At 52.0% G+C, this 68,406-nt stretch overlaps 2 protein-coding genes across 6 annotated transcripts; one reads left to right on the top strand and one right to left on the bottom strand.

Annotated features, from left to right (window-relative positions):
• Positions 1 to 16,336: 16,336 nt before the first annotated feature.
• On the bottom strand, positions 16,337 to 51,103 carry Cspg4 (chondroitin sulfate proteoglycan 4). The gene is made up of 10 exons (NM_139001.2): positions 50,930 to 51,103; positions 32,487 to 32,650; positions 27,421 to 30,972; positions 25,667 to 26,149; positions 25,041 to 25,217; positions 23,694 to 23,892; positions 23,456 to 23,590; positions 23,186 to 23,352; positions 19,432 to 19,615; positions 16,337 to 19,151 (listed from the first exon to the last, which is right to left on the bottom strand). Exons 1-10 carry the CDS (start codon positions 51,015 to 51,017, stop codon positions 17,317 to 17,319), a joined length of 6,984 nt encoding a protein of 2,327 aa, NP_620570.2. The 5' UTR covers positions 51,018 to 51,103; the 3' UTR covers positions 16,337 to 17,316.
• Positions 51,104 to 55,696: 4,593 nt separating this feature from the next.
• Odf3l1 (outer dense fiber of sperm tails 3-like 1) lies at positions 55,697 to 67,551 on the top strand. Of its 5 annotated transcripts, XM_006511248.3 has the most exons (6): positions 55,697 to 55,789; positions 63,602 to 63,707; positions 64,423 to 64,551; positions 65,357 to 65,467; positions 66,140 to 66,253; positions 66,916 to 67,551. In XM_006511248.3, exons 2-6 carry the CDS (start codon positions 63,623 to 63,625, stop codon positions 67,395 to 67,397), a joined length of 921 nt encoding a protein of 306 aa, XP_006511311.1. In that variant the 5' UTR covers positions 55,697 to 55,789; positions 63,602 to 63,622; the 3' UTR covers positions 67,398 to 67,551. The 5 variants fall into 5 exon arrangements, with proteins under 5 accessions (XP_006511311.1, NP_001361610.1, XP_006511314.1 ...); NM_001374681.1 differs by lacking the exon at positions 55,697 to 55,789 and having other exon boundaries at positions 62,393 to 63,707; positions 66,916 to 67,548; XM_006511251.3 differs by lacking the exons at positions 55,697 to 55,789; positions 63,602 to 63,707 and adding an exon at positions 64,177 to 64,284.
• The last annotated feature ends 855 nt before the right edge of the window (positions 67,552 to 68,406 follow it).

Here is a 68,406-nt window from a genome sequence, read left to right as displayed (position 1 = left end):
GGCTCAAGGTGGGGTTTTGGAGGGTCAGGCTCACCAGGAAGGTCAGGTCTGAGTCGCAGGAGCTCATGGCAAGGGGTGAGGAATGGCACTTGTTTAGTCCATGGTGTCCTCACAGGAACTTTTGGAATGGAGCCCCTTGGCTCTAGGTCAAAATTAGGTCAGATTTGGGACTTTCTGAGGAATTTTCCCCTCCCTGCCTGCCTTCATTTTCCTACTGTTAAAGGAACCGAGGTCTCATTTGTAACCCCATCTCTGCTTTGACCTCCATGTAGTTTTCTGTAAAGACGGCTCTGAGGTGGGTGTGGGTAGGGCTCCTTCCTGAGGCCTCTGGAATGTTCCTCCTAACCCGTGGTGCCTGGAAAGCTCCCTGCTAATACTTCCTGCCCTAAGGAAAACCCTTGCCCTCCTGTTTCCCTCTGCTGAGAAGGAACCACCTCCCATTCCTGTCATCATGACAGTGGGGTCTCAAAAGGGCTTGGACCTAGGAGGAGAATCTGAAAGAATCTGAAGGCTAGACACCAGGCATAGTGGCTCGCACCTTTAATCCCAGCACTTTGGAGGTAGAGGTAGACGAATCTCTGTGAGGCCAGCCTGATCTACATAGAGAGACACGTAAGAAAGAGAAAGAAAAGGCTAGAGATAGACCAGACCTGCTTCAGGTAACACCAAGGCCTCTGGCTGGTAGCAGGTGAATGGAGATGGCACAATCCCCTCCTTGTCTCTGGTTTCTATCTGTGCATTGGAGGAATTTGTGATCATTCTGAGTTGGGCAGAGTGTCCCCCAGCAGGAGACTGAGGGAGCATGGGGGAAGAGGATGCTATGGTGACAGGGCTTGTTGGCCTTAGTCACATGCCAGGCAGATGTTCCAGACTGAGCTGGGCCCAGCTGCCTCTAGTTTCCTCTCACTTTGCTCTGAGAGGGCTGGAAAACAAGGCCTCCCTTTCTGTCCTGAGCAGCTACCAGAACCTGGGATGGGGGTTGGGAATCCACGGGTCCCCCCCAATCTTGGCCCAGCCCTGGAAAAGGAGTCTGTTTTGTGCTTATGTCAAGATGGGGGGTGGGGTGGGGAGGATGAAGGCAGACCTGAGAGCCTGCATTCTGCCCCCTTTAGGATACAGGAGAGCTGTGCATCTCTGTGCCATGGCTGTGTCACTGCAGCCTCAGACACAGTCCTTGGTTGTAGATGTGCTGCCACAAACAGACACAAATGCACACACCCATATGCTTTGCCCAAAGGCTACATGTGACCACTCACACACATGTGCTCTCGAGCCCACATAGTCACACCTTGGTGACACTGCCAGACTCTCTTATGTATTCACAGCTATGACCACTCATGCACTGCCATCTGTCTGCAGGTAAGTCTTAGCCACTTTGCTACGCAGTGACAACACAGTCCTCAGCACACAATAACATCCCTACATAGCCAGAGTCACGTATGCAGCAAGAGTGTTCCCTAAGTATATGCTGCTTGGGCTGTGTGGTGTTACTTCATAGGCCCCTTGAGCAATTCATTAGAGAGTCAAGAGAACCTTGAGGGACAATCAGCCTAGACAGAGGTCCAGTGTCCCTGAGCAGATGCAGAGCAAGTTACAAGAGCATATCACAGGCATGTGCTCAGAGCATCTGAGTGTCTAGTCAAGATGAACCCACTGCACCGAGGTCAACTTACTATACAGACAGTGACCCTGAGTCCCAGTGAAGGTGGTACCAGCTACCACCTCACCCAGCAGGGTGGGGGATGCTCTGGGGCCAGAGCCCAGCTCTGGATAGTCTGGCGTGGCCCTGTTTACCTTGAGCCAGTCCCCAGGACCAGGCTGTTCTGAAGGCCCCTGGCTGAACCTACCAACCACAGTTCCAGGCTCTGGAGCATCTCCCGTCTGCAGCTGAGTTTCAAAGTCTAAGGGAGAAGGAGCCAGGACTCGGTGGGCAGAGCCGGCTCCTGGGCGGGTGGAACATTCCTGTACCCAGTTCTCCAAGAGCATGTGTGGACTGGGCCCGCCCTGCCTGCCCCGCTGACTCAGACCTCTAGAAGCCAAACCTATACAGCTCTCCCACCCACCCCAACCTGGTTTCCAACTCTGCCCTCGGGCTTCTCTCTCTACCACAGAGGCAGGAGACTATTAGTCCTAGTGAGAGGACTATAAACAAATGTTAGAACTTACCAACCGTAGTTAAAGCTTGGAGGCCGATTGCAAAACCCAGCCCTGGGGATCTACATAGCTCAACATAAACGTTTTTCTCGTTTTTGTTTTATTGGTTAAACCTCAGAGCATTTCAGTCTGTTTAAAAAGCAGTGTCTGACACATAGCTGTGGCCTTTTTGTTCTACGGGCCAGTCCTGGTCAGCCTCTCAATTTCATTCTGGAGTCAGACTTGGCCAGAGGGAAGATGGGTTTGCCCAGGCAGGGCTTCTCTTGAACCCAGCCCTGGCTTAGAGCAGTGCTGATGAACTCACTGATGTCTAAAGATCGCAGGGAGCAGGTCTCTGCTTCTGAAGTGTGGTGGAACAGGAGGCTGGTGAGAGGTGAGGGGGTTGACGGTTGGGGGAGGTCGAGAAGTCCCTCTTTATACTCTGCACCCCCAGGGGTGTCTAAAAGGAAAGACAGCACTACACAGCGGACATCTTCCTGCCTTGGGCTGTTAACAAATAGAAGTGAGTAAGGAAACTAACTCATCTTTCATGTTTTTGTCTTGAGACAGGATCTTTTCTTATTTGTTTTGAGGAAAGGTTTCTCTGTGTATCCCTGACTGTCCTGGAACTCACTCTGTAGACTAGGCTGACTTCGAACTCAGAGGTCCACCTGCCTTTGCCTCCTGAGTCGTGGAATTAAAGGGGTGCACCACCACTACCAAGCTGAGACAGAATCTTAAACTGTAGCTGAAACTGGTCTTGAGCTTACAACAGTCCTTTCTTTGCCTTTTGAGTGCTGGGTTTACAGATGTGAACCACCATACCTGGCTTAGCCTGCCTTGGGGTTCTCTCTATTCTCCCACATGGTAGAAAAAGAATCTCAAATATCGTGGGGGAGCCTCCTTTTCCAGGGGCTTTTTATGTGTCGGGAGTTGACACATTCGAAGATCTTTGGCATCTTGCTGGCAGAAAAGCTGATTCCCACATATTCAGGTTTGTTCCATATTAAAGGATTAGGTTTACTCTTTGACAGTGTTTGCACCTGTAGATATTTAATTTAAAAATCCACTAACTTTGATTTGGGTTTTTTTCTTCATCGTTTTTCTTCTCTTGTTGCTTTTCTCTTTTTCTTGTCCCCGAGTGCCAATGCTGTTGTCTGTTTCCTATATAACTGACTCTGGCATTGTGCTTGCAGCTGGTCCTGATGGCAGTGGATGCCCCCTGTCCTATACCTGCCCCCCGTGATACCCAACCTTGGGTTCCATGAGCCTGGTCTTTCTCTTCTTCTGTTGCCCCTGTATTGGGAGGTAGAAAAGATCCCTCTGTGGCCCCTTTTGTGGCTCATGGTCACCATTTCACAGCACAGAAGGCATTGGAGACTGCTGGCAGTCGGTGTAACTTCCTTGGTTGAAAAGGGGGACCACTTGAGAAGGGGTGGAAGTCCCATCTCCTTGAATCTCAACCTCTCTGAAGCCTTTAGGCTTGCCCAGTGCAGTCTGTGGTGGACACCAGAAGGTCATTATTCCACAACTAGATGATCAATATTACAGAGGGAAAGGGAAGTGCTGGACCAGAGTGAGATTGTACCTAGCCTGGGCTACTTGGACCACCTGTGCTAAGAGTTAAGTGGCTAGTGTCTGAGGCAGTAGCTAGAGGCTAACTGTTGTGTAGAGGGACCTAAGCTACCTTGCTGCCTTTTGTCAGAAGTGCTCTAAGTGGGAGCAACATGATATGCCATCGGGCAGTCCTGCTGTCCCCAGGCAGCCACAGGCTCTGACTCCTTTTCCTCCATCACCAGAGGCAGGAAGTTGATGAGCCCAGTACAAGTCTTACCTAGTACTTGCTGCACTGATGTTCTTAGTTGCTCCAGGCTTCCAATTCCCCTTTATATACCATGGAACTCCACGTGACTGTTGGGAGAGTTCTAAACATACCTAATGGTCAGATCTGAGTGGCTGATATTACTGGCCTTGGGCACAGCCAAAGCAGCCCTGGACAGGGGCAGTGCCAAGAACTGTGGCATCCTGCTTCCTAGGTGAGAAGATAGATCGGGTAAGCCTCATAAAGATGCAAGCCATAGATTGCATAGCTGGACCAGGGGCCAAGTCTCCGACCAGCCCCAAGCCTTGGGTCCTCACCCATGTTGCCACGTTGTCTCTACAGTGAGCAGTTTCTGGACATTATGGTACCCAAAGTTGGGATGGGATGGTCCTCAGGGCCACTGGCCATCACATACATCAGAACACATAGTACAGTGTAACCCAGGAGTAAAGAGACTCAGACTCATATCCAAGTCTCTCATAGATGGATTCATAAGATGACCATCGATAAGGTCACCATTCAGTTTCAGCTCCTCCCCTCCCTGACATTAGCCCAACACTAGTTATGATTATAAAGACTATAGAGGAAGCTGGAGAGATGGCTCAGCAGTTAAGAGCACTGGCTCTTCCAGAGGTCCTGAGTTCAATTCTCAGCAACCACATGGTGACTCACAACCATCCAAAATGAGATCTGACGCCCTCTTCCAGGGTGTCTGAAGACAGCTACAGTGTACTTATGTATAATAATAAAAATAAATAAATCTTTAAAAAAAAAAGGACCACAGGATTAGAAGTGTGGACAGGATTACATTCCCAGGTGTGCTATGTTCTCAGACAAGCAGCTAAGGCAGGCCTGAGTGCACATCAGTAGCTAGCTTTTAGTCTTACTGTGTGCTAGACTTACTGTGTACCTTAGGCTAAATCCTGCTGAGTTGCTTAGGTTTGCTAACAAGCTCCAGCAGACAGTAGCTTAGGGGCACTGAGTCACTTGTGTGAGGCTTGTAACCTTCCTGTGCAATGCAGCCGGTGTGCTGAGGCTCCACCTTTGTGGCAGCAGGCAGAAGAGCAGACAGTTTGACCCACAGACAGTGCTAGACAAATATTTGTTGAATGATCATTTTCTATAGGGCCTCAGGCTGAAGGGTGGGAAGGAGGTCTGTTTGTGAACAGAAGAGGCCAAGGGAAGCAAATTGGAGGTAGGGACAGGACTCCATTAGGAACAGTCAGAGCCATGTCAACCCAGGGAGGCAAGGCATTAGGGGGAGGGGGTGGGGTTACATCGGAGGTTAAGGCAGAAGAATTATTGACAGTTTGAAGCAATCAGGGCTATATAGTGAGTTCCAGGGCCACCAGCTTGGGTTCTGTGGCAAGAGCCTGTCTCTAAAACAAAACAAAAAAACGAACAAAAATAATTGTGAAAACTTTTTCTCCAGGAGACAATACAGGGGCAATGAGAGCTGTCAGGGAACTAGGAGAAATGGGTCTTGTTAGTGCTGGGGCTAAGCACTAACAAGATGGCAGTGAGTCTGGGGGTCATCCACTGGGAAGAGTGGGACAAGGAAGATGGATTCCAGATACCCAGAGTGTGCGCATTCATTCATCTGTGTGGTTTGTGTACCTAACAGATAGCGACATTCAGTGTCCTTTGTCTTTCATAGCCACAAAGCTCCTTGCTTCCCAGCCTAGAAAGTCCAGTGCCTTACCTTGGAACTCAAGGCTAGATTTGGAATGGTGTTTAGAAATAGGTTATTTCTCCGCTGGTGAAATGAACCAAGTCAAGCCAGATTAGATTATATTAAATGCAGGTTTATTGGAAAGCAGCTCTGGGAAGAGAGCTCAGTGGCCTGAAGGACGGAGGCTAGGGAAGTCACCACGGGGGGAGGGGGTGTGCAGAGAGAGAAGAGAAGGGGAAGAAGAGAGAGAAGGAGACAGAGCAAGGAGACCAAAATGTCTGGGTTATATAGGGAAGAGCCTGTGAGCTGGAACATCAGAGTTGGGGGCAGGGTATTCCAAGTAAGGACTGAGGGATGTTGGGAGAACCTGGAGGCCAGGTCTGCTTTGATGTGTAAAACATGTACCGCAGTCTCTGTCCCGGGTTCTGAAATCAAACACTTAGCTCTGTTTTGTTTGTTTGGTCTGTATAGCTCTGGCTGTCCTAGAACTCACTTTGTAGACCAGGCTGGCCTCGAACTCAGAAATCCACCTGCCTCTGCCTCCCAAGTGCTGGGATTAAAGGCATGTGCCACCACTGCCTTGCCCTTAGCTCTGTTCTTGATATTACACTTCGCACCACATCTTTGGGCAAAGCTGCAAAAGAAATCCCAAGCTGGCGCTCCCACTACCACACTACTGGCTTGCCCAGACTGATGCAGCCCTCTGCAAACTCCAGTCAGAGCCACAGAATAATCTTTACAGTCCTATTCCAGATCAAACCATGTGTCTCCATGCTCTGGATAGACTGTAGCTCCCCTGTCAGACAGGCTGCCTTCTTATTTCAGGGCTTTCGGGGTGCCACTTAGGGTTTAATAATAAAGGCACTGAGACAACTGTGTAGTTTAAACCTGTCCGGCCTTTTTCTGGGGCAGTCTCAGCTAGCTTCTAACTTAACCCGACTTTTCTTCCATTTCGTCTTTCCTCGTGGCACCCTCTGTCTATCGCCCTGCCTTGTTCCCGGCTCCCTTCTGCCTTCTTCCCTGTATTTGTTCAGAATCCTGCCCTGTTGACCTGCTTATCTTTCTGCTCCTGCTCCAAGCCACCAGCCCTTTATTATGCAGAAAGCCACACCACCCAGTTGACTTTGGGGGCTACTGACTTTTCCTAGTGCAGCTTGCCTTTCTTTTTTGAGGCAAGTGCCAAACATTTACATATCCTGCCAGCCTGGCACCATCTCATTTAACAGTTGAAAACACAGGGACTCACTTTTTCATAGCTGGCAAATACAATATTTGTGGTCATTCCAGTACCCTCTGCTCTCATCTTGGGCTCTCGTTTCTGCAACTCTGGACTCAGCAGCTCAGCAGTCCTCTTATGGCTCCCTCTTCCTTATCTGTATTAGTATCTTATGGTCTTTGAAATTTGCTTTCCCTGACTTGAAAGGCCTTTCCTAAGAGAACACACACACACACACACACACACACACACACACACACACACACACACATGATTTGCACTTGTGACTTCAGTTTTTATTGATTTATTTAGAGATAGGGGTCTCATGAAGCCTAAGCTAGTCTCAAGCTCACTCTACAGCCAAGGCTAGCCTTGAGTTCCTGGTTCTTCTGTCTCCATCTCCTCGGCACACATGCAAATCATCATGGTTAAATGCTACTTCCTCAGAGAAGCCCTCTTAAGGAGACTTCCTAGTGCCTCTATCCCCTTATCCTGCCCTTACATTTTTATCTCACTTATTGCCAGTTGAAAAGCAATAGCTTTTAATATTATGGGCAATTTTAAACATGTACAAAAATAGAGAAACTCATCCAGCAGGTTCTGTGAGGCCATCCCTTAGCTGCGTAGTGATCAACAGTGGGCCAGTCTTACTTTCCCCATATCCTTTGCTTTCCAGCAAACCCCAGATATTTTATAATCTTATCTGCAAATACTTCTATGAAAAAGTTTATATTTATTGTTTGTTCTTCATTTATTTTATTTTATTTTTTTATTTTCATTATTTACATTTCAATTGCTTTCATTTATTTTTTATTTATCTTTTTCTTTTCTCTTTTTTATTTTTTATTTTATATTTATTGCTTTTGAGACAGGGCCTCTCTGTGTAGCCTTGGCTGCCCTGGAACTCACTCTGTAGACCAGGCTGGGTTTGAACTCCAAGATCCACCGGTTTCTGCCCCTCGAGTGCTGGGATTAAGGACATGAGCCATAACATCTGGTTTTAATTTTATTTTTTGAGTTAAGGTCTCCTTCTGCAGCCCAAGCTGGTCTGGAATTCACTATGTAGCCCAGGCTATAACCATAGTATTACTTATGATTATTTTTGTTTATCCCAGGTTGGCTCTGGGCTTCCATTTCTCCTGCTTCAGCTTTCCAAATATGGTAACAATTAAAGGGATGAATCATGACGTCCAATTTTTGTTATATTATCTGTTTGTCTTTATGCTATTTTATTGATACTAGGTTACATATAGCCTAGGTAAGCCTCACACTTACTATGTAGCCAAGGATGACCTTAAATTCTTTCCTGCCACCTCCCAGCCTGCTAGGACTACAGGTGAAAAGCTGTTTGACCAAGTATGAAGCAGCATCCACGGTAACTGGGTTTGTCTAGCTTATTCACTGCTGTATTTCCTCCTGTCTAACACAGGGCCTTGGCTCAGAGCAAGTGACTCTGGACATATGCAGGGACGTCAGCTCTTCTCAAGACAGTAGTAGTACATGGGCAGACTGTGGTTTTCATGTCCCTTGCAGCACCGGTGAGAGAGACTCTGTACATGCGCGTGCATGGAGCATGCGACAGTCCTGTGAGTATGTGCTCACTGGCTAGTGTGTGCTGCCATCATTGCAGCTGGTGGCTGAGAGCATACCTCCTTCCTGACATCATTGCCCACACCCCCAACCCCCAGTGACTCACACGGGTGTATTTCCCTGTTTCTCGGTCAGGCATGAGGAGTGAGGGAGGAAGGTGCGCCCTGGCCTTTTTGAGCCCTCCGGAGGCCCAGAGAGCTCCCTCCTGTCCTGTCCTATCATTCTTTGGTTATCTGCTATCCCCAACCAGCAGAACTGCAGCATCCCCCTCTCCAGTCTTGAAGCCCTGCCTAGCCTGGCCAGCATCAGCTGAGTGGGATTTAGAGTATATCTGCAAGAAGAATGCCATGTCCCATCCTGTTGACTCTTGGTGTGGTTGCTGGATAGCTGAGCAACAGCATCTCAGTCAGGGCAACTGAGAACAGAGATCTTTCCTGGAGACTCGGCAGCACCCCCAACGCCACACCCATTCTGCACCTTAAAGGACTTTTCTCCTGAAAGGTTGATGATAACAATGATCCAATCCATCACAGATGTCTTCCAGGGTCTACACCCTGTCAGACCAGAGACACACAGATTTTCAGTTTGGTCCCCAAAGTTCCTGATGGGACTCAGTCTTAGGCCCAGAGATGAGGAGTAACTCTCCTACAGTTACACAGCAACTCAGAGACAGAGCTGGGCAGAGCTAAAATGTTTAAAACCTTATCGGCTCTGAGGATGTGCCTCTCAGCATGGGCGTCCCAGCACTTGAAGAGACACCACAATGGCCAGAGGTGTCACACATAGGGGTCAGGGCAGACACCTCTGAGATTTAGGGAATTGGAAGCTGGTCTGTCATAGATATAGGTAGAGACAGGAAATGAAACTGAAGTGGAGGCAAGTGTGAGACGCAGTCAGAAAGCTGGTACTGAGTTCTGCTAGGCCTGAGTTCCCCTAGATGAGAGTAACCCCAGGCCAGTTATTCCGTCTTGAATCAGAACAGGTGATTGGTCTTGTCCATGTTCTTCAGGTAACAGTCATTGTCCCCGCCCTCCCTCTTTTCATTTATGGATTCAGTCCCCTGACTCTGAGGAGAACTTTGAATAAAAAAATCATAGGGGCTGGAGAGATGGCTTGGTGGCTAAGAACACTGGCTGCTCTTCTAGAGGACCTGGGTTCAATTCCCAGTACCCACAAGGCAGCTCACAACTGTCTGTAACTCCAGTTCCAGGGGAATCCGGCATCTTCATGCTCATAAAAAAATTAAATAAATTATTTAGAAAAAATTATGACTTTTGTTTATGTGTGTGTGGTCAGAGGACAGCTTGCAGAGACAGTTCTCTTCTACCATGTGGGTCCCAGGGCTCAAACTGAGTGGGTATTGAGGGGTGTGTGGGGGTAGGTGGCTGTGCGTGCGTGTGTGTGTGTGTGTGTGTGTGTGTGTGTGTGATTGTGTATGTCTGTGTGTTTGTGGCTGTATATGTGTGTGTCTCTGTGTATGTCTATGTGTGTGTGTGCATGCCTGTGTGTGTGCGCGTGGCTGTGTATTTGTGAATGTATGTGTGATACCTCTGGCTTTCTGGCTTGGTAGTAGGCATCTTTCCCAATGGAGCCATCTTGTTTTCTGCTCAGTCTTGAACAGAAGAGCAGAACCCCTCTGAGGGTGTAGAAACTTCTTGTGTAGGCTTTACCATACCCATAGGCAGTCAAGAATAGTCGTCAGCCGGGCGTGGTGGCGCACGCTTTTAATCCCAGCACTTGGGAGGCAGAGGCAGGCAGATTTCTGAGTTAGAGGTCAGCCTGGTCTACAGAGTGAGTTCCAGGACAGCCAGGGCTACACAGAGAAACCCTGTCTCAGAAAACCACAAAAAAAAATAAAAAAAGAATAGTCACCAGTCCAGTTTGAGTCTTGTCTTCCAAGAGTGGCCCACTTTCTCTGACAGGTATCAATAGGGTTCTGAGGTTCTCCCACTTTGCTTGGGCGCTCTTGAAGTTCTCTGATGTGTCCCTTGTCCACTGTACTTACCCCAGGAGCCTCTGTACCCGAAGCCAACTGCTAAGAAATGCAATGCTGGTAGCTCAAAGAGGCCCAGATCTGCCAGTGAGTCACTGTACGGCTATGGGCAAGACACTCTTCTCTGGTGGGGAGAGGTAAGGCCGCCTTGGGTCTATTCTGCACTTGGCTCCAGTGAGCCCTTCAGAATGGACAGCTTTGTTGGAATAGGGACTCATGGAACCTAGAGGTCCTGCACAACTATTGTCAGAGCAGGAGAGGACTTGGCGGGGTCCTGGTTTGTGTTTGCCTCCTGCACTGCTTAATGGCCTTTGTCTTGATACGCTGAGCTCCCGGGAAGGTTTGTAAACATGTTTTGCTCGGTTGCACTGTTTGATTTTGCTGTTTGGTTTTGAGATGGTATCTCACTGGGTAGCCCAGGATGGCCTGGAATTTGAGGTCCTCCTTCCTTGGATGTCCAAGTAGTGGAATTACAGCATGTGCCATCATGGCTGGCTACCCACTGGGCATGGATGGAGAAGCCCGAGTGGACCATCCCCTCCTCTCTGATAAATTCTATCCTCTACCCTTACTGGCAACTGCTACTCTTCCAGGCTGAGGCTTTCCAGATAAGCAGAGACTGGTGACTTTGTCCAGAGATCTCTGTCCTTTTTACTGGTAGATGGGACTAACCCAGCTGCAGAAGGCAGTGTGTTTGGGGCTGTGGCACTAGCCAGGGGCTGGCCTTTGGGAGGCAAGGGTTGGAGTGGACTGTTTCCTGGAGGTCCTCCATCAGATCAGACCTGGTTACCAGTGATCTCTATACAGTTTCCTTCTCTTGATCTTGGTGGAGTGTCCTGTGGTTAGAACCCTACCCTGAGGTAGGGCATGTAGGGGAATTTATAAATGTGCATGGAAGGACAGATGGCATCGTGAAGTAAAAGTCAAAACCTTTGGGTGGGGTTGTATGGCCTGACTCCTTCCCGCCCATGTGCTACTGTGACCTGCCTCGCTCTAGTCTGGCCAAGTAATGAGCTAGCTCCAGGTTGAGGAGTGGTCTTCATTGCACCATGCACTTTATTTTTATTTATTTATTTATTTAATGTTTTTTTTGAGACAGGGTATTTATTTATTTGTTTGTTTATTTATTTATTTATTTAGTGGTTTTTTTTGAGACAGGGTTTCTCTGTGTAGCCCTGGCTGTCCTGGAACTCACTTTGTAGACCAGGCTGGCCTCGAACTCAGAAATCCGCCTGCCTCTGCCTCCTGAGTGCTGGGAACCCATGCACTGTATTGTGCTCTGTGTATGCCAATGGCCTGTAGCCTTGTTGAAATCTCACTCAGCCATCCGGAGAAGAACCTGGGAGCCCCCATTTCCTTTTCTCAACCTAGAGCTTTCTATAACTGCTTAGGGGAAGGCTCTGTCACTGGGCTGCAGCCCAACCTGGTTCTTTGTTTTTAAGATAGGGTCTCATACAGCCCACACTGGTTGTGAACTCCTGATCCTCCTGCCTCTACCCCCTAAATGCTGAGATGACAAGAATGTGGCTTCCATGCCCTGCTTACCTGTCCTTTCTTTCTAACAAGTTCACAAGTAATGCTATTAGCCCACAGAGGACTTTGAGCAGCAAAGAGGATACCCATTTCTTCTGCATCATTGCACCCCAGAGACTGGGCCCTGGGAGCCCTCTGCAAACCACCCTGATTGAGCATCAGAATGTTAGCTTGGGAATAGCTTCAGTGGCTTCTCTGGCTAATAGTGCTCAGGTCTGGGGACAGGAGATCTCTAGCCCCAGCCTCACTCTTGTTTACGCAGAAAAGTCCTTTCTTAGTTACTGCTGATTTAGCCAAAGGGTTGTTTCACATCTGAAATGGAAAGGAACACAGTTCAACCCACTCATTATCTTGATGGCCACAGGAGGCCCTCTGAGGAGGTGACGCCCTTTATGAGGACAGCAGCCATCAGTTAAAGACTATGATTCATGACACTGAGGATGAAACCATGCTCAACTCCTGTGGCTGCCTGCTGTCTCCTCAATGGAAATGCCCAGCTATCTGTCAGAGAAGGGAGCAGACGAGAGTAGGCTAGCCCTCCCATTCTGGACTTCTCCTAATGGATCAGCTCCACTGGCTTGAGGCACATGCACATAGTTCCTCAGTTACTTTCTGGAATATCTGGGCCTCCTCAGGAAGGGTTAAGTGGATTTCTATTTGTATCTACCTCAGCAATTTCTGCTTATTGTGCCAAGACCTGAGTAATCTTAGGGGTTACTGCAAAATACATAGGAGAGCACTTACTGGGAGGGGACCCAGGACAAGATGGACATCAGGCCAACCTTACCTACTTGCCAGGACTCCTCCCATGCTGTGCACAGGAAAGGGACCCAACCAAAGAATCTGGAGTCCTGCCCTTGGACCATCACTCCTTTCAGATCTGTATCTTGTGGAAAGTGAGGAAGACTCCAGCAGCTCTAGCAGTTTCTATTGGTCAGGGGAGGTTAGGCTGGAGTTGGAAGAAGCACTTCTCTGGCTTCCTATTGGAAGATGAGAGTTCTAACTCAGTGAACTGCACAATTGCCATAGCATCCACACTTAAAGGGCCAGCTTCTTTTTTTTTTTAAACTTTTTTAAAGATTTATTTATTATTTATTATATGTAAGTACACTGTAGCTGTCTTCAGACACTCCAGAAGGGGGAGTCAGATCTCATTACGGATGGTTGTGAGCCACCATGTGGTTGCTGGGATTTGAACTCTGGACCTTCAGAAGAGCAGTCAGGTGCTCTTACCTGCTGAGCCATCTCACCAGCCCAAGGGTCAGCTTCTTAATGGGCTCCCTTCTTTAGACTCTTAGGCAATAGGCAGTTTCCAAGCTTGGGGGTCTAGAGATCTGGGGATCCTTATACCCATGGGTTCTTCTTCTCCTCCTCCTCCTCCTCCCTCTCCTCCTTCTCCCCCTCCCCCTCCTCCTTCTTCTTCTACTACCCCTCCTCCTTCCTCCTTTTTTCTTTTTTTAAAGATTTATTTATTTATTATATGTAAGTACATTGTAGCTGTCTTCAGACACTCCAGAAGAGGGAGTCAGATCTCTTTACGGATGGTTGTGAGCCACCATGTGGTTGCTGGGATTTGAACTCTGGACCTTCGGAAGAGCAGTCGGGTGCTCTTACCCACTGAGCCATCTCACCAGCCCTCCTCCTTCTTTTAAAAAAATTTTTTTTTGAGACAAGATTTTTCTGTGTAGCCCTATTTGTCTTGCTGTCTTGGCACTCTCTCTGTAGACCAGGCTGGCCTTGAACTCAGAGTTCCATCTGCCTTTGCCTCTCAAGTGCTGGGATTAAAGGCTTGCACTACCACCAAATGGCTTTCTCTTTTCAACGATGTTTGTATAGGTCCTTTAATGGGTAGAATGTCCTGACCCTGTAGCTCCTAGGCCTTTGGGAGGGCCACAGGCAAAGGGCACATGCTTCCAAAGCTGGTATACATTTTTCATAGGTTGCATATTATCTAGACAAGTACTGATCTCTGCGCTGTGTGTCCAAATGTTATGAGAAAACCCATGTTCACATATATAACCATGTGTGTTTGTGTAGGTATATATATAAAAAAAAAGAGGGTGATGTTTTCAACATCATAAACATTGGTTACAGATCAAGTTCCTATCTATTTCCAGAGCCTAGGAAGAACAAGCTCCTTAGGAAAGGAAAGATGATGTAGTTGTCTTTTTTTGTTTGTTTGCTTTTTGTTTGCTTGTTTGTTTTTCGAGACAGGGTTTCTCTGTGTAGCCCTGTCTGTCCTGGAACTCACTTTGTAGACCAGGCTGGCCTCAAACTCAGAAATCCACCTGCCTCTGCCTCCTGAGTGCTGGGATTAAAGGCGTGCGCCACCACGCCCGGCTGTTTGTTTTAAAGGTTTAATTTTTAAGCATACATGCCTACATGTATGTTTGTGTGCCATGTGTGTGCCTGGTGCCCACAGAGGCCACAGGGGAGTGTTGGATCCCCAGAACTGGACTTACAGTTAGCTGTGAGCCACCATGTGGGTGTTGGGGTTCAGACTTGGCTCTCATAACCACTGAAACATCTCTCCAGCCCTGCATCCTACCAGTAAGCTTTATCTCCAGCTTCTGTGAACTATTTAGTAGAGGGGAAGGAACCCTGCCCTTAAGTTTTAGGAGTATATTTGAAAGGGTTTCACACACACACACACACACACACACACACACACACACACACACACACACGCTCGGCTGTGTCGTGAAAGACTCAGGTCCCAGCACGGCTGTGGGCACAATGTCTGGGTACCAGCTTACCACCTAGCCCAGGCTCGGAGCAGCAGAGCAGTGTCAGCCTGTGCCAGTGCCTGGGGGCAGGGCAGGGCAGGGCAGGCTGTGTGAATAGAGGGTGTTGTCAGTCCTCTAGGGGAAACAGGAGATGAGGGCAGATCCTGCCTGGCAGGTTTGTCACCCACATCTCTGCTTACACTTTCAGGGACGCTCCTTACTCTGGGTGGAGACTGGCTCATGGTAGCAAGGCCCTGAGGAGCCAGCCTTAACTTCCTGGGAGTGGCAAGGTGGAGCTGTGAGTGTTATACGGGGATGTTCTTGGTCTTCGAGAGCAGAGACATCACATTTATAAAAAGGAAACTAGTGTTGGCAGTTTAAGACACAGAGTATTTCTGGAGGCTATATTCTGGGGAGGTACAAGGCAGAGGGGTGGGAAATGATTTTTCACGGCAGTGTTCTCAGTGCGGCACCACCGAAGCCTTGCTGGGTCTCATCTATCGTTACTCTGTTGTGTGGCTCTAGTTGGGTCTCATACCCTCTCTGATTCTGTCTCCCTGTCCCTCCTGTCCCTCTGGAGATCTTTTTGTTGGTAATCCACCTGGTTCCAAGTTTCCTGCCTGACGTCTCTGAGAGGGGGCCGGATGTTAAAATGAACACGATGCCGTGAGAGAGTGTTGTCTGGAGGCAGGCAGGGTGGTGAGCAGGAGCGAGGCTCAAATGTTACAGATACTGGGGACACGTGCAGAGGAAACCCTAGCCCCCAGAGCAGGTCAGCTGCCAAAGGCTGCTTTCTGCCCTTCACCTCTAACTTCCTGTTCTTAGGCCTCGTGGAGTCCCACGGTTTCCCAGAGCACAGAAACCTACTGCCTCCTCCCTTTTGCTCAGACAGGATCTCTGAGAGCCGGATTGGCCTTCAATTTTTTTAGGGTCAAGAATGACTTTGGGGTTGGAGAAATGGCTCAGCTGTTAAGAGCACAGACTGTTCTTCCAGAGGTCCTGAGTTCAACTCCCAGTAACCACATGGTGGCTCACAATCTTCTGTAATGGGGTTTGATGCCCTCTTCTGGTGTGTCTGAAGAGAGCAATGGTGTATTCATATACAAAAAAAAAGTAATCTTAAAAAGACTTTGAACTCATTCTTATGCTCCTGCCTCCTAAGTACTGGGATTATAAGCAAGAGACATCAATTCAGCTTATGTTTCTTTTCTAATGACTTCAGCCCATTTTCAAGACCAGATAATTCCCTGGGCCAGAGTTTGCTTCCATTGCCCCTGATCTTGCATCATCCTCTTGTAGGAAGGGCCAGAGGATTCTATTTGCCTTGTGGCTCACATAATGGCCTTTCTTTTGGAGACCTGGGATCTCATGACCCATTGCTAGCTGAATGATCTGCTCTAGGGGGTATGACTTTCCTGTGTCTGCATTGGTTCCCCTCCTTTAGAGAAATACCTGGGTTCTCCTACTGAAGGACGGAGATTGTAAAATGTTCCACACAAAAGTCTGCCTGTCCAATCTTCCCTTTATGCACTGTGTCCCCAACTTTGACACCCCCCATGTCCCTTACTTTTGCTTCTGCAGCCACAATGAAAGGAGGCTGGGGGAGGAATAGGGCCTTGGAGGCCAAAACCCAGGCCAAGGAGTCTATGGCTGGGAGCATTTATTTATTTATTTATTTTTATTTTTCCCTGACGTTCCCTGTAGCGTAAGGGCTTTGGTCCCATCTCAACAAACAGCCCATCTGCCTGTACAGGTGAGAGTAGAGGACTTTGGGAATGCCCCAGGAGGTGGAAATTCAAGAGCTTGTCCAGATTTGTCCATCCCCACCCCCCATGAAGCGAGGCCACATGGCCTGCCCCAGGGGAGTGAAGCTGCCACGGATAGGAGCCCAGTGCACAAACTCAAACGACGCACAGCTGCTCGGAGCCTCCGAAGCACCATTCGCCACGGCTCAGTGGAGTCAAGTGTCTTCGTTTGCCTGCTCCCTAGTCTTGAGGAGAGCATGGCCACCAGGGTGGCCTCTAACACTCCCAGTCCAAGCACTGACAGTTGCTGGCCAGTGCTTCGGGCGCTCCACCACAGGGCTTTGTGGGTGACATGACTTCAGACCTTTGTCTATCCCGTGTACTCCAGGGCTTCATCAGGCCTGGCTAGGCCAGCACCATGTTAAATAGCTTTCTTGCCTTAAATTAACCAACCCCAGAGCAACCCCACCCATCTTGCACCTTGAATATATTAATCTATTGCCTAACATTCCTCCCCATTCGGCTTCAGGAAAACACCAGAGAGGGTGCTCTCGTTCCCCTGACCTTGGCAGTCTGGGTCAGGATTTATCTAAGGTCACAGTTCCAGGACCCGGAGTTGTGACCCATCTAGGATGCTTTCCTGTTTTCTGCAGTGAGCTGACTTTAGCTGCCTCTCACCTTGGCCCCATGGCGCTCCAGGTCTAAGAGAGCCGAGGAAGTCTCCAGCTCTTGACCCCACTCATTCCAGCTGTCTCCCAGCTCCCTCCACCCCTGGCATCTCAAGGTCTTTTTTTTTTTTTTGGCTCTGGAGATCCTCAGGCCAGACCAGGGTACAGCAACAGTGGGCCTGGTGGATGGGTGGGCAGCATCTGGTACAGGCCAGGTCTCACACCCAGTACTGGCCATTCCTGAGGGCAGGATTGGGTGTCCGGCAAAACTGCAATAGTTCTGGGTCAGGCTGGCCTCCTGGTGGGGGCCCCTGGCCAGGCACAGTTATGAGTGGAATAGCTTGGCCTGGCTCTACCTTTCGAAAGGTCTCTGTGTCACCGGCTAGGCCATTGCGGGGTTTGGCGGTCAACACCTGGACATCGTGCTTGCCCGTCTTGTTGCGTTTGCGGAGGTAGAAGAGCAGAGGCAAGATAAGGGCCAGGAGCAGGAGGATCAGGCACACCGGAATGATGATGCTGAACATGTTGGCCTCTAAGAAGCCCAGGAAACCACCTTTGGCCGCAGTGGGCACGGGGCTGGATGCTGCCTGGCCTGGCTGGCCAGTGGGGACGCTTCTTCCTGGTTTCTCTGTTTCTGTACGAACAGCCTCAGGGACACTGAGTAGGGCCACACTGTAGGATTTGGCCGCATGGTAAGGCTCAGTGGCAAAGTCCAGCAAGGCCACAGCAGGTGGGACACCCTTTGCCCACAGCTCCAGAGTAAGTCTGTCACCTGCTGGGCCAGTGGACCTGCCCTCTGGCTTGCCCACCTCTAGCCCCAGCTGTCCCTCTTCCAGGTCCCGCTGAGTGAAATGTTCCACAAGTTGGTTGCTCCTAGATTCTGTTCGGCCTTGGGACACTCGGACCACACGGCCATAGCGGGGTCCTGCCAGGAGCCGGAAGTGGGGCATACTGCCTGTGCGGTTGGCCAGCTCACTGGCATCGAGCACAGTGGGGTCAAGGCGCAGGGTGGTACCCTGAGGCCATGGCCCACCAGCCCACACATGCAACAGAGCCTGCACTGTGACATTTACGGTGGCTGATGCGTTCACACCCCTGGCCAGAGCTACAACTTTGAAGTGATCCTGAGAGGAAGAGAAGTTGGTGAAGACAAAGACCACGTCCCCCTGGTCTACCTGCAGCTGGCTGAAGGCGGAGGCAGGCTGCCCCCCTACTAGTAGCTGCCCATACAGGGGCCCCTGAGTGAGGCGGTAAGCTACATCTGGTTCCTCACGATCGGAAATAACCTGAAGCTGCTGCCGGCTCAGTGAGGTACGTCCTAGAGCTTGGGGCACCTCCAGGGGTGCACGCAGCTGCACCTCAATGGTGGATGGCAAGACATCCACAGCCAGGGACATGGGTATGGGGGGGCTGGCTCCATCAGACATGCTCAACTGGAAGACGCCGGCCACACTGCTCCCATTTGCCACGAAGGCCAGTCGCCCTGCATCCACATCAGCCTGTGTGAAGTGAGTCACAGGTCCAGTGTTGTCCCCAGCCAGGCTCAGGAAGCCATTGTGGGGTGCCCTCTGTACTTCATATTCAATTTCCCCTGGAGCTGAGTCTGGGTCGACTACACTCAGCTGGGCTCGAGATACAGGGGCTCGTGAGCCCCTGGTGACACGGAGAGGAATGGAGGCCTGTGGCTGAGGGGGCCGCTCATTCACGTCCCTCACAGTGATGACAAAGGCCTCAGAGGTCTGGGGTCCTGCCACAGAAGTCCCCGTCGGTCCCTGGAGGTGGGCACGGAAGCGGAAGCCATCCTGCTGCGTGCCCCCACCACCATGGGCGTACACCAGCTGTCCCGCGGCCAGCTCAGATTGCAGGAAGTAGGGCCTCCTGGCATGGAGTGGCTCCTCAGACACCAGGAGCTGGCCTCGGGTGGGGAACTGTGTGACCTGGAAGAGTACATCATGCCGACTGCGCTGAGATGCTGGCACACTGGCTAGGAGGTTGGCGGCATCAAGGGCAGCCACAGTGATCTTGGCCCGCTGGCCCTCGGGGACCCAAAGACCTGGGGGATGAGACATAGGCTATGAAGGTCCAGTCCACTGGAAGAAGAACCAGGAATCCTCAGAAAGGAGACCCCGGGGCAAGTCTGCACTTCTCCCTTAGGCCACTGGTAGCTCCAGGACGGGGCTCATGGTCCTGGGAGAACGGGGACTTCTGACGTCAGCGTTCCCATGCACCATCCCTATACCCCCCCGGGACTAAGACAGAAGCCGCTATCCCTCTGTTTGGGCACTCTCTATTTCCCTGCATCCCCAACCTTGCCATCCCAGCATGCTATTCACCTTTGTTCTTCCAGAGACGGCTGGGGCGCTGGGGACAGGCAGCATCGAAAGACACCATCACGGCCAGGGTGGCAGCCAGATCCCTGGCAGGTGGTGAGGACAGTAGGAGACCGATGGTGTCATGGGCTTCCCAGAAGGGCTCAGAGGACATCTCGTGCTCATACAGAATATTCCCAGCATTTACCTGGCAGGAGACACCATGGTTGGGTGTGACAGGTGGGCTCAGTCTGTAGTACCTGGAAGCTCCCTGTCTGGCTGGCAGGGCATGGGCACTCTCTAATCTCCTCAGTGTCCAGCCTTACTTCTTCTGGCTGAACCTGGGTCTGTCTGTGTAGCCTGCTGTCTACCTCATTGGTTCAAGGGGTCACCCTTAGGGAATCACATGGCTGGGAAAAGCTGGGCTCTGAAGCCTGGGTTTCAGCTCTAGCTTTAGCTGGGTGGCGATTGGTCACTGATTCATGTCTCCATTTAAAGTGGGTGCCTCCTCCTTGCTTCCCACAGGCACTGCTTCGAGTCTCCCTTCTGTTGCGTCAGCTCTCCTCCAAATAGATTATCTTTTTTTTTTTCTATGCAACCAAGTTAATTTTTCCTTTCATCTTAAAGAAAACCACTCTTGGATTTACTTTTTCTTTTTTCTCGAGAGAGGGTTTCATGCATCCTAGTCGGGCCTGGAACTTGCTAAAGTGTCAGTTTTACGTGGTGGTGGTGGTGACTGGAACCAGGGCCTCATGTCTGCTAGGCAGGCATGCTTCTGTTTGAGACATATCCCCAGATGCCATCTCATCTTCTCAGCTGGCACTTGCCACCTCCCTCTTTTCTTTGCAGCAACATTCCCCAAGAATAGTGTCCACTGCCACCACACATCCTCAGCCCGATCCACTCAGGATTTTGTTCCCATGATGTCATCAATGGCACTAACAGGCCCTGTGCATTAGAGCCAGAGACTGACTGGCTCAGGTCTCTCTGACCGCTGAGCATCGACTGACAAGATGAAACTTCCGGGATGTGATGTTCTTTTTGGGTCTCCTCAGATCTCATCATCTCTGCGGGTCCTGCTCCCCAGCATCCTGTGGCACGGTCAGTCCCTGCCCTACCTACTCCATGCAATCTCAGAGCCTCAAATGGTCTTTACCAGGATCTACAGCCCAGCTTACTCTCACCGGAACCCCAGTCTCAAATATCCACCTGTGTCTTTTGCTCCACTGATGTCTATTGAATGTTTCAAGCTCTGTAGCTAGGCCCAGATGTGCCCCAGTGGCCTCACCTGAGACTCTATCGCCATGACAGCAGCTCTGCTGTTGAGTGGCTCAGGGAAAACCCAGAGACTTCCTTGGCTCCTTAGCTCCTTTCTCCCTCCCCACCCAGGTCCTACCTGGGTTACTGCAAACGTTTTCTCGCTCCTGTTCTGCTCAAGGCCTCGGCCCACCGCCTCTACAGTCCTAACACAGGGTGAGCCTTTGAAAACATTCGATTAGTTTCCTGCTTTTGTTTTGAACAAGGGTCTTACTATGTTGCCCAGGCTGGCCTTGACCTCCCAAGCTCGAGTGATTCTCCTGCCTCAGCCTCCCAAGACGCTGGTGTGTGCCACTGTGCCAGATTGAGGCCAGTTCTGCTCACTGCTGCATCAGCTCCACTAACTGATCACGAAGACTCCATTGGTATCCAGGAGACCTCACATCAACTTTATGACCCATTCTTTAGGGCCTCCGAGTTTATGTTCAAGCCCAAGTAGTATTCTTTGTTTCTGTAAAGAAATCTGTTTCCTGCCCCTTCTGATCAAGACACACCCTCATGCTCTACCTCTGTTTTCCCCTTTTAGGAGGGAAACGCAGAAAGATTTTCCTTCCAGCAAATCAGGGCTTGCACGATAGTAAACCAGAAACGGAGTGGGGTGGTTGTGAGTGAGCCATCTCAGAGTCCCAGAGCGCTGCAGTCGGGTTGTGTTGTCTACACCGGGAGCTGATCTGCGTTAAGGGAGGGGCGTCCCCTCAGCGATTTGCTTCGAGAAGGAGTACAGGCTTTTAAAGAATTGGTTTATCAGGTTCCTGAGAACTTTCCTAAGGCTTCAGCGGTGACAACTGATGTGGGCCAGATGTGTCCTAAAGGATTGAAGGCTGTCAGTTGTAAGTAACCTCTAGTCTAGGCTGCTGGTGGGCATGGTGGGAAATGGAGCCCCTCCCCTGCCCCCAGCAGTGGTGGTGGAGGTCAGCGTGACACCTGGCTGCCTGTTGGTGCTCCTGTACGAGAAGGCCCTAGCGAGCAAAAGGCAAAACTCGGGCCAGGTGCGGGGACAGTATCCTTAGGTGAAGGGAACTCAAGGCTTAATCCTGGTCTTGCTTCTTACGAGCCATGATACTGAATAAAAGTCACCAGACTGCATATGCACTTCTTTATCTACAAACTGAGGTTACCTGAGCCCTTCTAGCCCAGTGTCTTGAAGGGCAGTGGTACTGTCTGTCAATCCACTGCCTACTGCTGCCTGACCTCTGCCAGGGGAGGAGGGTGTCTGTGCCACGTAGCCTCTTTCCAGCCTTCTTGGGTGGCACTGCCAGTCTGGCCCCCTGGTGGCCACAGCCTTGTGTCCTTCGTGTTACTGGAGCATGGGGGGGGGGTGTGTGTGTGCTGCTGGGTGGGGGAGGGGCACCGTGGCTTTGTCCCAGCCTCTCCTCCTTCCAGGACTCTGATAACAAGGCTCCCAGTGACTCAGGACATACAGCTGCCCTAGCCACTGGCAGATTTCATTGTGGGGAGGGGTCAGAAAGGGGCTATGGTAGATGCTAGGGCCTGGGAGAAGTGAGAACAGAAGCCAAAGAAGCAAAAGAAGTGCAGGGTCTGAGGAATCTTACTTGACCCTCTTTAAGGCAGCTTCCTCCTCTGAGCTACCTGCTGGGTGGGAGCTGCTCCCCCACACCCCGCACCTCCCCCCTCTGTGTTCCAGTACTTCTCAGGAGGAGCGCACACCCTGATGGGGTAGAAAGGAACTTGTGGGGCCCAGGAGGCCTCTGAGTGCTGGAAAGGGACCCGGAGGTGGGTCCTGCCCTTTTCAAGGGTCAGGGTAAGCCCTGTTGGAAAGTTCTTGGAGCAGCACCATAGTGCTGCAGATCCAGTGGCAGGGCCAGCCATGTTCTCTTGGATCCTGCTCATGTAGAAAGAATAGGGGTCATGCTGTGACCACGTGGCCTCTAGGTGGGAGCACCAAGCATGCTGTTTGCTCTACCGTAGCCCAGAGGAGCTGCTCACAGTGCCTTAGACCCTGTGGGGACCAATCCGTGAAGAGTGATGACTGCTGGCTCACACTAGTTAGCACCGACAGCCCTGGCATCTCAGCCGCTCAGTCAGCCTCAACATGCGGCTGGAAATTATAATTTTGATCGGTGGTCCTGGTGTGCCCTAGGGACTCTGCTCCGAAGAGTAGATCTCAGTGTCCCTCAGACTGGCCCACTCTGCCTGGGACTCATCTGCATCCAGCTTGCTTACATTCTCTGGCATCTTTCCTGAGTCCCAAGCTCAACTTTATCCCAAACTGTCCAGCCTAAGTGAGCTCATGCCCTCACCAGCCGCTGGGGTGCCTCTGGCCCTCCTTCCTGGGCCCTTGTCAGCCTCTGGGATCCAGCTGTGGCTTCCTTCTGGAGGCCTAACCCTGAGCTGGGACAGGATCCAGAGAAGCTAGCTGCCAGTGAGGTGGATGCTCCAGCTGGCAGCCACCTGAGGTAAGGTTGGGGTCTGTGTGGTGGCTGAGGAGTGAGGCCCTTACCTCAGCCTGGGTGAAGTTCACCAAGACCTCCTCTGCACTTCCTTGCTGGGCATGGAGGAGTCGGCCAAGCTGGGGGCCTCTTACCACCCGGTAGAGCAGGTGACGAGGGTCAGCGCCTGTGCTGGAACTGGCGCTCAGGCTCTGGCTGCTGAGCGGCTGCACAGACTCTGTGAAGCATGGAGGAGCCTGTTAGCTTTTGACAGGAGCCCAGACAAGGGTCCTGGGCTACCATCCTCCATTCTGCCTCGGCTAGCCAGCATGCAGACCTACCTGGACAGACGGTCAACTTCCGGGTGCCCTCCAAGGAGAGGAGTGCCTGCTTCTGGGCCACCACTCGGAAGAAATGTCCAGGAGAAGTGTGTGCGCCGTCAGAGAGGTCGAAGTGGAAGCCTCCTTCCAGGGCTCCTGAGCACAGGGTGGGTGGAGCTGGGTCCTGTTGGCCCAAGGTAGCTCCCTCCCCTCAAGGTACCCCCACCCCAGGAGGCTGGAGAACCCTCTCAGCACCCACCTCTGTGTGAGAACAGCACAAGCCCACTGTCCAGCTGGGCCTGTGTGAAGCGGTGGACCTCGGTGTCTGGTGCCACCCTCAAGGCGATCCGTCCGTTGCTGGGCTGCTCGATGGTGTAGACCAAGTCTTCTGGGCCCGAATCATTGTCTGTTCCCCTGAGGGCCTCAGGAGGGATGGGCACAATGGCCCCCTCCCAGATCTAGGGACACAGACCGTGAAAGTCCTGTCCACATTGTGTCCTTTCCATCCCTTTCCTCCTGGCCCTTGGACTTTCACCAGGCCCCCAACCTGCTCTGCCCGGCTGTCATGGACACCTGTGCCATTCTGAGCCTTCTTTCTCATTCTCCTTTTCTGTCACGCAGGTTCCTTCTCCACCAGCCCTGATCTTAATTGTACCTCAAAGCCAGACCACAACCTCCTGCCTAGAAATGTTCCTGTTTGGTCCTTACTTCAGAGATCCCTGTCCCTGACCAAAGGTGCTGCCGGGTCTCCCTGGTGGGGGGGCCTTCCCTTTCCTCCTGCCATGGCATATACCATCTGGCGCGGGTGGGCACAGGACAGAGGCAATGGTGTTGGCCAGCGCAGAACACTTAGAAATAGGCTCTCCTGCCAGTTGAAGCTCGGGAGGGAGGCGGAGAGCGGAGAGCTGATTCCTGATTCCTAGCTGAATCGGCTAGGAATCCACCCGTGCAGTGCAGGGGAGGCCCCATAGGCTACCCACCCACGCAGGGCAAGGTCTTCTTCCAGAGCCCTGTTCCATGTGGCACAGGGCCAGTCACTGAGGCCATTCTGGGTACGAGGCCCTCATCTCAGAAAACGTCCTTCTAAAACCCAGGAGCTGCTTCTCCCTCCCAGAGTCCGAGAGTAAGTTAAAACCAGTGTTGGACTCCAGGGGGCTAACATGGGTGGATATTGCCACCTAGTGGCCAATTTACCACACATCATTTCCAACTTAGGCATCCCTTAGTTATCTAGACCCTCAGCCTATATATAGGGAAGCTTCGTTGTGATCTTTATTTGCTGTGACCCTCGAGCTCCCAACCTGCAGCCCACAATACAGGACTTATAATACATTTCTTTAGGTATTTTGGGCCTGAGACATGAGGGAAAACCTTTCTGTGAACAGGTGGGTCCAAGGACAGGCAAGGTCAAGGATGGTCTTTCTAAACCAAGACTGCCCAGTAACAAAACCTCACAACTGCGTTTTGTTTTCAGCACTGTATCACATCTCTCCTTCCAAGTTTGTGGTAGTGAACCCATTTCACAGAGGATGACACTGAGCCAGAGAGAAGGGACTCTAGTCTCTTTCTGGGACCAGAGATGGGATAGGTTCAGGAGTGAACTCACTTGCAGGCCTGTGTTTGTGGTGAGAACAGGGGGTTGGTCATTAACAGGAAGGATGGTGATCGTGAAGGCCACGGGCTGGCTCTGGCGGTCCATCTCTGAGGCATTAGCTAGCAGAACAAAGGCGTCTGTCTGTGTCTCACTTCCATCATGCACGTAGCGGATCAGCTGCTCTTCCACCTATGAGGAGACCCAGGATTGGTTGTCAGGCTTCAGCTAGCCCAAGACTCAACAGGGATCTTGGGACCAGCACCCTTAACGTCCCATTGTTAGGTACAGGAGACAGATCCCTTTAGAACACATTTCCACAGGTAAGAAGTGTGTATGTGGAGAGATGGCTCAGTGGTTAAGAGCACTGACTGCTCTTCCAGAGGTCCTGAGTTCAATTCCCTGCAACCACATGGTGTTTCATAACCATGTGTAATGGGATCTGGTGCCCTCTTCTGGTGTGTCTGAATAGAGCAATGATATATATTACATTCTTAAAAAAAAAAGAAGTGTGTGTGTGTGTGTGTGTGTGTGTGTGTGTGTGTAAACAACAACGTTTCCATTTCTCAGGGGAAGACTGAAATTAAAGCATAAAGCAGTGCCAGTAACTAGAGCCGAGGAGGCGCAGGTGTCTCCGGTACCTCTCTCCAGGAGAAGGTGCTGAGGCTCCCATCTTGAGAATGATCCTCCTTCTGCAGGGCCCCGTGCTGCGGTGGCTCTAGCACCTGCAGGACAAGGCCTGGCAGCGTGGGGAAGTAAGGCCCAGTGATCTGGACCAGAGGAGGGGCCAGCGTCCGGGTGCCGCCCTCGGGAACGCTGAAGTTTTGAACATCCAGGGGGATGACTGTGGGCAGCACCTCCAGCTCCACAGAGATGCCTTCAAGAGGATCACCCAGGCCCGAGGCCACATCCAGGGAGAAGGAATCACTCCAGGCTCCAGGGCGAGAGTGCAGGTAGAGAACCCGGCCTGAATTCACTGCCTCCTGGGAGAAGCTCTGCACAGGGTCCAGGCTGGGCGGCTCCTCTGCTGAAGCGCCGTGGGACACCATCACCAGGTAGCCGGCGTTCGGGGGGCTTCTCAACGAGAACATGATGTCGGCAGGCAGCACTGCCTCCTGGACCACCTAGTCAACAGAGACGATGGGGACAAACGGGGTCACAGGCTGTTGTGGACCTCAGGTGGCAGAACAGGCTCGGTCGCCACGTGTGGCTAATGCTTTGCTCAGGATCTGCTATAGCTGACACTATATACCACAAGAGGGCGCTCTCACCATACCTAGCAGCACAGGCTCCCAGGTCTTAAGCAGTTTGCTGATTTGGTCCACCCCAAAGGAGGCTGAGTACTCCTTCAATGCCTGCTCTACCCACACAAAAAAGTCTAAGCACCACTCTTAAACTACACTGCACTTCTGATTCTATGCCTTTGCAGAATACACCCCCCCCCACACACACACTTTTTAAAGATTTATATGTAAGTACACCGCAGCTGTCTTCAGACACAGCAGAAGAGGGCATCAGATTTCATTACGGATGGTTGTGAGCCAGCATGTGGTCGCTGGGATTTGAACTCAAGACCCTTGGGAGAGCAGTCAGTGCCCTTAACCACTGAGCCATCTCTCTAGCCCCCAGAATCCATTCTTTTAGCTTGGAATGCCATCTGCTACTTTTTTTTGCTGTCCATACTCCATACTTTTCTCTTTTCTCCACTCTTCTCCTACCTCTTCTTTTGTCTGGCCTGGAACTCTCTTAATAGACCAGGTTGGCCTTGAATTCAAAGAGCTCTGCCTGCCTCTGCCTCCTGAGTGCTGGGATTAAAGGTGTGCACCACCAAAGCTTGGTTCATATGCTGCCTCCTCTGGTGTGGACACTTCCTGACATGTTTAGTCATGGTCTTTCTCAAAGTCCAAACACTCAGAACTGGAAGGGCCTCAAAACTGGGCCTTCACAGTAAGGCAGTGAGCCAGCTGGTCAGCATTGCGCTGTGAGCTCCCTGAGTTAACAGACACCATCACAGGCCCTCACAGTTCTGTTGTGGAGTCTAGGGAAAGAGCTAAGGACCTGTGGATCTGAGGGGCAGCGCTCCTAAAGGTCACCCCTCATGGTAACCTCATAGGGACTGTGACAGGATATACACTCTTGGTCTCTGCTTCAGAGATTCTGTGGATCTGGCTGGAACCCAGATTTTACACGGCTATCCATAGCAAGGACACATGTATATGTGATCTCTGGAGGTGCGTGACACTTAACAGGTAGGTGTATGTTCCTAGACACATGCAGAACTACAACACATACAGGTGACTACTGAAGCTGTAATACTCCTAAGACCTGCATCCCCACAGGAACGCCCCCCTCATGGAAGTACCCTCAGCTTGGCAGGCCTCGTGCACTGCCTTACCTCTAGCTGGTCCCTTCTGATCTCAGCCGCTTCCCCCTGGAAGACGTAGATCTTTTTGTGCTGCACCAGTTGCAGTGGGGCCAGGGGACCCTCGAGGGCAATGGTCACTTGTAGGAAGGTGTTAGTGTGTACTGGCCCTGCTGCCACAGAAAACGCCAGGGTGTCTTGGGGGCTGAGGCTGCCATTGTGGCTGTAGAGGATGGCCCCATCGAGCAAGTCCCGTTGGGAGAAGGAGGTGACTGACTGGCCATCCCGGAGCAGCTGCCCCCACTGAGGACCAGCGGTTACATGGTAGTGGACCTCATTTCCACTTCGTATGTCCAGGTTGGTGTCCAGCTGGAGCACAGCAGTGTCAATGGTGCCCTGGCCTCCTTGAGGAACCACGAGACTAGAACTATTGGCTACGTGAAGATAGGGTTCTGAGGCTTGGACCTCCAGCATGGCAGTAGCCTGGTGCTGCCCATCAGACACCTGCAGCTGGAGCCAGCCGTGGTCGGCCCCCGAGTGCACAAACAGGACTTGCTTCTTCCTGAGATCCTCTTGGGTGAACCGGTAGATGGGCCTCGTGGGCTCCTCCATAGCCACAATGCTGCCAAAGAGGAGGTCCTTGCGGGTCAGCACCAGTTGCGCATCACTGAACCCTGAATCAGCATCGCTGAAGGCTACATCATCTGTAGTCAGCAGTCGCTGTCCACCCCGGGCCACGTGGAAGACACGGCTAATGGTCTGCACAGGGGCGTGGTCATTCACAGGCTGGATGGCCACTCGGAAGACACCACGCACCTCCTCCCAGGCCATGTCACCACTGCCCTCTCCCTGGCGTGTGGCCACAAACGGGATATCATCCTCTATGGTCTCAGAGTCATCGTGCTGGTAGACCAGTCGGCCATGAAGTAGGTCCTCATTAGTGAAGGATGTCACTGGGGTGGACTTCCCCTTTGGGTCCCTCCAAGCCAACTTGCCATGGTGAGGCTGCTCCATCACCTCATAGAGATAGCTGGCGCTGTTGAGACTCTTGACGAAGAGGTGGTCGGCAGACAGCACGCCCTCCCCTCCCTCGGGGACCATGAGAAGGACGTTAGTGAGGACGGGAGCATTTGGGTCACCACCAATGTGGATGGGGAATGTGTAGAGCGGGGAGAAATGGGGTGGGGATGTGACCCGGAAACGGAAGGAGTCATCGGCTGCCTCAGAGGTCCGCATTGTGGCCCTGTAGGTCACCCGACCGGCCTGCAGGTCACTCTGGCTGAAGCTCTCGCCGTCTGACAGCCTTGTACCCTGAAGCAGGAGGTTGCCTCTTCTGGGGGCCTGAACCAACTCATAGTGGAAGGTATGAGGTTGTGGGCTTCCCTCTTCCTCCTCTTCCTCCAGGGATGCCTCTAGGTGGGCTGGGGTGAGGGTCTCCTGATGAGGGTTCTGTGTATGCAGAGGTTCAAGCCTCAGCATCCATACTGTGGCCCTCTGGATGGTCACTGGGAAAGACAGATTGCTCAGTGTCTCCTGGCCCACCTGCACCTCTAAGATCAGGTCCTCCACTGTGTCTTGGGTGTGGTGCTGTGGGTCAGTGCTCAGGTACCTCACTCGGCCTTGCTCCACATCGCGCTGGTGGAAGGCCAGTGTGTCCCACCACTCGGTGCCCTCGACCCCTCCGGCCCCCTGCTTCTGCAGCTCCCCGAATTGCAAGGTACCAGTGACTCGGAACAGCACGCTCACATCCTGTCCCACCGCGTTCGTTTCTACTGACAGGTTGGCAGGCAAGATGGCTGCGGCAGAGCCCTGGGCCAGGTGCAGCCCTGTGTTGTGGAGGATCTGTATGGCTGGCCGGACGGCCACTACCTTCAGTGTCGCTGGAGCACTGGCCTGCATCCCATCACTGACCCGGAATGTTAGGTCCTGTGCAGGCCCACCACGGTGGACATAGACTATGTCGCCCACCTCCAGTTCCCGACAGGAAAACTCAGTTGCTGGCTCTCCTGGCTGGTCTCGGTGTTCCACAGGGACACCAGAGGAGACGCCAAGGAGCTGGAAGGTGAGACCCTCACAGGCAGAGTCCGGGTCGTAGGCCTGGAAAATCTCCGGTCCCAGAGGCTTCTGTGTGTGTTCCAGGATCACCATGAGGCTGCCGTGGGGGAAGATGATGCGAGGTGGATCGTTGACAGGATTGACCTGGATGGGCAGGATGTAAATTTGGCCCCTCCGCAGGCAGGAGGGCACAGGTGCCCGAGCAGTCACAGACACCTCCAGCATCAGCTGGTCAGAGGTGTCTTCAGAGCCATCGTGAACAAAGCGGGCCTTACGGTTCACCACGTCCAACAGGGTAAACATTTTCCGGGTTTGGGCTCCCAGGATGTCTAGCTCCAGGTCACCATGTCGTGCACTCTGGCTCACGCTGAACAGCACCTGGGACTTGCGCAGCTCTGCCTCTGTCAGGTCCAGGGTGGGCTGCACGTGCCGCCACTCAAGCCAGGCCGTGCCACCCTCGGCCACCACCAGGGGGCTGATGGTAAGCAGCTGGGTGAAGTTTGCAAAGACAGCAGGCAGTCCCGGCTCAGGAATACATGGCTCTGGCAGTTCCATGGCTGGCCAAGCTTCTGGTGCCAGGGTGGAGAAAGTTTCATATGGGCCATAGACCTCTTCTTCATATTCATCCTCCTCAGGCCTGCATCCTGCTGACATGTCACGGGTCAGCCAGGCATCCCGGAGGCCCTGCCTCCTGCCATTAACACTGAAATCTTCTATGCAGCCTACCAGGGAGATATTGGCAGCCCCCGGTGCCAGGCCCAGACGGTGCTCTTGGAGGTGGCGAGAGGCTTCTGTGTCCAGACCCCCAAGGAGGAGACTGCCACGTGGCTCCAGGTAGCTGAGGACCCCACGGTTGAAAGTACGCGTAGGGTATTGGTCTACAGAGATTTCCAGCCGGTGAACATCTATGTGTACGCTGACCTCGTGGGGCTGCCCATCAGCCACAGGCACGCTGTTGCGGAGTAGCATGGTACCTTGGCCTTTCTCAACCACAGCCCGCAAGTGGCCCTCAAATATGTCCACGTAGATAAAGTTGCCACGCTTGTCCCCTGCTTGGAAGGCCAGGGGTGCTTGCTGACTCCGAGTGGTGAGCGTAAACTCCAGGGTGCCTTCCTCCCGAGTGCTCCAGGCAGGGAAGGCAGCCAGTGAGTGGGGCCCAGAGAAGCCCAGGCCCACTTCATCACCAGCAGAGAATTCTTCAGCACAACCTTCATGAACATCGGAGGTCAGCGGACGGAGGAGGTTGCGGCCATTGAGAATGGCTGAGTGGAGGCAGCCCCTTAGGGGTCGGCTGATTCCCTTCAGGTAAGGCAGGTCAAGGCTTCCAGAGGAGCCCACGAAGAGCCCGTAGGTGGCCTTGAGGTGGGATGCTCTTGGGATGGGAGCAGAGGTGTTCAACACTCCGTCAACAGACAGCACAGCCCAGCTGTCGGAGACAGTGAGCACTACAGTGTGGGGGGCAGAGTCACTCAGCACGGTGTCTGCTGGCGTCTGCAGCTTTAGCTCCTTCTGTCCCAGGGCAAGTCTGACCTGAAGAGAGACAGAGAGGTCAGGGGTGGGAGTGGCTGACACTTCTGTCTACCCCACACTGAGCCCCCTTCAGAACCCGGACTGGGACACCCTTAGCTCCCTATTGTTTCAACTGGGGAGAGTCAAGGCCCCAGTGTCGCTCAGAGACTGTCCCTGACCCTGGGGATTTACACAAAGCAAGGTTCTCCCCTGAAGCAATACTTTGCCTGGTCTCCTTCTTCCTCTCTTCTCTCCAGTGAGCAGTGCCAGAAAACCTACTGTGGGCTCTAGAAAAACTACCTCTGGGAGTAATGTGCACTCTGGGATCCCCCAATGAACCCCCTTAGTACGCAAAAGTAGCTTGGCTCACTGTAGGCTAAGAACCCAGAGAGATGGTCTGTGTTCTCCTTTTGAATGTTTTATCTATTTGTGTGTGTATGTGTGTGCTTCTGTATGTGTGAGAGTGGGTGCATGTGTGTGCATGAGTGTGTGTGTATTCATGTGGTGTGTGTGTGTGTGTGTGTGTGTGTGTGTGTGTGTGTGTGTGTGTGTGTACAGGCACATGTGAAGGTCAGAGGGAAACTGAGGAGTCAGTCCTCTCCTGTTACCTTGTGGGTTCTGGGCACTGAGCTTAGGTCACCCATCTGGCCTGCACAGAGGTGCATCTACCCACAAGCTGTTCCGCCAGCCCAGATGCTCTGTTTTTGAGGCTCTAGTAGAGGAGGCGTCCTCCATGAGACACAGACACCAGAACTGGAGTGGGTGGTGGCCAAGTACAAGATCTTAGGAACCGAAGCATGGAGCATCTATGGACTCTACTGTATCTGCTGCTCCAGGCCCAGGCTCAAAGTGACGACTTGTGGCATCTAGAAGCCATGGCAGCTGTAGGATGATAGGGCCAGGGTCTCTCAGTCACAATGGGGCATGAAAGCAGATGGGTCTAAGCCTAAGATCCTGGATTCCTAAACATTTTATGATTAGGGGGAAGACTCAAGAGACAGCTAAATGACCCCTTGGTCTTAAAGCATGCAATAAGAGCAAAAGAGGGTGGTGGTAGATGATAAAGGCATTGTTACTATCTCAGATTGTACCACCTTATTACAGAGGACGGGGGGAGGGGGAGTCCTAGTCAGGTGAGTAGAACAGGGATACTACCTGGGAGCAGGGATACTCCTCACACATAGATGTCAAGGAGAGGGGACTGGTCAGGCATGGGGAAGAGAAAGAAAGGCAGGCAAAAGAGAAAAGCCAGGGTAGTAGTGAGGAAAGCCTGTTAGTCAGATACTACGAGGAGGTGGACAGAGAAAGCTCAGTCCAGATGGTCAACTAGGGGCGACGAAGAGAAGTGAGACCCGAGACAGCTCGTAGGCAGAGCCACTGCACCAGGAGCTCACTCTGGGAAGTTGCTAGCCACCCATGGCAGACAAACCAAGACCCAAGGGCAGAGGTGACTTGCATGAGGTTGCACAGCCAAAGGCGAGGCCTCCCAACCTGCAGAAGGGATCTCTAGCCCTGTTCCCGGGTGTGCCACTCACCTGGAGGCATCCTGAGTGGAGCTGGAGCAAGAGATGGTCATCTTGGCCTGCTGCCAAGAGGAGCAGGGCTTCGGGCTGGGATGTGGAGAACTGGAGCAGCAGGTCTACTCTGGTCAGAGCTGAGGGCACGGGCACCTCCAGGTGGTTCTCCCCGAAGAAGGAGGCTGGTGAGAGAGGGAGCTGTGGTCAAGGTCAGGCTCCGGCCAGGAGGAGGTTAGGGACCGTAGAGACAGACAGATGGGCTACAGGGGAGGGAAGGGCTTCTATGTTGACATGCCCCATGGCTCTATGTGGCACAGCCTAGGGGCTCGTTAAGATTCCCACTATTCAAGTTTGCTTGGGTTCCTGAAGCCACAGGTTCCCGCCACCTTTGGGCCCCAGCGAATGTCCATCCTGGATCTGGTCTCTCCCTATCTTGTCATGATCATCTGGTGGGGGGGACTCTCACAATGAAGGCTGATCCCTGACCACAGTCTTCTCCTAGGGTGGGCTCCTTGCCACGACCGCACTTTATCTCTGTGTTTTGCTGTGGAGCCTGATGGTGGTGGTATGCAGGCAGGTCATTTCTTCTCTATTTTCTTAGTGCCTGTAGGGACGGGGTGGGGTGGGGCCGTTTATTGCTCAGAGCCTGCCAAGGAGCAAAGGCTCCCAGGCCGATGGGAAGCACGTGCGGTGTCAGACTCAAAGCCGGCCAAACTGTGCTCCACCACTCCGCAATTGCTTCCTGCCTCAGCACCACCACGGGTCCCTGGTGAGTACTCACATCCGGCCTCTCTGTTTCCAAACATGCCTAAGGAGCCAGGGAAGACAGCAGCAGAGATCCCCTTCCCTAACCCAAGCCAGGGATGTCTCCAAATACAAGGCTGGGGACGCACTACAGGCCTGCGAGGGTCTCCTCAGGCATCAGGACAGATACGGTCTACCCAGGGTTGGTGAGCACTGTGCAGGCCACTTTGGACCACAGTGGGAACCTCCTCCTTCAGGCAGTTCCCTAATATTAGCTTTCTTCAGTCTCCAGCAGTTTCTCCACCATTTCTGACCCATTCTTGTGGTGGTTAGAACCTCGACTGCATGCAGATATCCAGTGTTGGGGAAAGATGGCAGGAGAAAAGGAGACTCATCCCAGTCAGGCCTCTTTGAAATTGCAGAGGACAGTCAGGCTGATGGCTCTGACAAAGATGTTCTGGCATCAGTCACACTAGTGCTGGGCCCCGGCCAGCCCAAGCCAGCTGACATGACAGAGCAGCATCAGCCACTGCAGGGGTCTGCACCTTTTCTGTCCCAGGAGAGATGGCCAAGAAAGATAATGCTGTTCTCAGGGCTGAGCTGAAATCCTCCCTAGTGACTCCTGAGTTAAAAGGATGTCATGAGCACAAAGCCACTTGCCCAGGGCTCTGTGGGCCCAGCACATCTTGTGTCGTGGAACCTCAGACCGGGACACTGCTCAGCAAGCAGTAGGAGCTTGTAGGGGGTGCCGTGTCTGCTTGAGCAAAATGCAGGAGGCCAAACCACGGGCAGCCACGGAACAGAGGGTGGGGCACACGACCCCCACAGGATGGAGCCACCACCCTGGTGGGCTGGAGTGGCTTGGAGCAGCTGGCAAGAGCCGAACAGGGATTTTGTGGGCCAGGTGATACTGCCCACTCTGAGAATATTTATATCCCGCAAAGAGGTAAACATTTCAACCCGGGGCTGGGCTGCTCACCACCCACAAGGAAGAGGGCACAGTCCCTTTAGTGGGAGTGATCCCACCCACACCCCCTTGCCCAGAAGGTATGCTAAGTGTTAGGCAGGGCTCTGGGTCAGGCACTAAGGTGCACGGCTGGCCCTAACCACTGAACCACCTGCCTCTTGCTCCCTTCCCACAGGAGAGAGCAGCAGCCTGTTTGACTAAGTGGGAGGGTGGCAGGAAGCAGAGGTACTTTCCAGAGAGCTGGGGTCTGAATGAGCCCTTTGAGGGACTGGGCCCTGCTGTTTCCTGTGTGGAGAGGCACTCACACTGGCTGCCTTGTGTTGTTGGAGTGTGCAGGCCAGGCAGCCCCCTTGTCAGAACAGAGGCCTCTGAAGCCAAGCTGGCTGGGGCTTTGGAAACTCTGACAGTACCCCCACCTCACCTCCATACTTGTGCTCCACTCACCCTTCTGACAGGATGCATTCAGAATTGCTGTCATTAGGTAGGGGGCAGTTGGAGAGGACCTTCAAATATAAAGAGGGTGCAGGATGAAGAAATAACAAGCCAGAAGTCAATCCCGGAGGACATCCTGGAGGAGGTGAGGGCGGCATAAAGCATCACAGAGGAAGAGGAATAAATGATCTCAGGGAGAAGGATCGGTGGAAGGTCGGCTAGCAATGGAGGTTTCTGTTCCCATGCCCCTTACTAGTTCTAGACAACTTACAGGCAGAGGGTTAGTGGTGTAGGCTGTGAAGGGGGGGGTTGTGGTGGTAGTGTGTATAGGCCAAGCCCTCTGTGTGGGAGGGGCCCCAGGCTCTGGGAGATGGCTGGAGCTGTGGAAAGGCTGCTTGCTTGCTTGCTGCCTGTGTGGGCTTTTTTTTTTTTTTTTGGTGGAGGAAGGTCACAGGTGAGTGTCCAGGGCTACGCAGATGTGTGTGCTTGAGTGTGTGGGTGGCTGCTCGGGGGGTTCTTTGGGGTTTGTGTAAAGCTATGTGTTTGTGTATACGCGTGAGGGCCCAGATCTGCTAGGACAGAGGCGCGATTGTGCCCAGCCCCTCCTGCCTCCCTTGCCTGCCTGCGTTACTTGGCTAGGCCTGGCTCCCTCAAAGAGGCCATGTGTTCCTGGAGGGCTCCTGCCCCTCCCGGGCCAGAGTTCTGCTGAAGGTGGGGAAGTCCTCGTGGCTTCCCACCCTTCCTCTTATGAACAGGGAGCTGCTGTCTGGACCCCAGGGTGGGGTGACTCCATGCTTTTCCTGAGACCCGGGGTTAGGAGAGAGAAAGAGCCAGTGTCCTGCTGGGCTGGTCTCTTTCACAGATGGTCAAGCGAAGCTTTGGTCAATCTAGCTAGCCATCCCTCTGCAGGCTCTGGAGTGTGCTGGTACCTCCTGGATCTCTGGGGTGACACTCTTGGGGAGTGTGTCAGTGGGGCTCCAGTCCCTGCATTAGGCTGCAGTCTCTAGTTCCCCATTTAGTTATGTTGAGGTAGGGTCTTACATATAGCCGTGTAGCCTGCATCTTCTTGGTAGGATTCTATACGCATTAGCCTCTTTCTGCTGGGCTGGGAGTGAGGTTTCCAGTTTTGAGGCTTTCTCTAGTCCTGGGGGCCTGCTGCAGACCTAGTTCCTCGAAGTCCTCTGAACTCTGTGCAAGCCAACTGTCTTTCTTTCTATCTGTCCTACTTCTCAACACCACAGCTCTGACACCCAGCTCTGCCCACTGCCCCACATCTAGCCACTAATTCTCCCTTGCATCCCCCCTCCCCGCAGCTTTCTCTTTGGCTTCCCCTGCACCAATCTAACTGGAAGTACAACTCCCTGCCCTAGGATGTACTAGAGAGCCAGGCCTCTGGCCACCCCTGTCCTGGTGCCCTACCCCTGGGGAGCGCGTTCCACAATATCAAAGTTCTCTATAGCCCAGGCCATATAGGGGCTATAAGGGAAGAAGCTCTCTGACTTGGTCTCAGAAAGGTAAGCTTCAGGTCTCAGCTCAGCCACTGTCTAAACCCTACCCCAGTCCCACCCACAGCACCCTGTTCCCTGGCAGTGAACCCTATGAGCTCTGTGCTACCCCTCATAGCCTAGGGCAGTCGGGCGGGCTCCCACAGCTGGCTTGCGTCATGGGCAGAGGCAGCATTCCTGCTTGTCTGCCGTAGCCTGACTTTATAAGGGAGAAAATGGGAGCCCAGGGCTGTTGGGCAGGATGGGCAGGAGTGCCTGCTGCCCAGCTGAGTGCAGGGTGGGGGTGGGAGGCCTGGGTATGTGAGCATGGGGGTGACGACGCCTAGTGCTGCTGCAAGAGAGGTGGGCAAGAGAGACAGGGGGCAATCTTCTCTGATCACTCATCCATCCATCCATCCATCCATCCATCCATCCATCCATCCATCCACTCGGGCACACACAAGCATATATGCATATGTTCCCTAATGCAGCAACCAGGATGGAAAAGAAGAACCAGCCTGGGAGAAAGATGTTGAGAACGAGACATAGTGACCCCTCTTCACAAGGACTGAACTCAAGAGACACAGACTAGTTAGAAAAGGAGACAAGGAACCCCGGGGAGACAGAGAAGGCAGGACCCACTGCTGTGGGCTGGAATCAGGGGTGTCCAGAGAGTGGGAGGAAGAGGACCCTGCCTTGAGGAAGCTGGATTTTTCTACTGTAGCCTGTGGGGTCTGGCATCAGGGTGATATATCCTGGTTCCAGGTCTGAGAAGGCAGGGTGAGGCTGAAGTTTTCAAGGGAGTCTGAGGGATGCTGGGCTAGATTCTTGGGAGGGCTGAGGCAGGATTGAAGGGCTTTCTGTCTACATTCATTGGTGTGAGGGCCCACCTGAATACAGCCTTTGTAAAACTGATGGGCCAAGTGCCCTGCCTGAGCCGCTGCTATATTCTCTCTGAGGTCACCCAGCCCTCAGGCCAGCTCGCCTTCCCTCGCACCTCCTAGGACTCCCTCTCTTTTCTCCACCATAGTTCTGCCTTCAAGCCAGGGAAACCTGAGGGAGGTTTCCCTAGGGATGGGCAGAGGCTGGGCACTGACTTTTCCTGCTCTGGGCTGATGGAGCAAAGTGACAAGCTGACCAAAGCAGCCTGTGGAGTCTCCACAGACCCAAGTAGCCAGTGTGTATGTGTGTGTGCTTGTGTGTGTGTGTGTGTGTGTGCATACGTGTTCGAGAGTGCGCATGTGCTTGTATGCACGAGCTTGTGTGTGCATGCATGTATATGTTCATGTGTGTGTGTGTACATGTTTGTCTATGTGTTTGTGTGTTGTACACATGTGTATGCATGAACTCCTGTGCACGTTCATATGTGTGTGTGCACAAGCTCATGTGTGCATGCATGTGTATGTGCATATGTGTGTGTTCGTGTGTGTATGCATGAGCTCATACACAAGTGCATGTGCATGTGTATGTGCGCATGCATGTACGTGCTCATGCATGAATTGGGGAGGGATCAGCATATCTGGATAGGATGTGTAGTCGGGTATGGGGTAAGTGAGGATGCTGGATCCTGGGTACAAAGACTGATAGAACTGTGCGTTCAGGATCCCAGTTGGCCAGGATTGAAGGATAATCTACCAGATCTGCCCCCTCCTAAGAACACTTGGCAAGAGCAAATCTGCCTGGTGGGCCTAGCTGGGCGGCTATCTCCTCCTAAATCTCCTCCCCACATACTCTCCATCAGCACATCCCACCCCACGGAAAGGCCAGGCCATCATCTTGAAGCAGGCTCTCATCTTCCCTCACCTCTGCTACTCTGAAGGTGAAGTAGGACAGATTCAGGTCAGACCACAGGGACAATGGCCTTCATAGGCATGGCACTGAGTTATGGCCAAGTCTGCAGCTCTCACTGTTCAGAGCTGCCCAATGGTGGAAGACTGTAGGCCATCGAGGCTCTTCAGTTATCCTCACTTGATTCCAGCCTCCCCGGCCATGTGAACAATAGTAGGCAAGTTACAATCACACAGGGTTGGAATGTAGAGCTGTCCTCCCTCTCAGGAGACAAGACCTCATCCCAGGGCAGTGTTGGACCACCAAGCACGGTGAGGTAATGACCTCATGACTACCATGAACGAGCATCAAGAGACTTCTGCTGGGCTCACCATAGTCTCCATTCCCTCATTCCAAGAACTCTGAGGCCACAAGAACCACACTCGGACCTTGACTCTCTTATGGACTCTTAGGTTCCCTGAAAGTCCAAAGAGGCCAGAACAGAACAGTTTCCTCAATTATTGCCTGAGCTCTGGCTCTGGCTCTGGCACCAGCCTCAGCTGCTGGCCCTCTAAACAACCACTATCAGTCAGCCATGCTGAGGGGTCAGCCATGCTGAGGGGCATATACTAAAGATGATCTCAGAGTATCGAGGCCTATAAGGAGGATGAGAGTTCCCGGAGGAGAGGAGGAGTGGTCTCGGAGAGCCCCTGTGAGCTCTGTAGGGGCAGGACTAGTGTCGGGGCTTCCAGCCACACATGCCAACCCTGGGGCCATGCTGGGCACAAGAGGAAGTAGGAGGGAAAATGAGAGGTTTTGATGGAACCAATCGCTCAGGGTCCACCCAGGCTGGAGGCTGGGACAGGGAGGAAGTGGGGCTCAATGGAGTCTTTGTGAAGCTCCACCACTCCTCAGCCTCAGGCAAAGAGGGTGGGGCTAGTGTGGTACGGAACAATTTCAAGAGGCTTTTCTCTGCCTTATAATTTTCCTCCTTGTTCAGATGGGTGGATTTCCAGGACCTTTGCCACTTTCCCTAACCCCTGCTGGCCAGGCCCTAGTGGGTGTGAGATTCCCATCTCAGTGGGTCCAGCCTGGGATAAGGCCACTGGCACGCAAGAGAAAAAGAAGGGACCCTCCCCAGCCCTAGCAGGGTCTGAGAAGACACTGAGGCCTAGAGAGAGGTTCACAGGCACAGAGGCCAGGTTGGGGCTGAAGTCCCTGTGGGCGCGGCTCCAGAGCTGGGTGCTGTGGGTGCTGGCAAGGAGGTGTGTGCACACAGAGGTGGTGGCTGGAGCATCTGCACTTGCACTGGCTGGGGAGGGAGGAGGGTGTGAGGGCTGGCTGGCAGTCTGCCCGGGGAAGACACACTTTTTCCCTTCTTGTCTCCCTGAGGCTCCCTCTGTCAGGGTCGGGTGGAAGTGGGAGGAGTGGAGGGCCGGAGGGAACGCATCTGCTTTGGCTGGCAGGGTGAGGCGGCCTGGCTTCTCCTGGAGCAGCTGCGGGTGGGCTCTGGGAGCTGCTGGGAAGGGAGGGGCTGGCGAGATGTGGCCCAGTCTTCTCAGAAGCCGGTGGGTGATCAAGTGCCAGTCCTGCCCACTGGGGACTTGGAGATCAGGGAGGGTGGGAAGTAGAGGGTCTAGAGACTAAGCAAGGGTGGAAGCTACTTGGAGAGTGTCTGTTGGGCCTAGCCCCCTTGCAGTCAGGGCTCAGATGTCAGTGTCCCTTAGTGTCAAAGGCCAGCCATGACAGGGGGTATTGCTACAGGGCTATTGGGAAGGTGTCTTTGAGCTTCCTGATCTGGAAAGCTGGGTTTGAAGATAGTGAGTGTGTGAGCTGGGGTGGGGAACAATGACTGGGCCTGGACAGTGATGAACTTAAAAGCTTAGTGGCAGAACAGGCTGTGTTCCTCGGAATAGCATGTCTATCTAACGTTTAGGGAAGAAGAGGGGGAGACCTGGAGGTAGATTTAAGGATCATCAGTTTCCTAAAACACACACAAACACAGACAGACAGGCAGGCAGGTGGACAGACAGACAGACAGACCGACACACACACCTCAACTCAGAGACCTGATCACCTACATTCTCTCTGGTCTCGGTCTTTCCATCTGTGAAAGAGGGCTGAGATGGGGGGAACAATCCATGCCTGGATTCAGGTCAGCCCAGACATGAGTGGCTGATAGGAAGCTGTGGTCACTAAAGTGGGTCTTGAGCATCAGCTTTGGTCCTCTGGTTGCAAACTTGTGTGTGTGTGCTAGATGTGTGTATGTGTGTGTGTGCTAGATCAAACCAGGGCCTTGCTCATGCTAAGCATGTGCTTTACCATTGAGCAGCACCTCCATGTGTCAAAAGTTTTTCAGCGTAGGCCCCAGGCTTGTGTCCCTGCCTAAGACTCTCCGACATCCACAGGGTCTATGGAAGGGTAGACAGAGGAAGCATCCGTAGGTAGAAGAGTAGAAATCAAAAGGAGGTGACATTTGGCCCACATGAGAATTTTCTTCTTAAAACACTTTATTTTTCTATGTGTATGGGTGTTTACCTGCATGTATGTCTGGGCACCATATGCATGCAGTCCCTGTGGAGGCCAGAAGAGGGTGTCAGATCCCCTGGGACTGGAGTTACGGCCAGTTGTGATTTTTGTGGGGGTGTTGGAAACCAACCTCAGGTCCTCCTGAAGAGCAGCCAGTGTTCCTAACATCTGAGCCACCTCTGCAGTCCTGAGGGTTTTCTATCAAGGAGATCTCTCTCACACGGGCAGAGTAGCAAAATATCATACTGGCCAGTGCCCAGCCATCAGAACCTGTGGTTACAAGGTTGGGTCCAGAACCCACAGGGTCTCTGCTAAGAGCTTGAGGTCTACTTAGGCATTGCACATGGGCCTGCCTCCTGTTAGCATTGGTTCTCACTGAGATTTCCTGCCACCTGGAGCTCTCAGGAGTGGAAATTCTACTTTTGCTACAATGTACCCATTTTTGCTTCTCTAGCCTTAGGCATGGATGGTCTCTTTTGCTGGGTACTCAGGCCCTTGGATATCTGGGCCAGAAACTCCCATGTCCAACCCCACTCATAGCAAAAAGGCTGCTCACTGGCCCAGTAAAGACCCCACGACCCAGCCACTGTAGATAGAAACTGAGTTCTTCTTGGACCCACTCTTTCCTCCCTGGTCAGAGTCAAGAGATATCCATTTTCATCTATCCTGCCTCTAAGTTCTCCCTTAAATTAATCTCCCTTCCCACTGTGTCGTCCCACAAGTCAGATCACCACTATCCTATGCCTGTCTTAGTTAACTTCCTGCCTTCCCCTACAAGGAGTAGCCACAGTTAAACCGATTTGCACAGCATCCTCCCTGGCCTGGAAGCTTTGGGTGGCTCTCCACCCCATGATCAGGCTCCAAACCCCAAGCATGATGTGGAAGGTCCTAGGTGACCTTGCTCCTATCCACAGCCTTCCCCCTCATCGACCCTGATCGTTCTAGGTCCCAGCCTTGCTGGACCTTGGGATTTTCTGCCCAAATCTAGGTGATACCTACACCTTGTTTTGGATCCAGCTCTTTTCGTCCCTCTCTCTGAGGACAGGTCTTATGCTCCCTCACCCTGTCTCATAGCCAAGGCACCTTCGTTTTATTTAGGGTGCAGATAATCAACTGTGGCTTGGGGACCTGTACCACCTCTCTGTGTTGACACTGTGAGTCTCAGGCATTAGACTGACCTTGTGTGATGGAGAGAGATGGGGAGGGGTGTGTAAAGGGCGTCCCCTAGCCGGTCCAGGTAGCACCTTGGAGACTGCCTCTTCTGTGTCGTCACCCCCACCCCCTTTCTAGCCCTGCTAACCATCTAAGGCGCCTGGCCACAGTGACTGAGGAGGAGTGGGAGCCTGCTCCAGCCAAGGGTTGCTTTTATGGCCATGGTCACCCAGTCTGATGCTTGTTTTTAAAGAAAATAGACTCTGAGCCCCTATTTATAGCTGGATGCATAACCACAGATGGAGAATGGGGTTTGAAGTTGTGCAGGCTTCTGCTCCAGCAGGACCCGAGGAGGGGCCATTCCCAGGCCCCCTCTCCACCCCCAAGCTCTAAGGAAGTGCCTGTGGGATCCTGACATTCCCTGAGACAGGATGCAGCCTATGCTTTGGGGTAGGGGACGGGGCCTGGGTGAGGAGGATGGAAAATTTCTCTCGGGATTATTGGTCCCTGGGGCCCAGACTCTCATGTTGGGATAGGTGGTTGTGGGTCTATTTTGTCTACCGAGAAGACAGACGAGGGCCTTGGGGGTGCCAGCTGCAGAGTGCATACTTCAGACTGTCACCCAAACTGGGTAAAGGATGACACAGAGAAAGAACAGGACCAGAGCTGGGAGAGGCAAAAATGAAGAGCCAGCAATGCAAGAAGGAGAGACAGAGGAGCCACAGATACAGAGAAAGGAAGACAGACAGCCAGGGACAGGGATGGTCGAGATGGAGAGACAGAGATGGGACAGAAAAGGGTCTGCGAGAGAGATGGGGAGGCTGCACCCATGGATCTGTAAGCAGAGTTAGGCAGGAGCAACAGAGGAAGCCAGAAGTGGGCAACCCTGCCAATAGTGAGTCTAAAGAGCACTCGGGGCAGAGTGTGGGGCCTGGGCTGGAACCAAATAGGCAAGGGCAATAATAGGCGTCTCTGTGACCTTCCCATTCACCCCTAGACACCGGGCTTGGAGATCCCTCTCATTCTGGCACTCCTGCAGTACAAGCTTAGCTCTGGTGGGGTGCAATAGAATGCTACAGGTGGGCTTGGAGACCCCTCTCATTCTGGCACTCCTGCAGTACAAGCTTAGCTCTGGTGGGGTGCAATGGAATGCTACAGGCAAGGCAGGGTCTTTGGGGTCAGCTCCCCTTTGGCTTACTAAGGGAGTGAGCTTCCTAGTCCTGAGAGCTTACAAGCTAAATCCACCTGCTGCTACTCACTATGCAGATGCTGCCACTGTTGTGCTTTTAGGAGCTATGGGCTGACTGTAGCCTGGGCATGTGTCACAAAGCCATAGCCACACTGGTGACTCAGACAGTTAAAAAAGGAGCAGTCCCAAGCAGTGACTCAACTGGCTCTGGAAGGGCTGGGTGGGTCTGGCTGGGATAAAATGGGGTGGTCTGAGTTTATTTTTGGCAGGGTGGAGCCAAGCTAGGGGGTAGAAGATCGGAACTGGGGGTGGGGGAAAACTCTCATCCTGGGAGAGCCCCAGGGTCTGGGGCCAACTTTGAAAAGTAGTTTCCCAATGCCCAGGAACACTGGCTAACCAATGCCCTTAAGCCCCGAGGAAGGTCTACTCCAGCCTACTGTACAACTCAGGACAAGCAGCTAGCTAGAAGCTGAGACCCTGTCCCATTCTTAAGAGCTTGGACTCAGAGTTTTAGAGATGATTTGGGAGATTAAAGTTTTCATGCAGAGGCACAGAGGGGGACAGATGTCTGTTGAAGGCCACACAGCATGGTCAGAAATCTCAACCTTGTCATGTAGTAAGCATGGATACAAGTTCCCTATCCGTTGATTGTTACTAAGTGGAGGGAGAAGCCACCATCTCAGCCCCTACCTACTTCTAGAAGGGCTCAGCTGGGTTACAGATGGGAGATCAGAAGCACATGAACCCCAGATGCCTGGAGACAGAAACAGCCAGAGGCAGGCACCTGGAGTTCATTAGAATATCCGGGGAGAAGGCTGGGCCCTTCCCAGAATGCTCTGGGGTGAAGGCAAAGGTGTCCACACAGAGAACTTAGGCTCTGGACAGTCCATCATCCCAAGGATGCCTCTAGAGTTACAAGGCCAAGCTTCTCACCCTGTAGCCATCTCTGGAAAGTCACCTCACATGTCCTCACTGAACTCACATGGACATCGCTGTCACCAGCATCCCCGAGACATCTTTCAACTTCACTCAGCCTGAATTTCTGCCCCTTGTGCTGCCACTACTGCTGATTACAGTGGTGACTGTGGGCCATAGTACTCTGGAGTACTTTATGTCAATGTCACTGGGCTCTGGTCAGAATTGGAGAGGGGACCAAGAGAAGTTGGAGTTGGCAGAGGACAAGAAAAAAACAGGTTTCTGGGTTCCCTTACTCATAAACCATACTGGGGGCCCATTTTTTCCTTCCCGGTCACTTGCTTTGGGGACAGAGTCTGCCTACCCTCTGGTTACTCACTTAGCATCCTCTGACTGGGTTTCAGCTGCATATCAGCTCATGTGCCTTGTGCAGGGCTGTCTGCTATTGGGTAGTGGGTTCTGGGTACCCAGGAGGGACTTTCTGCTCTGTCAGTGAGGTCCCAACAAGGTGAGACCTCAGCCCTCAAGTGGGACAGATGCAGAACCCTGCATCCACTTTGTAAAGGCTCCTGGGCTGGGGTTGTGGTGGGTGACTGAGAGCCCTTCCAGAGTCCTTGCCTTGGAACCTTTCCTAAACAGGATCACCCCCCACTGCTGAGCCACCCACCACAGAAAGACAGCAGGAACAGAACTACAGTAACCTCAGGCACAGAGACCTGGCAGAGATTTATTTCCAGGCCACGGTCTGGCTTCGTTGTCTTCAACTCATATGAGAGGTAGGGCTTATTCTTTCCTGTTGTATAAAGGGCTAACTGGAGGCTCAGAGTGGGCCAAGCCAAGGTCTTCGCACAAGGGCTGGGACCTAATCCCAAACTAACGCTCTAACACCATGTTTGTAATGGCTGTGTCTAGCCTCCTGCCTCCCCATAGAAGGTCTCTGAGGAACCGAGGCCTAAGAGCAGGAAAGGTGGGGGCTGAGTCAAAATGAGAATTGGAAAGATGCTCAGCCATAACCCAGAGACTCCCCAAAATGGTGATTTGTTCTCCCTCCGCCAGGAAGTGGGGGGGGGCACAAGCCTGCCTTGCCCCAGCTGCAGCAGAGATTCTTGGCCCCAGTGCACTAGAGAAGGGGGGCAGGGAGGAGCTGATGTCGTGGGAATCAGCATCCTGGGCCCATTGATATTTATAGCTGCCCCTCCTGAAATGTGGGCGGGGAAGGGTTTGCTCTTAGGTGGGAACGGAAGTTGGGCTCCTCTCCCCAGTCTCCTCTGCTCCCCAGAGAGCAGATTGGCCGAGACTTAGCCAGAGGCCCTTTCCTGGCCAGGGTATGTGTCTTGAATTGGGGGCTTCCCCTAGGGCTGCTGGCTTGCAGGCTGGACATGGTCTTGGTCAGAGCCCACTGAACAATGTGCTGTGTCTGTGTGTGTCCACGTGAGCACACACATATTCACGCATGCACACCTGCTGAGTGTCTAACCATACTCAGGAGACAGGGGGATTTTTATCTGAGTATCTAACCATACTCAGGAGACAGCGGCCCCGGCAGAAAGGCTGATGACAGCAGACGTTAACTAATGGCCAGACATTAGGACGTGACTCATGTTGACCACGGGAGAGGAGGGCACAGCAGAGTAGTGCTGTGCTGGTGAGTGTGGCCACGAGAGAGTGAGGCTTCTTCTCACTTGGATGGTCAGCAATGTTCTATTTGATGGTAGGAGTAGCCGAGTGGGAGTCTCGGCAGGAGAAACCTGAGTCTGGGTGTGTGGAGGCTGGGTTCAGGGGCTGCTGTCTGCCTTCAGGCTCCCTGCTGAAGTGTCTGGAGAAGGACACTTTACAGGAAACCCTGCAGTCAGCCTTGTGTGGGATTCTTTGAAAGCTAGGAAGCAATCTTAGTCAATCTCATTCTCTTTCTCTGCCACAAGATCCTCTATTAAGACAGTATATTTTTATTGTTTTGCTTTGTTTGACACAGGATCCCACGATTGAGCCAAGAACGTCTAAGGGTCTTAGACTCACTATTTAGCCAAGAATGACCTTGGACTCCAGGTCCTCCTGCTTCTACCTCCGAGTCCCGGGATAACAGGTGCATGCTCTCACACTCAGTTCATGCAGTGGGGCTGGGGCCCGAACTCAGCTTCCATGCATGCTAGACAAGCACTCTACCAACTAAGCTACATCTTCCCCCAACCGTGTTTTTCATCATCATCATCACCATCAATCATCACTATTTTGAGACAGGGTCTTGCTATGTAGCCTAGGCTGGCCATGAACTTTCAGTCTTGCTTCTTCCTCTAGAGTACAGGGTTTATAGGAATGTGCCATCACTCCTGGCAAAAAACAGATAAAACTCAACCTATGAACATTTGTGCAGGAAGCTGCTATGGTACGTGCACTGGGTGAGATAGGCATCGCATATTTTCAGGATCATATACTTCTGGGTAGGCTGGTGTGTGATCCCTGGGTGCAAAATCCCTGGGTGCAAAATTCCCGGTCAGCCCCCAGTGGACAAACCCTGTGCTCAGCTATATGGTGGAGAGCGATGAGAAAGGAGGTGAGACACCAGGGTCTGCTGGTCCTATGGGTGAGGTCAGGAAGAAGGACAAAGAGCAGGGAGGCCTAGCCCACCGGTCCTCTAAAGAAGCACTATGTGACTCCTGGCTAGCAGTGTCTTCAGTCCTCCTGTGATGAAGGGATTGGGGTTGGTCTGGAGTCAGGATTTCTGCTGTGAGGTCTGTGGAGGCAGCGGGGGAGGGGACGGACCGAAACACTTAAGTAAGCATGAGCCATGGCTGGCAGCCTGGTTAATGCACACCAGAGTTGGCAGAGCTGGCTCCTCCACAGGCTTCGAGTCGGCAGGCGTGGGTAGGCACTGAGTGAGAAGAGATGGTCAACAAGACAGGCACTGCTCCGGGCCAGGCCCGCCCACACTACTTCCAGAACGTGGATAATCCACACCACCGAGCCACCTTGACAACAGCCGCAGGCTACAACCCGCATATCAGAGACAAATGTGTGGCTTCCTTTTTTTTTTTTTTTTTTTTTTTTTTCCTCTAGCTGGAGGTTTTTAATGGAAGATTTGCTTCTGCTATGAGGCAGGAGAGCATGGGAAAATGGAGGCAGTTGCTGGAGGGACAGCGACAGAGACCTGGACTTCTCTAGAGATATCTCTCTTTGGGAGTGTGTGTGAGGTCACTGGTGTGTGCCTCCACTCTGATGGCCTGATCTGGGGTGGCCACTCTATTGGGATGAGTGAGAATGCCTGGAGTGATTGGTGGTGGTGGTGGTGGGGCACGGAGGGGTGGGATGGAGGTCCTTATTTTTCTCTGAGCCCAGTTTCCTCTTCTGTAAAACGGGGCCATTTCCTGCTGTGTACCCTAGCACCCACCATGGCTAGCTCTGGAGGCAAATTCTCAGACTGAGACATGAACTGGCTTGACCCTCTTCCTGCTAGGAGGTTTGGATTCTCCTGGAGGCCAGAGAGCAAGGGGAGGCTGCCCTAGAAAGGATCTAAGCACGTAACTATTGATGCTAATCCAGTTAATTCCAAGATTCCTTGCAGATTCAGCAATGAAGGCAATTCTGTGTACCCAGACCCACTCCATCTGTACTTAGAACAAGAGTTTTATCTCTAGAAAGCTTTGTAGAGTTGACATAGGCTGGGGCAGAGGGCATGCTGGAGGGGTGCTGGACCTGGCCGGCTGCTGTAGGGGAGTCGGTAAAACAAGAGCAGAGGAAGCAGGCTTAAACTCCAGCCTACAGGCCCCTAGTTCATCTGCTCCTGGTCCTGACCAGGAAGTACAGCTCTGGCCAGCACCCCCATGAACCCCAAGGCACTACCCAAGCCCAAGTCTGTCAGGTGGAGGGCTGGAGACGAGACAGCAGCTACTCCTGCCCTTCCTGCCTCTGTTAAGGTCTCTGAGAACAGCTGGATAGCACCATGGCCTGAGCCTGTGAGTCCTCATGTGTGAGCCCCATCTGTGTACCAGCGAACAAGTGAGCATGAACGTCAGGGATATCCAAGTTCCCCCTCCCCTACCCCATCCTGGGCAGCACGCCCAGTTCCCAGACAGCCTATACACTTCCTGCGTGAGCGCCACACATGCCCAATCCCTTCCCTGTGGCCCCCTCCCCTCCTAGTTCCAGCAAACAGCAGCCTAGCCCACCTGGCATGGCTCACCCTCCCCCCACAGCCCTTGCCTAGGCAGGCTCTGCTAAAAGGCCCTTCTTGTCCTGCCTGGGCATGTGGGCATTGGGAGGGGGGAGCTTAGTTATCTTTGGTTCTGGGGAAGCTTTTCTAGAGTCTGGGTGGGCTGGGCTAAGGCCCTGGCCTCTGCCCTGCCTCAGAGTTCCGGGGCAGCACGCACAGCGCATGAACAAGGTTCGTCTGTCTCCACACCACTGATGCTCCTGTGAATCACTGTCAGAGCCGACAGGATCTCCTCTGATTCTCTTCTTGTATCTCAGGCCCTGAAGCCTGGCTGCCTTAAATACCACATTGCTTCTGATCCTCATTCAGATAACCCCAAGAACCCTCTGGAAGGCCTGTATATAGGTCCCACCTCAGTCTCTCATATCCCACCTTTTAGTCTGTGAGGGCAGGCCAGAGATGAGGCACGGCAGTCACTATCCCCACTGCTACACTCTGACACATCCCAGGGTCTGGGGTTACAGTCAAGCCTTCCTGTGCTGGAACGTCACCTTCTTTCTCCTCAGCCTGTCCCCTAGGCCACACCCTCCCAGCTCTGCTCCTCTGTGGAGGGTCTCCCACAGAGCTCAGAAGGAATGGACCCCCTTTCCTGGGAATTTTCTTGGGCAGCTGGGTTTCTGCAAAGGCCTAAGACTTTTGCTTCCTCTCTGGGGGCTCATTTCTCCTGTCTGTACAGTTGAGATGTTGGTCCAGATGGTTGCCAAGAAAACTTGCCTCCCAGACCCCATGACCTGGATCCTCTGGAATGCAGAGAGGTGTAGGGGAGCCACCCAAGTATGCCCCAGCTGGGACAAGAGAACCCAAGGGCCTCCAAGAGAAGTGGGCATAACACTTTCTTCACCCAGAACTCAGGAGGGGTCTGGGCAGTTTGACATCATGGGTCATAAAAACCAGACAACCTGGGACAGCTGGAGACCCTACAAACAGAGATCAGCCTGGGGAAGAAATACCGGCCCCTGGACTCCTGGTGCCGGGCTGTGAGTCCAGCCCCCACGTAGCTCCCCTAGCCTGGGTTGGGGGTGACAGGGTTGTTATGCAGAAGCTGTCTGGCACAGGGTAGAACACGAGCCGTTTCAATCCTTCTCCATGCCCAAGTCCTTCCTGACGTCCAGGGTGGGTTAAATCTTACAAAACAAACCAGGGCTCGGCTGCACCTTCTTCTAACCATTGGTGCCCAGGCTGTGGGCTTCATTTCGCCATTTAAGGTTTTAGCTCAATGGCTCTTCCTGTCCTGTGCTCAAAATATGCCTTCCAGTCAGGCTGCTGGCCTTTCTATTTCAACACCCCGTTACACCCACCTCCTGCTCTTGTCCAGGCTGAGGACCGCAGACAGGAGTCAGACTCCCTTCCCACCCTTCAAGGCTTGACTCAAGGACGACGGCTGGCCCCTCTGTCCCACCCATCTCATTTCTGATTTCCTGTGCATTTTCACCTGGATCTTTCCACACACAATTAGAAACCGCTCTTTGAATTTTACCTTACTTCACTATATCTCCTGAATTAACACAAGTCCTCTCCCCTCCTTCTCTTCCTCCTCCCCATCTCCTCTCCTCCTTTCTTCCCCTGCCCCTTTTATCCTCCGACCCCCACTTGTTTTGGAGGCAGGGTCTCACTCTAGCTGAGGCCAATCTGAGACTCATTCTGCAGCCCAGGCTGGCCTTGAACCTACAGTGCAACCAATCCCCTTCCTCCGACCTCCTCAGTACTGACATTACAGGCATGCATGGCCACACCCTGACGCAGCCCGCCCATCTTTGTGTTGTTCTAGCATCATGTCTCTCATTGCCAGAGCTAAGATGGTGTCTAAAAATTGCTCCCGGTTGAAGCCCAAGCAGGTAGGGCCTGCAGGGAACCATCTCTTGGTTGGAAATGCCCAGCTACCTCAGTGTTCCCTCCTCACATCCCTCATGTCTGTTCATCTCCGGGACTGTGAGATTTTAGGAAAGGCAGTCTGAGCAGTGAGGATGAGGAGCCCAGATCTAGCTGGAGTCACCTTAGTGAGGGGTCCTTCCCTGACTCACTTCCCTTCTGGGTGCCTCGTGATAGCCTTCTTTAGAGCTGGTCTCCTCCGTCTGACGGGGAGAAGGGTGTGGTCCGGGCCCCTGGAAGGGAGACTCAAGTTCCTTCTCTGCTTTAAGTTGCTCTTGGAAATGGTCCTGAAAGATGTAGGCTGACTGCCTGATTCATACATTGGTAGTAATGACAGATGGGGCCCCGAGGCCACAGATCTCATGGTCTAACCAGACCTCATCTCCAGGAAAGGAAGAGCGTTGTACTGCTAGGGTTCCTGGGATTGTGACAATTGTGACAGACAAGATGCCCACCAAGGTGCTCTTCACTCAGGCTCTGCTGGTCAGACACCAGAGCTAGAGACAGGGGGTGTGGCCTGGTTTGTCCCAGGGCTATCAGAGAGATATCTGAGGGGTGGCAGCCTTGCCTCTGGGCCCTGGAGAGTGGGTGGTCTTGTCTGTCACCAGCCAGGTCCTCTCAGTGAGGAGAGCAGACACGAGGGAAAGAAGGTATACGGGCCGATGGAGGTAGGGACAGAAGCCAGCTAGCCAGCCCTGGGAACAAAAAGAGAGTATGGAAGCCAGAGGCAGTTAGAGGAGGCCGTGGCAGAGGTGTGCTGGGCACACACAGGGTGGGGCATTGTGCCTCCTCTCCGAGTCTCACTTCACAGCACCCCCACTTCTGGCTCAGAGTATCTGTGGTCAGGATGCACACTTAATGCTGCCTCTGGGTATACTTTGATAGCCACTGTGGTCACTCAAACCTGTATGGCAAAGAGAATGGATAGCATCGAGGTGGCTAAGTGTCCCAGACAACCTGGGTGGGCAGAGCCACACCCTTGGCAATCTGACTCCAGGGGTCCCTTTTCAGAGTCTGACTTTCTAGGGTCAGGAAAACCAGACAATCTTGGATACCCGGAGTTCCCATTAACAGAGATCACAGCTTTCCTTCCAGACCCTCAGCCTGGGGAAGAAGTATAGGCCCTTGGACTCTTGATCAGGGACCATGAGTGCAGTCCCCATATAGATCCTTTAGGCAGGGGCAGGGTCTCAGTCCCTCACTCACCAGGAGCTGTAGATCTGACCAACAAGGCCAAGGTAAGAGCCAAGGCCAGGGCTGGAGCTGACAGCGGGTGTCCCGGGCCGAGAAGCATCGCGGCGGGGCTGGGTGCCTGGACTTGTAAGGCGAAGGAACAGAGCGTGCTGAATCTGGACAGCACCGAGTCGCAAGTCGCAAGTCGCAATTCAAGTCCAAAGTCGAGGGAGCAGGGCTCCTCGCACGGGCTAGGGCGCAAGGGCTGTCCAGTACTTAACTCCGGGGGCGGGGCAGGCGCCAGACCCGCGCTTAGATTTCGGGCGGGGGCTCCCTCTGTCTGCTCCCACCTCCAACTTTCTTAAAGGGGCCGTGCTGGGCTCTTGCTCCTGGTTAGGATTGAAGGACCTTTCCTGCCAAGGCAGACCCATGCCCCATTTTAAGGGTTTGGGACAATGTCTCTTAAGTCTTTAGACCCCCAGAACTCTGTGGACAGGATCTCTTGAGAACGGGAAATAAAAGTGAGAGCTGCCAGCCCTCTTCTGCCCTTGCGGTGATGTAGGGGTTTAGGTGCCTTCAAGGTCACAGGTCCCCGAGGATTCCACTAAAGCAGACCGCTAGGCAGGGCTCTGGGTTTGCCCTTCTCTTTCCACAGACTGTACATTCTCTGCCTGTAAAGACAAGAGGTCTGGATCTTGTGGTGCAGAAGCTCAGCCCTGTGGTAACACATGCTTCAAAACAACCCTGCAAGGTAGGGGCTGAGCACCCTTCCCTTCATTTTGTGGAGGAGGAGCCCAGCTCAGAATCCAAGGTCAAAGGTAGTGCCTGGCCATTTCCTGCCAGGATCCCAGGCCTCCTGACCCCCAAATCTTGGTGTTTTCACTTGCCCCACCACCTCCTGGAAATCTGGCCCTGGATTTAGCTCCTACCTAACAGCTTCAGGCTGGGGCCTTCTCCTCCTGGCTCCTTCCCAGGCAAGAGCCTGCCTAGTCCCAACCAGGAGCTGGAAAAAGCAGAGTTACTGTGGCTTTTCCCCGTGCCTGTGTTTGGCCAGCCCCAGCTGCATTGGGACCTGGCCTGGGTTTTTTCTAGGAGACGCATAGAGGAACACTCCCGTTCCTCTCTTCTTTCACGCATATCCCTCCACTGGGCTCCCTGCTGTGCCCACGTTCCACTGTGCACCCTCTTTCCAATCCTTACCCCTGAGCAGCAACAATCATAGCACAAGTCCAGCGTCTCATGACTTCTGATAGAACCGAGCCCCATTTCGATAGAGAAACTGAGGCTGAGAGGGATTAAAGGGCCTGGGTGAGTTGATCCAGGCGAGGGCAAGCCGAATCATTGAGCCCATGCTCTGTGCTCTTACTACCATGCCTGGTCTGATGTGTTCTTGATCCCAATTCTCCTACTTGACTGGCCTTTAACTACTCCTTTTTTTCCTGTGGTTCAGTTTTTCACTTACAAGTTTGAATTTATAAGCATTAAGTGTTTTAATATGTCTCAAATGCCTACCTTAGGGCCTGGCATACAGTAGGTGTTCAACTCATATCGCCTTTTCTTCTTCCTCTCTCATTCTGCACATCCCAGTACTTCACGGTTTGTATACAACTACTGCACATCCTCCCCTTGATGGAGGGTCTTCTGTGAACCTTTGACTTTCCCCTCCGTAGGCAGTTGCATACAGTAGGTGTTCAATAAGTACCTGTTAAGGTGGACTAAGAAGCTGATTGTTGCTATTCTATGGGGACTTAGACAGACTTAGGAACTATCCAGGCACCCTGGGGAACCTGACACAGTGAGCCTATGCCTTGTTTCTTGTTTTCCTTCTTCTGAGTCAGCACAACACTTGGTCCTCATTAAGGGCCAATTACTGTCCAAATATGGATCCAGGGTTTGGGAGGGGAGGCTTCTTGGAAGGTTGGGGAAGAAGAGTTCTCTCTTTAAGAATGAGAGGGAGGGGAAATGTTTGTCTTTTTATGAATTGGGAACTAGAGAGGAGACGTGCACCATCCCATACCGCCCATCTTCTGGCATCTTGCTCGGCCCCTACCCACAGATTTATTTGCCCACCACCACCAGGAATCACTTCTCTGTCTGGGGAGCCTCCAGACTAGTAGCTGCAGCCCAGCCCACAGCTGAGATTTAAGACAGGATGAGCTCAGAGCCTCCCCAGCCTTGCTGCCCGTGGGGTTGAGAAACAGACCTAGAAAAAGAATACAACAAGCACTGTGTTCATGACCCAGCTTGTGCATCTCTGCCGGGGTTTCCCAGTCTGTAAAACATTTACCAGGGGGAATGCCTAGGTGGCAGAACACTTGCCTAGCATGCACAAGGCCCTGGATTCACTCTCTAGCACTGGATCTGGGGAAGGGTTGGAGTAGGATGGGGATGTAGCTCAGTTGATAGAGTGCCTGCTGAGCATCAAAAAGCCCTGGGTTTGCTCTGTAGCAGTGCATAAAACCTGGACATGGTGTGAAGAGGTAGCTCTGCAATTAAAAGTGCTCACTGCTTTTGCATAGGACCTGAATTTGGTTCCCAGCACCCACATTGAGGGGCTCACAACTACCTGTAGCTCTAGTTCCAGGGGCTCTGATATCCTCTTCTAGATTCCATAGGTACCTGTATACATACATGTCATACATTCACATAAATACACACAAAATTAAATTCAATTATAATGAACCTTATTTTTAAAAAAAAGATTTATTTATTTATTTATGTATATAAATACACTGTCTTCATGCACACCAGAAGAGGGCATCAGATCCCATTACAGATGTGGTTGCTGTTGTGAGCCACCATGTGGGAATTGAACTCAGGACCTCTGGAAGAGTAGCCAGTGCTCTTACCCGCTGAGCCATCACACCGCACCCCCTGAAATGAATCTTAAAAAAAAAAAAAAACAAGGACAGAAAAGTGGACATAGCTACATAAGCTTTTAATCCTAACACTTAGGAGGTGGAGGCAAGAGAACAGAAAAGCAAGGTCATTTTCAACTATAAAGCTACTTCCAGACTAGCCTGAAGTGGGGGAAGACCGAGAGAGAGCGAGAGAGAGAGAGACAGAGACAGAGACAGAGAGACAGAGAGAGAGACACACACACAGAGAGAAAATAAGAATCATTCACCTGGGAAATAAACATGTTCATGGACAAAAGAGAAAACCGAGGCTCTCAGTCCTTTAGACCAGACCACTGGGGCTCTGGGTATTCATGCTTGCCCTCTGTTAGTCTGTAGCGTGAGGCTTGAACCCCGGACAGAAGCTCAGCAGAGACATGAGGATTGAGGCCCCCTGTAGCTTTAGAACGATTGACCATCTCCCACTGACTCAGAGTGTGCTGTTGGGTGGGGTAGTGTCAGCTCCCCAGTCGTTTTCACCCCAGCCTCTTGGGCAGAGCTGAGCCAAACCTCCCTGGCATCCTCAGGGTTGACTCTTGCCTCCCTTCTGCCTGCTAACCTTTGCCATGATTTCCCTTGACTTGGGTCGACCAGACACACACCGTGACTACTCCAGTGCCCTATCTCCCTGGTCATGTCTTACCTTCCCCCGACAGGTGCTTTTCTGTCTGAAAACTCTATGGAGTCTTCTCCCTAGCTAGACCATGGGGTTTTAACTCAGTGCTTTCCCCACCCTCTAGAATGACACCGCTCCACAGGACAGGACACCCAGTGAGACAAGTGAAGATGATGACTCTGTTTTTTTGTTTATTTGTTTTGTTTTGTTTTTTCTTTTTCTTTTTTTTTTCGAGACAGGGTTTCTCTGTATAGTCCTGGCTGTCCTGGAACTCACTTTGTAGACCAGGCTGGCCTCGAACTCAGAAATCTGCCTGCCTCTGCCTCCCAAGTGCTGGGATTAAAGGCGTGCGCCACCACCGCCCGGCTGAAGATGATGACTCTGAACATCTCACCTATCAATCAGAGGATTACAAATCCTCTGAAGCTTCCATGACCCCCAAGCACTCTAGGAAAATGAGACAACAGACAGACAAACAATTTCTCCTTCCCCAACAATGTGTAGCTCTGCAGGCTGGCTAGGCTCTTTTGGTCACTTTTACTAGCTCCCATCCCCAGTGCATCTGGGACTAAGCATGCCCGCTTTGGCAGTGGCAGCCACACCCTGCCCTCAGCCTGGGTGTTTTGCACTCTGACCGACTGGCTCCACCCAAGGAGCCTGTGGCCAAAGCCAGCCTGCTGGTAAATGGCGTGGGCTTCTGCCCTCAAAGGGGTGGTGTCTGAGCAGCGTTGTTCTTCAACTGCTTGGAACCTGCCCTTAGGGAACTGGCCCTTTGCCATACAGGACACAGACCGCAGACTACCCTGTGCAAGGGGACATGGGCTTTAGGCATTGGCTCCTCGGCTCTACAGCCTCAGAACCAGAAACTTCTCTGCAGCAGCCTCAGGCTAAGCTTCTGCTAGGAGTAGTCTCGCTCCCACTTTTTGGCCAAGGAGCCTGTGAGGCTCCTTCAAGTGCAGGCAGCCAGGCTCAGGCTAGTCCCAGCAATTACACTTCAGAAGCTGAAAAGTTGTCTTTGCTGGTTTGGGAGCAAGGCTGTGAATGGGAGGCCCGTGGGGAGCTTTGCCTATCTAGCCTGGGTGGGCTTTAAGCCACGTCTGTACCATATTGGGCCGATAGCGTGGGGGCAGGGGGGGGTTACCCTCTCGGGGCTTCTCGGATTCTCCAGAACAGGCTCTCCCCTGCCACACCATGTCCGCAAAGACTTGTGGCTTCAGTGGCTGTGACCAGCTGGCCACAGCTGACTCCCTTTGGGATGCGCTATTTCTAAATATTAGTTCATGCTGTTAACCCTTGCCATACAGTCCTAATGGACATTGGAAGCCTGCAGGGACAGGCTTCGGAAGGAGGCTGAATGGGCCCCAGCTAGGTGGAAAATCTGTGAGTATACTCACTCAGGGTCTGGCATGGGTTGGGCACCTTTGAGGGGCTCTTTTGGGTTCCTGCAAGGATGAGAAATACCTGCTTGGGCCTGGGACCAAAGCTTGCAATGGGCTTTAGATGTGGATCTGAGCTGGCGGTCTGGGCAGGGAAATGGAAAGAATGTGGGGTGAGGAGCCAGGAGTTGGGTCTTGCCAATCCTCTTCTGTGTGCCTCACATGAGTCATGTCACCTATCTGTGCTTTTCCCTCATCTGTACAGAGCCACTATGGTACGGGATGATGGCCTCCAGCAGAGATACTGAGGCTTTGTAAACTGAAGGGCAGAGCCTGGAGGTTCCGCCAGGGTCTCACTTTTTGTTTAGGACTCTCAGGATTCCCTTAGGAGAGGCACAGAGCAAGCTGTTGGGGCTGTCATCAGCCTGAGGAGTGTGCAGTCTATACAGGCTTGCACAGCTTCGGCTGCAGCCACCCCCCGCCCCCTGGGCTGTTGACCACTTGCCCTTGTAGAGTGAAACACTTCACGATGGGGCTGAGTTGTCTACAAGTGGGAGGATCTGATTTTGTATCCCAGCACCAGTGTAAAAAGCTAAGCATGGGCTTCCCTGTGATCCCTGTCCTGATAAGTAGAGAGAGGTAGATTTTTGGGAGTTTGCTGGATAGCCAGTTTGTCTTACAATGATGAGCTCTAGATTCAGTGAGAGACCCTGTCTCAAAAAATATATATAAGGTGGAGGGGGGTTGGAGATGGCTCAGTGGGTATGAAGGTGCATTACTCTTCCAGAGTTCAATTCCCAGCACCCACATCCGGCAGCTTATGACTACCTGGACCTTCGGCTCCAGGCCTCCTGGGGTACTCCTGCATGCATGGCATAGAGCCGCAAAGACAGACATATATACAGGATTAAAAATAAGATAAACCTTTAAAAACAGTAAGTTCAAAAGTGATAGAGGAAGACATCTTACGTTAACCTCTGTCCTCCGCGGGCACAGGCAAACACACCGATACATACATGCATATAACATGCACACACACCACCTCACAGAAGCCAGTGTCTAAGATGCCCTCAGCAGTCCACATCTGTAGCAGTCCCTGCCTTAGATGAACAGAGATGACCTGAACAGAGAAGGCAGGGCAGAGAGGACACTACCGCCTCCAGGGCCAAGTCACGGTGGCTTTGTCTTTGCTCCCTCTGCTCCTTTGCTCTGAGTGGCCATCCTGTAAGGACAGGCAGCCTGTGGAAGGACCATGTTGGGTGGAGCTGAGGCCTCTCCCTAACAGCCGGCACCAACTCACCTCTTAGGAGAATGAGCCATCTTTGGGTGTGTCTGCCAGCTCCAAACATACTTTCTGATGACTGCAGGCCCTACCACCATTCTGACTGCCATTTCCCAAAAGCTCTAGAACCTCAAGCCAGATCTCTCCCAAATTCCTCAACCCCAGGCACTGGGTGAGACAGGAGATTGCTGTTCCTGTAGTAAGCTGTTTTGTGACACTAGATAATAGTTTAATACTTATTGCACAGCTGCCTGCCAAGGATAGACCAGTGAGTGAGTTAGACCTGGGTTTGTACCCAGAAAGGATGCTCTGCTCCTGCTGACCGTACAACACTCCTCTGATCATCAGTGGGCCAATGAATTAACTTACTCCAACAGCATTCCTCCATCCCCTCTGCTGAGAGTTAAATTCAGGTCTCAAACAAGCTAGACACGCATTCTTCCACTCCTGACCTGTGCTGGCAGCCCCCAAATATTTTTTCTCTTGGTGTATGCTTATATGTTGTTTATTCATGTGTTCATGTGAGTGCATATGTGGGAACATGTGTGTGTGCACACATGCATGATGAGATCAGAGTTCAACATCAGATGCCTTATTTAATTGCTGTCCACCTTTTTTGTTTGTTAAGATTTATTTTTATGAATATGAGTACACTGTAGCTGTCTTCAAATATACCAGAAGACCCCTTTACAGATAGTTGTGAGCCACCATGTGGGTGCTGGGATTGAACTCAGGACTTTTGGAACTATTGTGTCAGTGCTCTTAACCACTGAGCCATCTCTCCAGCCTGTTTGTTTTGTTGAGACAGGTTTCTTTTCTATTCTTTTTTTTTTTTTAAGATTTATTTATTTACATGAGTACACCATTGCTCTCACCAGACACACTAGAAGAGGGCATCAAATCCCATTACAGATGGTTATGAGCCACCATGTGCTTGTTGGGATTTGAATTCAGGACCTCTGGAAGAGCAGTCAGTGCTCTTAACCACTGAGCCATCTCTCCAGGCTCTCAGAGACAGGGTTTTTCTGACAGCTTTGGCAGTCCTGGAATTCACTCTGTAGACCAAACTGGCCTTGAAGTCACAGAAATCCACCTGCCTCTGCCTTCCAAATGTTGAGATTAAAGGCACTTGTTACCACTGCCCAGATGTCCATTTCATTTTTAATGTGTGTGTGTGTGTGTGTGTGTGTGTGTGTGTGTGTGTGTGTGTGTGTGTATGTACAGCAGCACAGGAGTGGAGGTCAGAGGACCACTTCCAGGAATAGTTTCTCTCCTGCTATTTGGGTCTTGGGTCCCAGGGTTCAAATCAGTGGCAAGTGTCTTTACCCACTGGGCTGTCGAGGCAGCCCCTTCAGCTTAGTTTTGCTCTTCTCTCTCTCTCATCATTTATGTATCTGTGTGAATGGCTGCCACATGTGAGACGGTGTTGACAGAGGTCAGCCGAGGATGTCAGATCTGCTGCAGCTGGAGTTACAGGCAGCTGTGAGCCAATGACATGGGTGCTGCCAACAGAACTCAGGTCCTCTGGAAGAGCTTAGCTCCTGAGTCATTTCTCTAGCCACTCCACTGCCATCTGGAGCTTTTTAACACAGGGTTTGTCACTGAACCTGGTTTGGATAAAATAACCTGCCTAAGAGTTCTCTGTCCTCAGCCCCTGCCCCTCATCACTGAAGGTATCCAGGTCACATCTGTGCCTGGCTTTCACCAGGTGCTGGGGACCTGAGCTCAGGTGATATGAGTGCATGGCAGGCAGTTTATCAACAGGTTCATCCCACCTCTCAAGAAATATTTCGCAAACGTAGACCAGATACTAGGCACGATGCAAGAGCGGGGCATTGGGGATACTGGGGTGACCAATTGTAGGAGTCAGGATTTTGGGATTTATAAGCTTTCCAATGTGAGCTGGTAATTGGCAGTAAGGACAGAAGGTGCTGGACAAGCCCAAGGTTCGGGCACTGAGATGAATGGGGGCGGGCATGACACACTGAGACTCGCTGGGGGTGGGGACAGCTCACAAGAAGTTCTTTGGAGGTTAGGGTTGTAGCTCAGTTGGTAGAAGGCTTGTTTAGCATGTGCAAAGTCCTGGGTTTGATCAGAGGAACGGAATAAAACCAGACGTAGCGGTGCTCACACTGTGAATTTGAGCACTTGGGGGTAGAGACAGGAGGACCAGAAGTTCAAGGTCATCCTAAGCTACAGGGTGAGCTGGGCATGTTGCTTTTGCAGAGTGTGAACTCCAAATGACACGGGGCAGGCATGAGCCTAACGCTGCTGGGAATGTAGGAAGGATGGAGAAATGATGAGGAATTGTTGATGAATGGGATTAAAGCCACAAGAGGAGAGGGACTGCCTTGTGCAGAGACAAAGATCCAGGTCTGAGCCTGCAGACACCAGTACTGACAGTACTGACTGTTTTTTAAGTCTCTCCCCCACCCCACTCCCCATCTCTCTCTCTCTCTCTCTCTCTCTCTCTCTCTCTCTCTCTCTCTCTCGTGTGTGTGTGTGTGTGTGTGTGTGTGTGTGTGTGTGTGTCTGTGAGTGCGTGTGTCCCCAACTTCTTGGGATTCTTCTGCCTCGGCCTCTCATTGTGATGTGGGAGCCAAGGATTGTAAACACATGCTACTGAGGCTGGCTTTCTGTGGGTTCTGAAAACTCCAACTTGGGTCCAAAGTTCTTTACTTGATATTTTTTTTTCTTTGATTTTTTTTTTTTTTACTGTATATAGTTTTAGACTTACATAGAAGTGGCAAGATTATTGCAAATAGTTCTCACATACCCTTTGCCTAGATTTCCCAAGGGTTAATATTTTACCACACCTTTGTTTGTTTGTTTTGAGACAAGGTCTCTATGCGGCCTTGGTTATTCTGGTCCACTCTATACATTAGTTTACTCCAGTCTGGTTTCAAACTCAGAATTCTGCCTGCCTTTGCCTCCTAAGTGTTGGAAGGCAGATGCTTTTTATTTTAATCTATATATGTATGCATCTATCTATCTATCTATCTATCTATCTATCTATCTATCTATCTATCTATCTTTTGTTTCCATAATTTTTCTTTAAACAAGTCAGTGTTTTCTAAGAACAAAGACCTTCCCTTTTAGGAATACAATGATTGACCAGGAAATAAACATGGCTACATTTTGAAATAAGCCATAGATTTATTTCTGCTTTGGCCAATTTTCCTGACATCATCAAAAGCAAGCCCTGCCAGGGCTGGAGCGATGGCTCAGTGGTTAAGTGCACTGGCTGCTTTTCCAGAGGTCCCCAGTTCGATTCCTAGTACCTGCCTATAACTCCAGTTCCATAGGGTCTGACACCTTCACATACAAGTATAACACCAACGTATATAAAATAAAAATAAATAAGAAAACAAAAGCAAGCTCTCCCTTCCATGTTGCATTGAGCTGTCTGGGTTTTTGAGTTTTTACAAATCTGTCACAGTTCTTTAGGATTTCTTTGTTTTCTGGGATATTGGCAGGTTTTGTTCTTGTTTTTTGACTCCAGGTCAGTTTTTATCTTGTGGACCAGTCAGTTTGTCTGGTATTCTTGTGGTCAGATTTTTATCTTTGGGAAACACAACAGAGCGGTGTTGTGGTCTCCTGGTGTATCCTTCTAGGAGGCACCAGCGTTTTCCTTGGTGGGATTGTGTGTTGTTTGTCTTTGTTTTGGTTTTTAATTTAAAAATATTGTAGAATGAGTGGTGGCACGTGACTTTAGACACAGCACTCAGGAGGCAGAGGCAAGCAATATCTATGAGTTCGAGGCCCACCTGGTCTACATGGCAAGTTCCAGGACAGCCTGGGCTACATGGTCAGACCTGTACCCAACCTCCCCTCAGCAAACCAAGATAGTATAGTGGGTAGAAGCACTCACTAACTTGATGACCTGAATCCCATGGTAGAAGTAGAACACTGACTCTGTGTTATCCTCTGTAGCATGCACGCACCCATACAACACACAATAATAAAATGATAACAGCTTCTGTGTGAGATGTACATACACTATACATCTGTGTAGAAGCCAGAGGTCAGTCACCATTGGGTAGCTTTTTCTATTGCTCCTCACCTTCTCTCATTGGACCTGAAGCTCACTGATCAGGTAAGCTGAAGGGCCAGGCACTCCTCCCCAGTGCTGGATTACAGGCACGCACTGTGTCACCCAGCTTTTCATGAGGATCCTGGGAGTCCAGGCTCAGCTCCTCACGCTTGCATCGTAAGTACTTTACCCACTGATCTTCATCACATGTGTCACCTGGTTGAGGCTGAGCCTGCCAGACTGCGTCCAGGCAAAGTTACTGTTTTCCATTTTTGTGATTAATAAGCTTTTGCCAATACTGAAAGGTCGGGGTGAGGAAGAAGACCCAGAAGCAAGCCAGTAAAGGAACAGTGGAAACCAGGGAAGGAAAACCAGGAGAAGATCTTGGAGCTGGGAGAGGGTCTTGTGAAGCAGGAGGAGTGGTCAGCAGTGTTGGTTCAATGCTACCAAGTGGCCAAGTCAGAAGAGGTTGCCAAGAGTCTACTGTGTTTAGCATCTGCGTGCAGGTCTGTGGGCATCTCATCCAACTTAGCTTGGGTGGAGCAACGGGCCTAAAGCCAGCTTTCAGTGAGTCAAGGAGAAAAGAGAGGCAGACTGGCCACCACAGAGAAAACACCCTTTGAGTAAATGGGTCTGTGAAATGGCAGAGACAGACAGGTAGGTACAGAGACATGTGTGGGCTCAAGGGCAGGGTTGCTTTTATTTTTAGAGATTATTTATTCATTTTATAACTGTGTGTGTATGCTTGAATGTATGTTTATGTACACCATGCATGCAGGGCTTAGATGGTAGAAGAGAGTATTGGATCCCCTGGAACTGTAGCTATGGGTGGCTATGAGCTACCTGATGTGGGTTCTGGGAGCTGAACCCCAGCCCTCTGGAGGAACTGGAAGTGTTCTTAGCCAGTGAGCCATCTCTTTAGGCCCTAGAGGCAGAGCTTTTAACAGGTGGAAGGGACCTTGGCTATCAGAGGTGATAAGAGTTGCCAGTAGAAGGGCTGGTTAAGATGGTTAAGAGCGCCGACTGCTCTTCCGAAGGTCCCGAGTTCAAATCCCAGCAACCACATGGTGGCTCACAACCATCCGTAACGAAATCTGATGCCCTCTTCTGGAGTGTCTGAAGACAGCTACAGTGTACTTACTTATAATTTAAAAAAAAAAAAAAAAAGAGTTGCCAGTAGATGTGGAAATTGGAAGAGCAGCCATAGCTTCCAGGGAAAGTGGAATTGGGCAGGCCTTGTTGAGAGGCCTGCAGCTCCAGCACTTCACAGTCTCTGTTTTCACTTGTGCAGGTGGGTAGGAACTGCATGGAGGTCCAGTCTTATGGAGGGGAGTGAGGCATGCTGGGATAGTATCTGGGGACAGCAGAGCAAGCTGCTTCTAGGTGAGGCTCAATGAGGTTGCCAAATCCAAGGCTGAGAGCTCTGAGGGTGAGGAGGAGGAGGAGGAAGAGGAGGAGGAGGAAGAGGCAGGAGCTCATTGGTCTGGTACATAAAGACTGCTGGGGAGTAGGAAACGGAGGGCTCTTTCTAGGGAGGTGGCAGTTGGTGTTGTGGGAGGTAATAAAAGCCCAGGACCACTGCTGGGAACAGGGTTTGGGAGGGACTTGGCAGAGGTCTTGGTGCATGAGGAGGACTGTGCATTGATTGGGGAGTGGGTCTTAGGTGGGCCAAAGTTACCAAGTCATGGTAGGAGTTAGGAGGTAGCCATGAACCAGGGCTGCCACCGTGTTGTGAGGAACAGGTGGATACTGGAACTCATGTGACCAAGGCCGTGAATGGAAGAGCTATCATCTTGGGCCTGAAGCAGCCAAGGGGCCTGCTTCAGGGGATCCCAGACTCCATCAGAGGCAGAGTGCATGCCACAGAAGTGAGCAACTTGGGCCAGCTGAAGGTGAAGAAACCCATTTCCTCAAGAAAGCTGTGTATGAAGGCCTGTGACAGGAACAGAACAGACCCCTGGGAAGGAAGCACTTGGAGTACCACCAGGCAGGGGAGAGGGGGTGGCCCGGAGTGCTTACAGGGTGGGGTGAAATGAGACGTGGTCCCCAGCAGAGGGGCTGCTGCTGGTGGCTGGGAGCCTGCTCTGTTCTGAGCCTTTCTGTCCCCAAGACTCTTGACTTCCCAGCATGCCTGATGATGGCTGCACTTGGCGGATGCCTAGAGTTCAGAGCACCACAATGGCAGCTCTCTGAACAGTGAGACTGACCTGAAGAGATTCCTGCATTTTGTGTTCTGCTTCCTCTCCTGTCACTGTGGCCTCAGTGTCTACACTGGGGTGGTGACAGACTACCATTCATCCTTTAATTCCTATGACAGACAGAGACCTTTCTTAACCTGGCTCAGATCTAATCCCAGTGGTGGATGTAAGGCTGGGTCCTGGGTCCCTCTGGGCTCTTAGGCTGAAGCCATCTCTGGGATTTTCCTAGACTGGGGCTCATCCCTCTGTCACATGGAGACTGCATAGCCTCTGACACTCATATTTCCTAACATCCTCCTTCAGAGGTGTGCTCTCTACAAAGTCATGGGAACCTACTGCTGTGGACCCCAGTGTGAGCCCTTTATCATCCTGCTTGTTCCCCACACTGTGTCTGGAACACTACCATTAGGTAAGTATTCCTTTAGCTAGATGTGGATCTTTAATGATATCGTGCTTTGGCAAAGAGTCTGGGAAGGGGCTGTGAGAGACCTTAGTGGGAAATAGGTTAGCTTACAGAAGTAGACTGGTAGAAGAGAGGACTTACCCAGAGTCTAGAGGAGATAGGTGGAAAGGACAGGGGGACAGGAGCTGCAGGAGTGGGCAGGAACTCTTCGCCCAGGACCCACTCAACCTTTCTGTCCCTGTCCCCAATTATAAAACACCTACTGGTAGTGAGCAGCTGGCTCAGGGTCCATGTCATTCACTACTCCCTTCCCAGACCAGGGGTATTGGGGAACGCCCAGGGCATTCAGCCTGGTTGGATATATGAGAGGACATGGAGCTGAATTTTTCTGTATCTGGGCTCTCAGCAGAGAGCTGCCATACCACAGTTCAGGCACCACGGCAACGGGAGAAATAAACACTCCGGGCCTCACAGTCCAAGTTCTGCTTCGATGTGACATCATCCTCCACTCCAGCCACTGGGGCCCGACCCCCGCCTCCTGTACTGGCTGCACTTCTGTGGTGGCTTCAGCTGTTGAGCCGAGGCATCTTCTCACACAGCCCCTCCCCTAGCTGTCTCGGTGTCTCTGAAGTGGGGTGGGGAGTGAATAGAGGGGCCTGGGCAGGGGTACTGGCTCCCGGCTTCTCAGGCACTGCTTGTAACCGCTACTATTTTCTCTCAGCCTTCACTATGAAGCAGTCCAAGGGGTCCAGGAACTATGTGTTCTACGCACAGCACCCAGAGAAGGAGGAAGAGGTGCCCTCATGGCATGAAATCAAGCAGACCCCTGTCATCATGGCCACAATCAAAGGTGAGAGCAGCCCTATCCTAGGGCCCGCTCTGCTAGCCTGCTGCTGAAGGCCTTGCCTGCCAGCCTTGCCTCCAGTGAAACCCCAGCAAACACTCCTCAGGACCTTAGCACAACCTGAACCTCCAAGCTAAGCCCACCCACTGGCTCTGAGATGCTGGAAGAAGGTCAGGACATAGGGGCATACAGCATGTTTCGGGGAAAAGGATTAGGAACTTTTAGCTTGGTTTTTACCTTTCAGGGTGCTAGCGACTGAACCCTGGGGCCCATACGTTACAGGCGAGGGCTCGACCACTCAGCCAAGTCACCAGCCCTGCCTTTAGTGATTTCTATTTCCTTCAAGCGGAGACCAGGCGAATGAATTCTCACTAAGTTGTCACTGACTGATTATTGGGAAGTGTCTTAGCGTGGTGAATGATGGAATGTTTGGGCTCTCTTGAGTCTCACATCGCCAGTTACTGTGGCTGGATAGAGTGATTATTTCTTAGCCTCAGTATTGTTATCTGTAAGATGGAAAAAGATGAAAGTATCTGTCTTAATAAGGTTGTCTAGAGGCTCAACTGAAATAACCATATCAAGTGCTTAGCATGAGTCTCGATACCAAGTTCCCCGTTGACTATGACTGTTGCCTCTCTCTTACAGTGAGCTGGATCCACAGGAAATTGCCTTTTATCTCTGCATACTACCTTGTAGGGAACCAGCTGATACCCAGCTCTGTGGCAGTATGCCTTTAGCCAGAGCAAAGCCCCCTGTGTTCTCACCGTGGGCCGAGGGCTGAGGCTAAAGGTTGTCTTGTTTGTCCTCCCAGGTCCAGGGCCTGCCAAGTACCTCCGGTCATCCTGTACTGGCTATATAGCCCATGACATCTCCATGTTCCAGGAGCCAGCTTACAGTCTGCATACACGGCACACTAAGAAACGTGAGCAGTCCCCACTGTCTGTCCCTTAAGGGTCGGGTCTAATGTCCAAGGTTGCTGCCACAGGCCACTGGGGGCTGTGGCTGGTGAAGATGGAGACAGAAAGAAGCCAGTAAGATTTCCTAAGTGGACCCACACCATCTGAAGGTAGATCAGGCAGATCCCTACCCAGGGAGCTGAGGGGCACGGGCCTGTCACTGGCAGAGCAGGGCTCTCTTTCCCTGGGGCTCTTTGGCTCTGGTGTCACTTATTCTGCTGCGGAAGCTTGTAGTGGTCAGCGATGACCTGTGGCTGACAGCCAAGCCCAGTGAGATGAGAGGCTGGGCGGGGATATGGTCGTGTGTTTGGGGCCCTGAGGTCTAGGGTGACTGCCCCCCCCCCCACGCCTTAACATCCCTTTGGCAGAGGTTTCTTGGCTGGGGCTGAGCCCTTTCTCAATACTCACAGTAGCTGCAGTGGTTGTCACTGCCCTTGGCACGAATCCGGATGTGTCTGTGGTAGGAGACTGATCACACTGTGGTACTGCCAGCAGCCTCTGGCAGTCTTGCACAAAAGGTCCCATTTTACAGATAAGGAAATCAAAGTCCACAGACAGCTAAGAGTCAGAGGAGTCTGAAGGGAGCCCTTGCTGGGGTGGCAGCTGTAACAGACCAGCTCTTTTTTTGTCCCTTGCAGGGATCATAGACATAAACAGCCCCGGACCTTGCTATTTCTTGAATCCCAAAGTAACTCGTTTTGGAATATCCACCTGCCCCCAGGTCCCCATGGAGGAGCGCATCTCCAATCCACGTAAGATTGTTTGGGAAAGTGGGTCATTGGGAGGATGAGCTGTGTGTGTGTGTTGTCCATCCTTAGCACCTGGAAAGGGACAAAGCAGGGCATACCCGAGACTACTGGCATCTCAATACACATTAAGACACAAATGTCAAAGCAGTTGGAAAGCAGAGGTAGGATAGCTTGGCCTACACAACCTGTTCCAGGCCAGCCAGGGTTACATAGTAACTGTCTTTAAAAAGAGAAAATGGACACAATGTTGCCATTACTATGCATGTGTCCCTGTTTCCATTCATAGACCCCAGTGATAATATACATTAATATACATTGTGTTGTGATGTCACAGGGCTCTTGTCAATCATGCTAATGAGTTCACATATCTAGTGACCTAAAGAAAATTTCCTGGTCCTGTCATGGGACACAGGCAATGCCATAATGTTGACTGCCAAGGAATTATTGCTACAATGACAGTGATGGCTTTTGTATACAACAATGTCGCCATCCTGAGGACTGTCTTAGTGCCCTTTCCCTGCTCACAGTCCCATGTAATCCTAATGACCCAGGTCTGCTGCTGCACTATTTGAAGGCCCTAGAGTTGGGCAAGAACTCAGCTCTCTTTGTGACCCAGCAGCTGGTATCAGGAGTTGTGAGGCTCTCTCCACTTTCCTTATTTTCAGGCATAAATTGCATGCCAGCCTCCTGCAAGTACAACCTTGAGAAGACTCGACCCTCTGGGGAACGTCAGCCTCCCCAGTACACTTTTGGCTACCGGTGTCCATATAGAGTGATGGATCCCAACCCTGCTCCTAACCAGTACCAGCTGCCAGTCACTCTGGGGACCAACATCCCTGTCTTCCGAGCTGCCCCTTCCTATAGTCTGGCTTCCACAAACAAGAATTGGTTCCACAAGGAGAATATAGCAGGAGGTCCCGGACCTGCTATGCATACCCGACCTGAGCCATCCGTCTACCAGAACCGCAGCCCTTTGTTTAGCATGGCCAAGCGCTTTGGCTGTCCTTTGGACCACACGCATCGGCCTGGCCCTGGCTCCCACGACATCCAGCCGGTCACTGTGCACAAACCCCGCATACCTGCCTTCACCATGGGCATCAAACATTCACCCCACTTGTGCCCACTGATTGTGGACATTTGTGACTGAGGTCTCTGCTGTTGCATGCTCCTCCCTCCTGCCTCACATGCTATTTTCCTAGAACACATTGAGCAACTTGACCGTGGATTCTGGTAGCAGAGCTGGTGCCTGCTGAGTGGCCAGAATGCAGAGGCATTGGATAAATATTTTTGTTTATTCATTCCTTTGTTTTGCAAACACTCTCAGCTGCTTCCTCTGGGCCTTGCTATGGATGAGGGGCTGGGGATCTTTGGTAAGTTTATCTGGGTTTCCATGCTGGCCACTAGGTGACCTCCAGGGCTCCTGGGCAGGTCCATCTGAGCGTGGCTACTGACACGCTGTGTGGTTTTCCCCCTCGTCTCTGGGTCTAATAGTCCCTTGCCAACAGGACTGGGGATGGCCCTGGATGAAGTCTAAACTCCCCCAGTTCTAGGGCTGTATCTCTGGTCCCTGGTTAGATGCAAACTAACCAGTTCCCAAGGTAGGAACAGTGGAGCCAGGGCATGGCCAAAATGGCTTGGGAAAAAAAAAAATCCAAATGGACACGTGGAAACTGTTGGGAGCAGGCAGTGGTAGAGAGACAGCACACAGGGTGACCAAAGGATGCAAGCTGAGGCGTTGCTCAAGTAAGGAGCTCCAGGCATACTCTGAGAGCTTTAGATAGATGGGACAGTGGTTTTTTTCTTTTTTTGGGGGGGGGGGTGTCGAGACAGGGTTTCTCTGTATAGCCCTGGCTGTCCTGGAACTCACTTTTGTAAACTAGGCTGGCCTCGAACTCAGAAATCCACCTGCCTCTGCTTCCCAAGTGCTGGGATTAAAGGCATGCGCCACCATTGCCCAGCTGGGACAGTGGTTTTGTTTGTTAGTCTTGTAGCCTAAACTCTCCTTAGCCTTCCAAGTGTGGGATTAGCGCATAACACTACACCCAGTGAAGACACTGTATTCCTTGACTTTGAGCAGTTAGAGAAAGCCTGCCAGTTGCTGGAGGCTGTGGTCAGCCTGTGGGATCCTGGGAGGGGGTTTGAGTGTCACACGCTAT

The sequence above is a fragment of the Mus musculus genome, chromosome 9, assembly GCF_000001635.26.
Source record: "Mus musculus strain C57BL/6J chromosome 9, GRCm38.p6 C57BL/6J".
Taxonomy (NCBI): domain Eukaryota; kingdom Metazoa; phylum Chordata; class Mammalia; order Rodentia; family Muridae; genus Mus; species Mus musculus.
The sequence above is the reverse complement of the archived record's forward strand: the minus strand, read 5'-3'. Positions and strand labels throughout refer to the sequence as shown.

Coding starts and splice junctions, on each gene's coding strand:
- Cspg4 (NM_139001.2), bottom strand. CDS start 51,017: ATGCTTCTCGGCCCGGGACACCCGCTGTCAGCTCCAGCCCTGGCCTTG. Junction 26,150..27,420: donor TCAGAAGGGACCAGCTAGAG/GTAAGGCAGTGC, acceptor TCTGTTGACTAG/GTGGTCCAGGAGGCAGTGCT. Junction 23,353..23,455: donor GAAGTTGACCGTCTGTCCAG/GTAGGTCTGCAT, acceptor CATGCTTCACAG/AGTCTGTGCAGCCGCTCAGC.
- Odf3l1 (XM_006511248.3), top strand. CDS start 63,623: ATGGGAACCTACTGCTGTGGACCCCAGTGTGAGCCCTTTATCATCCTG. Junction 63,708..64,422: donor GTCTGGAACACTACCATTAG/GTAAGTATTCCT, acceptor ATTTTCTCTCAG/CCTTCACTATGAAGCAGTCC. Junction 64,552..65,356: donor CATCATGGCCACAATCAAAG/GTGAGAGCAGCC, acceptor TTGTCCTCCCAG/GTCCAGGGCCTGCCAAGTAC.